At 43.3% G+C, this 72,089-nt stretch overlaps 1 protein-coding gene across 1 annotated transcript; it reads right to left on the bottom strand.

The window, feature by feature from the left end:
- Positions 1 to 15,606: 15,606 nt before the first annotated feature.
- LOC126457969 (uncharacterized) lies at positions 15,607 to 71,001 on the bottom strand. Its single transcript, XM_050094733.1, has 4 exons — positions 69,759 to 71,001; positions 50,755 to 50,931; positions 27,093 to 27,191; positions 15,607 to 17,487 (listed from the first exon to the last, which is right to left on the bottom strand). Exons 1-4 carry the CDS (start codon positions 69,864 to 69,866, stop codon positions 17,434 to 17,436), a joined length of 438 nt encoding a protein of 145 aa, XP_049950690.1. The 5' UTR covers positions 69,867 to 71,001; the 3' UTR covers positions 15,607 to 17,433.
- Between the last annotated feature and the right edge of the window lie 1,088 nt (positions 71,002 to 72,089).

The following is a 72,089-nucleotide window of genomic DNA, read 5'->3' as shown; positions in this document are numbered from 1 at the left end:
TTAGGGTTTTGTACATTTGTTAAGACTGCATTCTACCAGAGCATTTTTTAAAATGATTTGTCACATAGCACACCAGCTACTGTATTTGATAATTCTCAATCAACCATTATCCTCCCTCGCCCATCACCCAGTGGATATATCACAGAATCTATAACATGACATCTACACAGAATGTGTTTCAACCGTTGTAGAAATACCTAGCTGCAGCATGATGGAGTTGCAGCTAGCGGCATCGTACCATGTTCCTTATCCCTATCACTTTCTAAACTATGTGGTTTTATTGCGCGCTAACACCCCCGCCGATGTGCATCCCACGCTTTCAGTCTGTCAACATACACACAAGCGACCACCATCTATACTCAATGTCATAGTATATGTGTGGAATACCATTTCATTCATAAGTAATACCATACCTTTATTTATAAAGCTTCTATAGCATTTAACATGGATACCATTAGCGATACTTGTGCGCGCCGGTAAGACCAAGACCACTTGAGACAGTAACATAGCCATTCCAATCTTGTTTTCTTAATAGCTAGTCCTTCTAAAACGATAACGCACCTGTTCCTAAGGCACACTGGCACCACTCGCAAGAAAAACGTATGAGGCCTATCCTTCCATCTCAAATTTTCGCTCGATGTTATTTAGTATCACAAGCCCTCAGTTATTGCAAAAATATTTTACTTAGTAGGAGATAGGGACACATTTGTCGTGATCAGCAGGCTTATAAAGTATGTGTACTGTGGTCAGTGTTCCGACATGTCCAAAAAGAAATGGCTGTGTCCTGCAATAAGGAAGGTGTGGAATTGATGTGGAAAATTGCGACAGTCATAAAGGAGATAAAAGATTTTTTACATGGAAAATTATATCCAGTCACAAGAAGGATATAGATATTTATACTTCCTGAGCCACAGTCGTCAGGAGGGGATATTTCCCCTTCTTTGCTCATTGTCGATTGTCATCAGATTGAGGCTGCAATCATAATATGTAATTATTAGTACAGTGATAAAACATATGTGGCTGGTTTTCTAGGACGACTCTGGAGTGTGGTAGCGCATGTGGCAGCGGTAGAATCTGCCTGGAATGATAGACATTTCTGTCTTATGGTAGTAGCCGTTCGAACTGGATGGCCTGGAGTTCAAGAATGGAGCTAACCTGTCGCCCTCTTGGAGGGTAATAGCGAGCTAATACTCAGTATGTGTTGGGTAGCCTTCATAATCGCGTATGCTTTCCATGGAATTTTGAGAAGATACAATGTGGCTGTGTGTTTGTACTGAACAATATTCCCTCCCATATAAATAGTCTTTTTGACTGCTCCTACACATTTCCCACCTTTATTTGGTTAAGGTAACATCGATTTTGGAGTCTGTCTTGTGTATGTAGATAGAGAAAGAGAGATGGAAAAGATGTTTGCAGGTTCTCTAGACATGAGATGCACCATAGTTGACACTGTAAAAGTGGAAGGATGATCTGGAATCTGTTACCTCATTGACATCGGTATTCTTTAAGAAAACACGAGTCGAGCTATCAGATTACTCTATTTTAACGAGTTTTCGCATAAAGATCAACACAGACGTGATAAGTTTCTAGTGACTCAGTGGTTTGCGGCATGGTGCACCTTGCTGCACTTCGCTAAAGCTTCGGATTTCTAGAGAAATAATTTCCACTCTTTATCTTCGGAATTATTCTATGCAAGTGATCGGTAGCATACTGCTATGGGCTTGATATCAAGACTATGGCGGAAATTGTACGATGTTCTGGCAAACCTTGTGCAAATATATGTTTTCTTCTAATCCCAGGATACGGAGATGGGCGTAGAAAGTATGGCAGCAAGGAAGCAAACAAGCAGGTCGGGGCCAGAAACAGTACAGTCTTTGTGTCCTGGGGGGGAGGGGGGAGAGGGACCAGACCAGCATTTGTACGACAGTTCAGAGAGTGACCGCTGTACATAGAGGCGCTCTTTGTACGCTTCAGGCCAGGATGTGTCTGAGGGCAGTTGACTCGTGACCGTTGGCCACGGTGCATGACTGACCACACTTGTAGGTAATATCTAGTAATGTGGCTATATATATTGTGCCTGTGCTTACGTTTATCTTTTCTTTTTGGAATCTGTCTGTCTTCACAGTATATGTTCGAGATACTGGCGGTCGATAGCTATATGCAGTATGCAGAAGTGATAGCTTGGGTTGTTTGGGGAAGAAGACCAAACAGTGAGGTCATCAGTCTTAACAGATTAGGGAAAGACGGGGAAGAAAGTCGGGCATGCCCTTTCAAAGGAACCATCCTGGCATTTACCTGGAGCGATTTAGGGAAATCGTGGTAAACCAAAATCAGGATGATCAGATGTGAGGTTGAACTGCCTTCTTCCCAAATGCGAGTCCAGTGTGCTAACCTCTCCGCCAACTCACTCGGTGCAGAAGTGAAGATTTTTTATGATGCATAATACGAATTTTGTTTACTACATGGATATATTATGTGGTTATACGTCCTGGTTGAGGATCGCTTACACGCAGAAAAATTCAAGCTATCATCGGCAATAGCAGAGCAGTTTAATTAAGGAAGTGTCTGGGACGATAGTTTCTGTATTTCGTGATCTGTAGGCCACTTTTGCAGGGTTTAACTGTCAGTGCAGTATGACTGTTGTAGGTTTTTTTCGATCTTTACGTAACAGTTTTTCCGCTGAAAGTCTCGTAATTTGTCTGTCTGCAGAAAATGGTGGACAGTGTAGCAGCAATTTGGCATGTAAACTCAGTGAGCCAATCAGAATGCTCCATTCACAAGACATCCTTTGTGCGGGGCATAGGAGCCTCTATAGACTGGTTCGAACGAGATGGGGAAAGGTATAGACGGAAAGTGCTGTGACGTCTGAGAGTAATGTGACGTATTCTATGTTCGAATGTGCAAAGATACGTCCAATCAGACTATCCATCCCTGGTGGATGCTGTCCCTCATCCACCAATGTGGCTTTAGAACATCTCCAGACCAGCAGCTGTAGGACACCGATAACTCCTGCCATTTTTCTTGTCTGTAGGACACTGCTTCGAAATCTGTTTGGGTAATTGTTCTGACATTCCTATCTGTGCTTAGACACTAGTGTGTGTTTCGAAAAGTGAGGGAAATAACGTCCCTGCCTCCAGCAGCAGCAAATATGAAACTATGTGCACTCACCATTTCAAAAGATTGATGATCACCACAGCAGCTGTAGGATCTCTCTGTGTCTCTGCCAGTGTCTTCAAACAAGCAGCTATAACTTGAATGGTGGTGAGCGTCCTGTTTAGAGTTATGGGAGATATTTATTTCGACTTCCAAAAATCGTCTTTTTGTCCTGTAAAATCACAAATTGCAGCTGATTCTGTTTCCGGATCTGTTTCCCAGAAAAGCATGTGAAGTGTCTCAGTCAGGTTCCAAAAGCGTGCAGCGATCTTTCGAGAGTCCATGTTCGAGTGTGATGGTATACATCGCAAAATTGACGCAAACTATTGTGCAGTGATTTTTTTTGAAGGTTTATTTAGAGACATATTGAGTTGGATTTAGTAACTCCTGAAGCAACCCGTGCTCGAGATAGAAATATCTCTCACAAAAACGCGATGTGTCACTGGGATGGTTTCAAAAGTGTGCCGCAATCTTTTTAGAGTCCATTTTCAAGTGTGGCGGCGGAGATATGCCTCAGAATAAGATGCATAATTCTCTAAATACTCTCACATCTTACACAAAGCTGCCTCTCTCCCTCTCTCTGTGAAGCGGTACATTTAGTTCCTGTGACATCTTCAAGTTATGTATGTGACAACAGGCCACAACACCAGATGTAATAACTCCTGCAGCAGTTCATGTTCAAGGACAAAGTATATCCGTGCGCCGGGAATGGGAACGAGGAACGTCGCAGGTGTTTCGAACGCAACTGGAAGTATGTAGCTGCTACTGCAGGTAGCACGTCCACATGCCATAAGCCAGCACATTGCCTCTGAGGGCAGGTAGTGCACACGCTGGTGTGAATGTCTTGCCTCTTGCGCTTTGGAACACTGACTGGACTTTTATCGAATGATCTACTGTTAGAGCGCACACATTTTTCAGTATGAGTTGCGAAGTGTAACTTAACCCTATCCTGCTGCATCTTCATTACTTCACGAAGTGTATTCATTTTCACCAGATATCATTGCTACCGGCACAGTCCTCAGATGCGCGGTTGCATCTAATATACCTGTTAACCTCCTCCTTCTCCCACACAGACATCTCATCCATTGAACCCAGTAAACAATTGTGTCCAGCCTCTTGGAAGCTCAGCACAGACTTGGTCCTTTTCCTGCCTTTCTTTCCCCAGAGCGCCATCTTGAAATACATCATGGGAGGGAGTGGGGGAGAACCAACTTCACCCTCTGGTGGTGGTGCTGTCAGTTGGTCTCCAGACCTCATGGTCAGCTCACCAGTTGGAGATACTGTCTATAACAACTCAAGTTGTTTAAATAAACAATGCATACTGATGTCCATCCTATCCAGCAGCCCAGCACAGACCATGTCCTTTTCCCTCCAATTTCCAGATTTGTGGGTGGACAGGTGCGGAGGGGGAGGGGAGGGGAGATCGGAGGGGTTTGGGTTAGTGGAAGCAGTCCCATTGACCTTTTTGTCTGCCGGAATTTGAGCTTCTCACCATAACGTCACTACGATGTTGCCATATATATGGCTCCTGTCTTGGATCCTCCATCGTGAGTAAATTTGGCAACAGAGATGGCACCAGATTTGTCCAACTACTCACGTTACCTGCGACTAATTGCTGTACCTTTTATTACTTGGAATAAATGCACTCGCTGGGTCCAACTGTTACTCAATAGAATCAAATGTCATCATTCACTGAAGTCTTCTGCAGTTATTATTATAACTACCGTAGTTGATCTGCAGCTGTGGTGAATGGTGGAGTAGATAATCGTCCTCAGGATGTCGGAGCACCACCAACCAAGGAGTCGGTTGCAGAGGAGTCGTGAGTGTGTGCCTGTTAGGCACCCAGGGAGACATCAGAGAAACAGCATTCGAAAACCAGTTATTTATTGGTCTAAGTACATTTGCCATGTCTTTGTTCCAGGATGCCAACGTCTACAGGACATAAAAAGCGCGATCAACAAGGAAGGTAACGCAGTCAGCAGGCTGTGGCGAGAAGGAAGTAACAGCACTACGAGGCCGATGACCCAGCAGAACAAGAACTTTGTGTCAACCGCTTCGGTTAGAGGCTGTTAGCAGCGCCGGGCGAGGATAACCAAACAGGACGGAAATGGCAGCTCCCAACAGCAGCGCCTGTCAGGAGCAGACGAGGCAGCTGTAAGTTTGCCCGCATAGGCGATCGCAGAGGAGCGACTATACGACACTGGACGGAAACGAGAGACCTCCAGGATGGACGGCGGATGTAACTGAAATGGACCCTGCAGGCGGCCCGCCAGTTGGAGACTGATAAGGCCACAGCGTCAGACTCGGCCCCAGCAGCAGTACCACAGATAGCAGCATCAGAGCCCGAAGAGGGTGACTATTTGAGAGATACACACTCGTAATTCTGACTGGTAGACTTGTCAACTCGTTGAAAGTCGTAGGTCCCTCCTCGAGACTGATGTGCGGGAGACTTCATATCTAGACTAAAAAGAACGATTATTTATACTAGTACGGGGCGTGCACCCGTGGTCTAGGGGAGCCGGCGCGGTAGCTCAGTGTGTTCGGTCAGAGGGTTAGCTGCCCTCTGTAATAAAAAAACTGAGTTAATCGATCAACAACGAACTTAAATGGATGTCTTACGACGTCCGCCCCGTGCAGATGCAACGAACGAAACCGAACAAAATGAGATTAAAGAAAAAAAAAGGGGGTAGCGTCTTTGATTCATAATCAAAAAGTCTTCGGTCCCGGGTTCGATTCCCGCCACTGCCTAAATTTTGATAAATAATCAGCATTGGCGACCGAAGATTTCCGGCATAATAAGTCAGCCTCATTCTGCCAACGGCCTTGTCAAAGAGGGTGTAGGAGCGGATAGAGGTTCAGGGCACTCTCTTGTCCTAGGGGTGGGAAATTACTCCTGATGGCCGAAGAATCAGCAATGATCAACGACATGAGGATGCAGAAGGCAATGGAAACCACTGCATTAAAGACACGTAACGTGTATCCACAGGACATGTGGCCTGTAACTGAACAAGTGTCATGATGATCTCTCCATTGCCAAAAGATTCCGGAATAGTCCCCCATTAGGATCTCCGGGAGGGGACTGCCAAGGGGGAGGTTACCATGAGAAAAAGATTGAATAATCATCGAAAGGATAACGTTCTACGAGTCGGGCCGTGGAATGTCAGAAGCTTGAACGTGGTAGGGAAACTAGAAAATCTGAAAAGGGAAATGCAAAGGCTCAATCTAGATATAGTAGGGGTCAGTGAAGTGAAGTGGAAGGAAGACAAGGATTTCTGGTCAGATGAGTATCGGCTAATATCAACAACAGCAGAAAATGGTATAACAGGTGTAGGATTCGTTATGAATAGGAAGGTAGGGCAGAGGGTGTGTTACTGTGAACAGTTCAGTGACCGGGTTGTTCTAATCAGAATCGACAGCAGACCAACACCGACAACGATAGTTCAGTTATATATGCCGACGTCGCAAGCTGAAGATGAACAGATAGAGAAAGTGTATGAGGATATTGAAAGGGTAATGCAGTATGTAAAGGGGGACGAAAATCTAATAGTCATGGGCGACTGGAATGCAGTTGTAGGGGAAGGAGTAGAAGAAAAGGTTACTGGAGAATATGGGCTTGGGACAAGGAATGAAAGAGGAGAAAGACTAATTGAGTTCTGTAACAAGTTTCAGCTAGTAATAGCGAATACCTTGTTCAAGAATCACAAGAGGAGGAGGTATACTTGGAAAAGGCCGGGAGATACGGGAAGATTTCAATTAGATTACATCATGATCAGACAGCGATTCCGAAATCAGATACTGGATTGTAAGGCGTACCCAAGAGCAGATATAGACTCAGATCACAATATAGTAGTGATGAAGAGTAGGCTGAACTTCAAGACATTAGTCAGGAAGAATCAACACGCAAAGAAGTGGGATACGGAAGTACTAAGGAATGACGAGATACGTTTGAAGTTCTCTAACGCTATAGATACAGCAATAAGGAATAGCGCAGTAGGCAGTACAGTCAAAGAGGAATGGACATCTCTAAAAAGGGCCATCACAGAAGTTGGGAAGGAAAATTTAGGTACAAAGAAGGTAGCTGCGAAGAAACCATGGGTAACAGAAGAAATACTTCAGTTGACTGACGAAAGGAGGAAGTACAAACATGTTCCGGGAAAATCAGGAATACAGAAATGCAAGCCGATGAGGAATGAAATAAGTAGGAAGTGCAGGGAAGCTAAGACGAAATGGCTGCAGGAAAAATGTGAAGACATCGAAAAAGATATGATTGTCGGAAGGACAGACTCAGCATACAGGAATGTCAAAACAACCTTTGGTGACATTAAAAGCAACGGTGGTAACATTAACAGTGCAACGGGAATTCCACTGTTAAATGCAGAGGAGAGAGCAGATAGGTGGAAAGAATACATTGAAAGCCTCTATGAGGGTGAAGATTTGGCGGATGTGATAGAAGAAGAAACAGGGGTCGATTTAGAAGAGATAGGGTATCCAGTATAAGAATCGTAATTTAAAAGAGCTTTGGAGGACTTACGGTCAAATAATGCAGAAGGGATAGATAACATTCCATCAGAATTTCTAAAATCATTGGGGGAAGTGGCAACAAAACGACTATTCACGTTTGTGTGTAGAACATATGAGTCTGGCGACATACCATCTGACTTTCGGAAAAGCATCATCCACACATTTCCGAAGACGGCAAGGGTTGACAAGTGCGAGAATTATCGCACAATCAGTTTAGCAGCTCATGCATCGAAGCTGCTTACAAGAATAATATACAGTAGAATGGAAAAGAAAATTGAGAATGCGCTAGGTGACGATCAGTTTGGCTTTAGGAAAAGTAAAGGGACGAGAGAGGCAATTCTGACATTACGGCTAATAATGGAAGCAAGGCTAAAGTAAAATCAAGACACTTTCATAGGATTTGTCGACCTGGAAAAAGTGTTCGCCAGTATAAAATGGTGTAAGCTGTTCGAGATTCTGAAAAAAGTAGGGGTAAGTTATAGGGAGAGACGGGTCATATACAATATGTACAACAATCAAGAGAGGATAATAAGAGTGGATGATCAAGAACGAAGTGCTCGTATGAAGAAGGGTGTAAGACAAGGATGTAGCCTCTTGCCCCTACTCTTCAATCTGTACATCGAGGAAGCAATGATGGAAATAAAAGAAAGGTCAGGAGTGGAATTAAAATACAAGGTGAAAGGATATCAATGATACGATTCGCTGATGACATTGCTATCTGAGTGAAAGTGAAGAAGAATTAAATGATCTGCTGAACGGAATGAACAGTCTTATGAGTACACAGTATGGTTTGAGAGTAAACCGGAGAAAGACGAGGGTAATGAGAAGTAGTAGAAATGAGAACAGCGAGAAACTTAACATCAGGATTGATGGTCACGAAGTCAATGAAGTCAAGGAATGCTGCTACCTAGGCAGTAAAATAACCAATGACGGACGGAGCAAGGACGACATCAAAAGCAGACTCGCTATGGCAAAAAAGGCATTTCTGGCCAAGAGAAGTCTACTAATACTAAATACCGGCCTTAATTTGAGGAAGAAATTTCTGAGGATGTACGTCTGGAGTACAGCATGGACTGTGGGAAAAGCGGAACAGAAGAGAATCGAAGCATTTGAGATATGGTGCTATAGACGAATGTTGAAAATTAGGTGGACTGATAAGGTAAGGAATGAGGAGTTTCTACGCAGAATCGGAGAGGAAAGGAATATGGTGAAAACACTGATAAGGAGAAGGGACAGGATGATAGGACATCTGCTAAGACATGAGGGAATGACTTCCATGGTACTAGAGGGAGCTGTAGAGGGCAAAAACTGTAGAGGAAGACAGAATTGGAATACGTCAAGCAAATAATTGAGGACGTAGGTTGCAAGTGCTAATCTGAGATGAAGAGGTTAGCACAGGACATGACAAAAAAAAAAAAAAAAAAAAAAAAAAAAAAAAAAAAAAAAAAAAAGGGGGCGTAGTGGAGAGCTGCTTATATTTTAGCGGCCTCTATTTTTGCCACTGCTATAAAATTCTTAATTCTTGTACTAACTATCATTTACTAAGGTCAGCGTCAACCAATTGCTTCCTGAAGGTACTTTGTCAGCTACGAGCTCTTTTGTGATGAGAAACATCTTCTGAAGACAAGGTTGATATTGTTGCAGTTCTGATTTAAATTTTCGCGAACGTTACGAAGAGAATTACTGTTAAAATGTAAGTAGCAACATGTGGTTTTTTTTATGGATGAATATGCGAGTGGGTGCTAAAAAGTAATGTCTGCGAATTTCTTACGAACTGTCATAGATTTTTAAATAAAACAAGCGTTATTAACGTTCTATATCTTTATTATCCATGTCTACATATTTGCAGCCCTTTGCCGCTAGAGGGCTTCGAATTGGTAGTGTGTAACGTGGCCGTGTGTAACCTAATTATGTATGTGCGTGAGAAATAGCGTGCTATAATAGAATTTCGAATTTAAGAGTTCGCCCACCCATGAAACATCGTCTCCAGCATGACAATGCCAGGCCAAACAGTAGCGCAGTGACATCTGTAACAATCAGACTTCTTGCACTCATTGTCATCGATCATTCTCCATACAGTGCTCCATCCGATTTTCATCTGTTTCCTAACCTTAAAGAATACCTTCGATGACCACTTCTACAGTACAGAAATAGCACAAGCACATGTGAAGTTGTAGTTCCGTCAACAAAGTGTACATTCAAATGTGACATTATCAACAAACTTTGAGAATGTGTTCATGACGAAAGTGGAAAACATATATATATATATATATATATATATATATATATATATATATATATATATATATATATATATATGCGCAATAAGGATGTAGAACGTCAGTAACGTTTGCTTTGTTTAGAAAGTCTTAAGAGTTTCCTAGTAAAAAATTCGGAGGAATCACTTTTCAGCACGGCCTGATACATGAAATAATCTTAGTTTTCTGACAATCGTGGGTCTGTGTTCGTTGTGGTTCGTTTTCACGAAATCGTCAAACAGAAAATGATGACGGTGACGCTAAAATTTCGTATATTGTTCCGGTAGAATTGGAGAAACTTGTTCGTATGAAATTTAAATAAATGTGTTTACCATTATAAATCCAGCGTGGTATTTAGAGAGGATGTGCAAATTTTCTAATGTGTTCTCTATCGTAAGGTATTAATGAAGTAGTTATTTTGTATTACAGTATCGAAACAGTAAGACGTTACGGAGAGTGGAGCATTTAGCTACAATATTGCGTCTAAATGTGGGCTGTGGATCAAGTGAATGGGCTCGCCCGCATACAACATGTGCCTAAGCCAGCAACTAAGAGGTACGAAGGAAATAAAAACGAAAATGTCCAGTGAGGTATAAAATGTTTTAGCCGCAGTAACCTGTTTATCCCAAGAATTGGAAGGGCATACGTTATATTTGAAGAGATGGCGTTCGGTTTAAGCATGCCGAACGTAAGGAAAATTGCGATCGAAATTGCAGAAGGTAACGAATTGACACTTAATTTCAATGAAGAAGAAGTCATGGCAGCCAGATAGTGGGCCGACGGTGGCCGTCAAAGAAATATCTCCGAATGCGGGAAAAACAAAACTTCCAAAGCATACCCAAGGAGCTTGTGAGCTTAGGTATAGTACATGATAAAAAAAGGCAAATGAAATGAAATGTAGAACTACAGCTCCAACTGTCAAAAGGGAGTGTTTTGGAGACTACGGGGAAAGCCACCACAGAAACTGAGATCTATGGTGCGGCGAGTTTTGCGAGGAAGAACTGATCAACTCCATGAAATACAGAATGTGGGTTCATGAAAGGTGTGCAGTGGTGAGAAAACGACGAGGAAGGTATCATAATTTTTTCCCAGCCATGCCAAGTACATCATTTTTGCAGCGCAGCGCTACGTCCCGACGCATCTCATCCATCCATCTTTTGCTCTTCAACAGCTCCATGACAATGAGTTGAGAATCGGTTAAAGTTCTCCGAAAATTGCAAGTGATGCCTATGTAGTAGCGTCAGAGTTGTGAATACGAAAATAACGCATGATGGTCGACTCGGGATGCCACGAAGGATGTAAGCTGCGTGCCGTTTCTCCGTGCTTGTGAAATAAAAAATGCTGCACTATTAATTACAGTCTTTATTCATTGATTGTCGTAAAATGACTGACGGTGGTGAAGGCATGTGTTGAACCCCCGGCAACGGTAACTGACTTAGCAAAGTACGAGTCAACGTACTCGACTTGCGGGAGGACAGGGTGCCAAGGTGGCAGTGTGCTGTTTTAGTGAAAGACAGCGGCAAGAAGCTTTGCTGACACAAGAGGGACGTCAGGCGCTTGGCAAGTCACAGTAGGAGATCGGAGTCAAATAGTATGAGATCGGAGAGGGATAAACCCCTGTGAGACAATTTTACGAACTAGCTGTCATTTTATCAGCTGTCATCAGATTGAACTGGCAATTTTCAAATCAAAAGTGCATGATGTTTGTAATCATATGAAGACTTCAGGAGAAAAACAATGGTTCCTTTCGTTTGAGCACAGCGCTATTAATTCTTGGGTTATGACTGATGTCGCTTCCTTAAACGTGTCATGAAACATGAGGGCGTTAGCACAAGCCGAACGTGTTAAGATCGTCCTGATACTAGGAGGGGCGATCACGCTCCTTATTGCGGAGGGTTTCAGCGGACACCGCTTGGGCAGATAACCCATTAATCACATTTCATCGATAAAACTTCTCGCGAAATTCCATGGAACTGACTCTGTCGTAGCAAACCGAAGGTGTGACGACAGAAAAATGCTACGGAGAAAGCAACGACCACGGCTCCATTTACGTGCTGCCAAAGTTCTCGTTATTGGTTTACGGCCTGCCCTCCTTTTCATCTACATCTACATGGATACTCTGCAAATCACATTTAAGTGCCTGGGAGAGGTTTCATCGAACCACTTTCACAATTCTCTATTATTCCAATCTCGTATAGTGCGGGGAAAGAATCTGATTTCGCTTATTTTATCTTGGTGATCGTTCCTCCCTATGTAAGTAGGTGTCAACAAAATATTTTCGCATTCGGAGGAGAAAGTTGGTGATTGGAATTTCGTGAGAAGATTCCGTCGCAACGAAAAACGCCTTTCTTTTAATAATGTCCATCTCAAATCCTGTATCATTTCTGTGACACTCTCTCCCATATTTCGCGATAATACAAAACGTGCTGCCTTTCTCTGAACTTTTTCGATGTATTCCGTCAGTCCTGTATGGTAAGGATCTGACAGCGCGCAGCAGTATTCTAAAAGAGGACGGACAAGCTTAGTGCATGCAGTCTTCTTAGTAAGTCTGTTACATTTTATACGTGTCCTGCCAATAAAACACAGTCTTTGGTTAGCCTTCCCCACAACATTTCCCATTTGTTCCTTCCAATTTTAGTTGTTCATAATCGTAATACCTAGGTATTGAATTTACGGGTTTTAGATTAGACTGATTTATCGTGTAACCGAAGTTTAACGAGTTCCTTTAAGCACTCGTGTGGATGACCTCACACTTTTCGTAATTTAGGGTCAACTGCCACTTTTTGCACCATTCAGATATTTTTTCAAAATTGTTTTGCAGTTTGTTTTGATGTTCTGATGACTTTATTAGTCGATAAACGACAGCGTCATCTGCAAACAACTGAAGACGGCTGCTCAGATTGTCTCCCAAATCGTTTATATAGATAAGGAACAGCAAAGGACCTAACATTACCTTGGGGAACGCCAGAAGTTACTTCCATTTTACTCGATGACTTTCCGTCAGTTACTACGAACTGTGACCTCTCTGGCATGAAATTAGAGATCCAGTCACATAACTGAGACGATACAAGCGGATAAGCACGGAATTTCACTACAAGCCGCTTGTGTGGTATAGTGTCAAAAGCTTTCCGGAAATCCAGAAGTACGGAATCGATCTGAAATCCCTTGTCAAAGCACTCTGCACTTCATGTGAACAAAGAGCTAGTTGTGTTTCACAAGAACGATGTTTTCTAAATCCATGTTCACTGTGTGTCAATAGACCGTTTTCTTCGAGGTAATTCATTATGCACGAACACAATATATGTTCTAAAATCCTGCTGCAAATCGACGTGAACGGTAATTTAGTGGATTACTCATACTACCTTTCTTGAATATTGGTGTGACCTGTGCAACATTCCAGTCTTTCGGTACGGATCTTTCTGCAAGATGGTACGACTACTGCGCTGTAGGAGGCAACGGAGCAGTACTCGCACCATCTTGCAGAAAAGGAGGGGCAGCTGTAAATCAATAACGAGAATTTAGGCCGCACGTAAATGGAGCCCTTACAAAATGTGATTGTCGCATCTCATCGATGACGATACAGATCATCATATTCAGTTTGCAGAATGGGTAACACGCTATCTGGACGTATTGCTTGCAGATAAAGGTAAATTCTAAGTAAAAGAAGAGGTAAATACACTCCTGGAAATGGAAAAAAGAACACATTGACACCGGTGTGTCAGACCCACCATACTTGCTCCGGACACTGCGAGAGGGCTGTACAAGCAATGATCACACGCACGGCACAGTGGACACACCAGGAACCGCGGTGTTGGCCGTCGAATGGCGCTAGCTGCGCAGCATTTGTGTACCGCCGCCGTCAGTGTCAGCCAGTTTGCCGTGGCATACGGAGCTCCATCGCAGTCTTTAACACTGGTAGCATGCCGCGACAGCGTGGACGTGATCCGTATGTGCAGTTGACGGACTTTGAGCGAGGGCGTATAGTGGGCATGCGGGAGGCCGGGTGGACGTACCGCCGAATTGCTCAACACGTGGGGCGTGAGGTCTCCACAGTACATCGATGTTGTCGCCAGTGGTCGGCGGAAGGTGCACGTGCCCGTCGACCTGGGACCGGACCGCAGCGACGCACGGATGCACACCAAGACCGTAGGATCCTACGCAGTGCCGTAGGGGACCGCACCGCCACTTCCCAGCAAATTAGGGACACTGTTGCTCCTGGGGTATCGGCGAGGACCATTCGCAACCGTCTCCATGAAGCTGGGCTACGGTCCCGCACACCGTTAGGCCGTCTTCCGCTCACGCCCCAACATCGTGCAGCCCGCCTCCAGTGGTGTCGCGACAGGCGTGAATGGAGGGACGAATGGAGACGTGTCGTCTTCAGCGACGAGAGTCGCTTCTGCCTTGGTGCCATTGATGGTCGTATGCGTGTTTGGCGCCGTGCAGGTGAGCGCCACAATCAGGACTGCATACGACCGAGGCACACAGGGCCAACACCCGGCATCATGGTGTGGGGAGCGATCTCCTACACTGGCCGTACACCACTGGTGATCGTCGAGGGGACACTGAATAGTGCACGGTACATCCAAACCGTCATCGAACCCATCGTTCTACCATTCCTAGACCGGCAAGGGAACTTGCTGTTCCAACAGGACAATGCACGTCCGCATGTATCCCGTGCCACCCAACGTGCTCTAGAAGGGGTAAGTCAACTACCCTGGCCAGCAAGATCTCCGGATCTGTCCCCCATTGAGCATGTTTGGGACTGGATGAAGCGTCGTCTCACGCGGTCTGCACGTCCAGCACGAACGCTGGTCCAACTGAGGCGCCAGGTGGAAATGGCATGGCAAGCCGTTCCACAGGACTACATCCAGCATCTCTACGATCGTCTCCGTGGGAGAATAGCAGCCTGCATTGCTGCGAAAGGTGGATATACACCGTACTAGTGCCGACATTGTGCATGCTCTGTTGCCTGTATCTATGTGCCTGTGGTTCTGTCAGTGTGATCATGTGATGTATCTGACCCCAGGAATGTGTCAATAAAGTTTCCCCTTCCTGGGACAATGAATTCACGGTGTTCTTATTTCAATTTCCAGGAGTGTACAATTACAGGTACTGGTCATATCTCAGTCTTCGCTATGAGCTTATCCAGTATACTACGAAAAATCATACGGTTACGGTTCTTCCCAACGATATTATTGAACCTGGCCCGCTATCGGAAACAGCGGTGTCGGTACAGTAAACAGGTACAGTGGACCAAAGAAAACGTACTGCACCGTCAATGCCTTCAGATCAGTTGTACGTATGTACGCCTTGTTTAGAACAAATATGTTCGATTCAGTCCCTCCCGTGTGTCGACTAAGACAGTGCTCAAAACAAATCTGTGTGGTACTGCCGCTTTTTGTTGTCTCTTTGCCGCAGGTCTTTGGAGCAGTAAAATTGAAAGAGCAGTGAGTCTACCTCCTATCCCACTTTTGCGCTTGGCGTAAGACTAAGTTCCAGAAGAGACGTCTGGTATTCTGTGTGATAAGGAAAAGCGGAAGATAGGAATGACTAAATAGAAATCACGTGCCCGAAGCAGTTGAGGTTTCATTACTATATTTATTATATTTAAATCAGTAATTTATGCAAAAATATTCCAATATGTGTAAAATGTACTAATTACATTCTTGTCGTCTTTAAACTTTTCAGGATACGTACCAGTCATTAGATTTCTCACAAAATCCACCATGTCAACTAATATATGTAATATTATGCATGTTCATCACAAAATTCAAAGTATTCACGGTTGAGGTGATTCATGTATTTGCTGTAACAGATTTTGCGACAAAACATTTATTATGAACTGAAAATGGGTAGTACATCAACTCAGAGCCAATATACTGGGACAATCAGTTTCATGAACACCTTCGTGGCCAGGAGGCTAGCGCTTCTAGCTGTTGACTTAAAGCTCCCTTGTAAGCTCCGTTGATATTTATGTACTATAAAAGGAAAGCGTGCATTCGTCTCCTGAAGCCAAATGTGAAGTCGTTGCAGTAAATAAGCGGCGACATTCGGATACGTACCGCTGAGGTGTTGTCAAACCAAAATGTTTAAGTCAGGCAGTGTGCCACGTGTTCTTTTAAATTATTTAATTTCTTTCGTTCACTACCGGTGTAGCCTAGTATTCGAGTCTTAGGAGCGTCTTATACACATTGTATCTGTGTCTAAAAGGCCAGTTAGAAAATATTGTCTTCTTTCAGATATCACGTTGAACTTATATCTCCTGTAGTGGATGTCCACTGTTCAAACCACACCTGCTCGTAGGTAGGTCAATATTTTTCTCATTTGAATTTGTTTTGGCAACAGTTAAGAATGAATTCAATGTAATCGGCTGGAAATTGCAGAAAATATGTGAATTCTACACAAGTGTCACCTAATGAATTACAGACCTGACAATATCTTACAGATTTCCGTATTAAAGACTGAATTTTTTGTATAACTATTCATAAAATGAGTTATGTTTTCTGTTGCGTACTGGTATGAGATGTGATTACGTAAAAGTGTTACATGTTAAACAAAATTTTGAAGAAACGGACACTGTTTTCGGACAAGATTAATTCTGAACGTGATAACTTTCAACACTGAATAAATTGCTTTGGAAGCTTTTTGTTACAGTACCTGTATGATGTTATCTGAAAACTTGCTCTCTGGAGTGGACGAATTTAACCATGCTTTAGGACAGAAATGAGAATTTTGTAGTATTGTCCATAACCTAAAAATATCTTTTGATGTATAAAAAAAATTTCCCTATACTTATAGATAAGTATTCTGTTGTTAGATTAAAATTCTAATTTCAGTACTATAACTAATTCTTTCTTTAGAAATGACCATCATGACGCAGTTGCCTTTTGTCGCCATACTACAGCTAGCACCATTTACCTTCCTCAATGGGTGTGTTAAAAACAACATTTGGGAAGAATAAGACCAAATGTAGCTCATCTCGATTCTTCAGGATCCACTCCAGAGACATGCGTGAACCATTTCTTCGAAAGCAAGTGAAATGGCAGACCCAATAGGAGAAGTATTCCCTAATAATGCTGACTGCTAAAAAAACATCTAGATACTCCTACTGTGCCTAGATCCAGACAGCAATGTTTTGACGTCTATTGCAACAAACTGAAAATAAGAGAACGTCGAATGGCATATTTGAACAGTCTCTACAAACGAGCTGATAACAAGAGTATTAAGCTCAAATTGGGTAAAAGGTTTTTCCCAAAACCAGACTTTCAACGTGATACGATTGTCTATTGTCGTGTAGATGATGAGAAATGGCATTTTTTAAAATCAACAACAGTTTGATCATATGTTTTGATGCTGGAACGTAAACCAAACAGGACTTCCCGCTGGCAGAACCAGCACTTCTTCTTGGGAAGTTCGTTGGAATCCAGCAGTAGTTGTCGTTTTGAGCCACGGAACATGGCAGCACGACGAGGGCGTGGCACCACACAGCTACACGGCTGCGTCATGCGATCCGAATATTTGCTGATGCATTATTCAGTTCCGTGGCGGTGATGTCCTGCAACAGTATCAAAAAATTTTATGTAATACTTCGCTAAATGATAAACAGTGTTTTTGGTGAAAACCTGCTGATTAAATGTACTGGGTGAGCATGAAGTCTTGCCCTGATTATAACAATTTATTACAGAATAACCGTTTGACATAATAATTTACATTTGATGCCGTTACGTAAGGTAGTGTTACTAGTTTTTTTAAGACCACTTACGTTAGTAAACCTCAACGTGTGCTCCCTTGGTAGCTCGGAGAATGTCGAGGCGGTATTCCAGTTCCCACCAGATGTTCCGTAACATGTGCTCTGACACAGTACCCACAGCAGCTTGTATCATAGCCTTCAGTTCGTCGACGTCAGCAACAGGTGTGACGAAGACTCAGTCCTTGATATAGCCCCAGAAAAAAAAGTCAAGGGGCGTAATGTCTGGAGAGAGGAGTAATGTCCGGATCGGTGGATTGGAAGGAACGGTCTAATACCCTGGCCACCAAGCTCTCCAGACATTACGCCCTAGTAACACTAGCCTATGTAACGACATCAAATGTAACTTATTATGTCAAATGGTTGTACTGTTATCAATTTTTGTAATCAGGGCAAGACTTTTACCCTGTATAATTTGGTAACGTCGGAACCTTTACGATGACTTTAGAGCCCTTAGCATCTGTTCACTACGTCATGTAATATTACATTTACGCATCAGGCTGGATAATACGTGCATAAGTAAGGTAATTTCGGAGAGATAAACGGATAATCATATGGAAAAAAGGTTACAAGGTGCTTTTAAAAATTTTGACGCTATGCCATGAATAGAAATTATAGAAGTGGCCATCCTCATAACTGGTTCCTTCCGTCCGTAGCCTAGCTGCAGTAAGTCCGTTGTTCCGATAGGTATAGAAATCGTCGTTAGGCCGAGCGCTATCCGAAACACTTGACACGTTATCTCTGTGATCAATAGAACCCGAGATACGACCTCCTAAAATACTCATTTTATGACGTGGCTTTTTGGCACATATTGATACTGTTCACGGACGATACAAGCAAAAATAAAACGCTCCAGCTCTGACACGTATATTATTGATTGCCAGGGAGCAGAGGTGAAGCTGGCGTAACAGGGGAGGGTGGGGGGGGGGGGGGACATATTCTCTTGATCCATTTCGTACATTTGTCGCCTTACTGGAAAATGAAAATAATCGAAATTGTACTTCAATAGCCATATTACAATCACATTCATCTCTAGTAACTTCGACGGATCCCGTACAAATTTCATTTATTTGATACTTGACAAAAGTCCGGAACAGAATGCCACGATATTAGTAAGCAAATGTGAGCATGTTGTGAGAGTTTCCGCCTTAAGAAAGGAAATACCCATTCATAGAAATAGTTCATAAGCTGTTTCCTAAAGTTCCCGAAGTACCCAGTGGCAGCCGCTGCTCGTCTGTTTTGTACCTATTATGGCATAAGTCACTTTCGAAGTTGCATTTTCAAATTTTACAACAGTTTTCTTTTCTTTAAGGCACGATTTGGTCTTTGCAAACTTTTGCACTACTGGCACCGGTATGCAGATGCACACTCAGGGGGGTGGCTGAGGCACTGCAGGGTAGCCTGCCTACATTTGACGACTTCCACCCGCTTTCAGCCCGTAGGAGAACTGGTAGTTTTGGGCCATTCTTTCGGCTAAGTGAAAAACACTTTTGTTCCAGGATGTCGAGCGGTGAATTGTGGCAGTTCAGAGACGGCGGCAGCAATTCGGATTTGGTGAGATCGTTTATTTGGAGCGACTGCTATACGTAAGTTCTGAATCACTTCATTCATGTGATTTTCGTATCGCACGGTTTATTCTCCATTAGCTTCGCGTGCAAAACGTGTGAAGAATTACAAAGGCAACTGAAATTTATGCGGTAGGTTGAGTGTCATTGTACTATTCACAATTCAAAAGCTGCTTACTGAATCGTGTTTCAGTCATTCAGTCCGCCTTATTATGTACTCGGTTTCGTCATTCTCTCCTGCACATTAGACGGCTCTATGCTTTGGTGGAACTCGCGTATGCGGAACTTGAACGTTTGTCATTGCTCAAATTGTTTAACATGTATTGTCAATTTAACGTGGCTTCAGTCCAAATGCCGGCCGGTGTGGCCGTGCGGTTCTAGGCGCTTCAGTCTGGAACTGCGTGACCACTACGGTCGCAGGTTCGAATCCTGGCTCGGGCATGGATGTGTGTGATGTCCTTAGGTTAATTAGGTTTAAGTAGTTCTAAGTTCTAGGGGACTGATGACCACAGATGTTAAGTCCCATAGTGCTCAGAGCCATTTGAACCATTTTTTTTTTCAGTCCAATGTTGCTTGATTTGAAGTCAATATAGATATTTCATATGACTTTGCTGTTACACGTTTCAGCTTATCTACACAAGCTACTGCTCATTTATATCTATTTATGGTGCATTCCTTGTTTGATATGCATTCCTTGTCTGATACCGTCTTGTGCACTCCTGTCGTTTGTTCAGTGGTTACAAACAGCGCAGACAATTAAAACCTGCTCCGATAATTGTTCTGATCTCTTCAGCATTTCATAATTGTTTATACAAATTCAGTTTTACGAGTGGCATCATCATTCGAATAATCTGAACAAGTCACTTTTGCATTAAAGAACTGTGATCACAATTAAGGGCGACGATGATATTGCACTGCATTCAGCTACAGAGTTTTGGGAAATTACTCTTAGAGACATCTAGGCTTATAGAGGGGAGTGAGTACATAATATTTCGAACAGAACGTATCGTTTCCGTTCTACGAAGGTTTCAATTCAGATGTTTAGCTCATCCACGTCTGCTTGAGGAAGTGAATTGGGCGTGACTTAGTACAGTTAGTAGGTAACAGTTCGAAACGAAACATCATGAAACACCCCTTTATCACTTACGCACGTTTGTTTTAACTGACAGTTAAATATTCCGTGTTACATTATTCCAAAACCAAAAAGAATCCAGCATAAATTACATAAAGAACAGTACTACGCCATCACAAAAGCGGCTCGATGTGGCGAACACAGCCGTTGTTTCGTTATGTTTCCTATCGAATTGTTGCCTAATAATGAGTCAAACGTCTCAATTGAAACCGTCGTAGAACGGAAACGGTACGTTTCCGGACATGGCTTCCTATCCAAAATTTTATGTACTCGCTCGCCTCTATAAGCCTAGAAGTCTGTAACATGAATTTACAAACACCGTGTTTAAGCAGATAGTTTGTACACCGTAAAATTTTGATCGTAGTGTACGAATGACTGTCAGAATATTTCATGGTCAATTACAGAAGCCAAAGCTGCAAATTACTAGTTGTACAATTTATTGTGTGCGCCATTGTGATAGATTCGTTTTCTGCTCCTGAAACCAGACTGCATTACAAAATTGATTATTGTGCCATGAATTTATTGATTACAAGATACAGTTTCTCTAAATCAGGATCTGACGAAGTACTTGCTCTATTAGTCCAGTTTTTAAAACAGTAGCCTCCTTGCAACTACTTTAACATATAGTCGCCCCTCACCACTCATTACCCGTAGTTAGTACGAGGGATGGTCTTCAAGTTTCAGTCACCCCGAAAAAATAAGTTACATAATTAATGTTCATGTTTCTTTACAGTTCCATGTCTGCAGATGTCGTACACACTAAAAGCCTATCGCCGTCGTACCGTGCGGTAGTTTGTTTCCTAGTACTAAGTGTACGTGTTTAATGCACTATCATATTACGCTATGGGTTCGTGGTTCAGACTGTCCTTTTGTTATCAGTCAAGGTCGAATGACGAAGAATGAAGTGGCAGACCATCTCTCAGCGAAGAACCGACATTGTGAAGTGGAGCTGTGCTGCTCTAACACGGACATATGTAGATGGAGACGATTGTTTAATAAAGTAAACGTCATGGGTTTTAAGCACCTTGTCCTGTGTTCCAGGACTGCTCAAACCCATTTAAAAATCCATTAGAACTGAGGCAACAGTGGAAACATGGCAGAAATGTCAGGCCATTACACATAACCTGTTTAGCACCTACTTAGTATGGACCTGTGCTGGGTGTACCACTATAATCCTTGAGATTAATGAGGAATGAAATCACCAGAGACATGTAAATTTCCATCCGCCAAAAAAAAGCGAAGATCCAACCAAACACGGAGAATGCGTTGCTGCTTACGGACAGCCATGGTGTAGTTTTACCAGAATATATTCGTAAGGGGCAAACCATCACAGGAGCGCAGTACCAGTATCTCCTGTCAAGGTGACTTCGCGGCAAGCTGTGCAGTGGGGTGTTTTCACTTCACGAAAGGGCAGGGCACTGTCCCACACGATGCTTCTTTGGGAAATCGAATTTTTTCTCATTCCCCCACATTCTCGTAACGTGGCAGTCTTTCTTTAGATGAAGAAACTTTTGGATGACACAGCAATTTGCTGAAGGGCAAAGAAATGGTTTTTGAGATGGAACCTTTCTTGGCCAGCCAGAATGCTGACATATACAACCAAGGTCTCCACCAAGTTATCTATCTGTGGAAAAAATGTATTGCAATTATTGGTGAATACACTGAGGACTTACAGCACCCCATAGTTCTATAGTCGGAGATTGAATTCTTCGATGTAATGATGCGACGTAGCTTTCATCCTGTGCTTGTTATCGAACTTCTTGCAAGTCAGTAGGTTTTGACCCGTGTCCATGACTCCTGTTGCATTACCCAATAAAATGTTCTGTTAATTCCTTAGTAATTAATACTCACAGTTGCGTTTGTGGTCAGTGGTGAACATTAATAATTTTCGATAAAGCAGCTTATTTACGTTTAGACGTAATAAAATGGTACTGAGTCTTCGAGTTTCAGAAGTAACACAAAGACAGACAGTCTCTTGCAGTGCCAAGTACAGCACACCACCTTACTGTTTAATACCGAAGTCAGTGTGGCTGACTGTCGAAAAAAATCTACAGGTCTAGCACTTCTGGTAAATGTCAATTTTCTCCAGATAAAAGGAAATAAAACATCATAAGTCCGACGCTTTTTCTAAAAAGTTAGTCCAGGAACTAACTGATGAAAATTAAGGTAATAGGACTTCTGCTCGAAATTTCAGAATTCCATGAAACTGTTGGCCGACAAATTTCTTTCTCACAAGCGCTGCACGAAGTTTTTGCAAGTTCAAGAAACTGTCCTCTGAAAAATTTCAATCACCAACACATCACTCATGGGATCACACATTATCAGATGAAAAGAATTCTGACACTTATTAGTGGATATTAGTATGGAGAGTGTCCATCCTTCTCCTTCAGTTCTGCTGGGACACTGTCAGTGAGGTATCTGAACGTCTGTGGAGAAATGATACCCATTGTTCCTCAGTACCCGAAACAAGAGATGTTCGACACAGCGGTGTGGGGCATAGTCGACGTTCAGCCTCATCTAGTAGGTATTCCATTGGATTTAGGTTGGGACACCGTCTGGGCATTTCAGGAATGTTGTTGTCTACAAACATTGCCTCAGAAATGCTGTTTTATGACAGGATGAATTGTCATACTGATACGAAGATTCATCGTCCCCGAAATGTTTGTCTACTGTATGCGACGAACTGTAAAATTTGTTAATATTCCGCTTCTAGCGGTTTCCTAGGCGCAGTGAGGGCCTAGACTCTACCCACGAGAAATATCCGCAGATCATAACACTACATTCTTCGTGAGGCCCTTTGGACACGCCAGTCTTCCACTTTATTTATGTAGTCAAGCGGACACAAATGAAAAATTTTCATTATGTTAGGAGGGCTCTGTGATCGATGTTGCAGTGTTGCAATAGCATATGATCGCGGATGACGTTCTCTAGGTATTAGCCAAAGCCATACCCCTCCGTCGGACTGACGCAGTGCATAGCGTGATTCGTAGAATCAGTTGTTTCCAGTCATCTATTGTCCAGTGGCGCCGCTTTTTACACCAACTAAAGCGTCGGTCAGCATTGACCTACGGAAATATGTGGCTTACGACGAGTCGCTCGGCCATTATATCGCATTCTCTTTAACTCTCAAGACAAAGTTACTATGCTGGCTGTACTACTGGCAGAACTTTGGAAATCTAGAGTCATTGATTCCTTCCATAAATTCTCCCGACTTCTTACATCAACCCAGCGGAATGCACGACGGTTCTCCTCCGTCAGTACGTGAGGTCCGCCAAGCAGTTGATTTAGCTGTAGTTTTTCCTTTGCGTTTCCACTTCTCAGTCACATCATCAACAGTTGACGACCACATCCTTGAAGGGTTGGAATATCCCTGGTGGATTTGTTTCTCTGGTGACATCCAATGATTAGTCCCCGTTTAAAGTCAGTGAGCTCTCATGCCGACCCATTTTGCTGTTATTGCTGCTCTACGACAACACAATACTCCCCGCTCATTGTTAACCACTGGATCCGCTTCTCATGATATCTAGTGGTCATTTCCGCGTTACGTGGGGGTGTCGGGATACTTCTGATCTAATCTCCTACTCAAAGTCGATCGTCCAGTCGCAAGGTGGCGGCTGCCCTAAATGACCTCGATCTGTTGTACTGAAATTCTGAAATACACTTTAAACTTATAGCCACCATACATCTTACGTATTAATATGGACCACAATTTGACCAACTTTCCCGTTATGCTGCTGTGCTGTTTTGGCTGTTTGCATTCTAATCAGTTGGGTAGTTCATTTATCCGAATTCACTATTAAGTTTTACCAAGCGTAGTGAGATTTGATGATGTAACTAGCTACTGTATCCTACTTTCTCATACCTTCGCTACTCTTACCGATTTATAAGTTATTTTCCGTTGAAACAAATTTTTCATTTTCCAAATGAACATTGCAGCTTACAATTAAAAAGTATTACGATGTTAAAAATTCTGGAAATGCACTTCGGTAGAAATGCTCAAGCGCGATCTTCTGTTACCTGGGTCTTAGAAACAACATAAACTTATTTGCAGCAGTCGCGTGGATCACGTACATGTAATACAGTTAGGAAAATTGAAAAAAAGTGTGAAATTCGGGTACGGACTATGATTCGAGTCTCTATGAATTTTAGGATGGACTATTGGAAGATCCTCTGAGCTTGTGCGATGGCCAGTCGCTTGTGGTTGTCTCGCGAAGGAGTCTCGCGAAGTCAGCGATCTATCACTGTAATCGGCACGACCTGTTACATAAGTGCTTTTGAAACACAGCTCTTTTTTGTAGTTGTTTTCCCCGCTATGTTCGTTGTAATACGTTTATCATATTGACAAACTATTGTTTTAGATTGCATATCCATTCCAACAATCGTGCAGAATCGTCGATCGGAGACTAGAAGCTCGAATACTATCGTGGCTAGAGGAGACTGGGAACAAGGAAGATATTATTAAGTTCTATAGATGAGGACTATATTCTGCAAGAGCGTCCTGGCATTCTTCTTATGGAAAGACGGGCGTCAACCTCGGGAGTGACACAGAGGAGATTCTGGGTCGCTGCTATCGCTGAGGAAGTATACGAAATAGAAGTACTCGAAAATTGTGTAATGCGTGTAATAAATTCATTTACCTCAATAATATCGAGACTGTCTGTATGTCTGGTTCAGAAAGTTACAATTAGATTGTGATTTATCATTATATGTATTTTTTTTAAATCTCAGCCAAACTGAATTACATCATTTTAGTTAAAACTGTGTATTATTGTTGAAACTTTGTTCTTCCTTCAAATATGACGAAATACGTTAAACTTTGTTGAATGTTTTTAATAAATATTACTATGGGCAACACACAAAAAATAAAGTTTTGTTAAAAAATCACATGCTTCTTTCTTAGTTGAGAAAATGGCAGGCACTTGTAGTCCATGCGACTACTTGCGTTCTATTTTAGACTGCTACTACTGCAGGTTATGTCGTTTTACACGTTATTAACTTCCTGTAATCGTGGGTATCTACAAAACTTGCATCTTGAACAGCTTAAGTCCTATTTGATGTATCAGGAGGTCGTCCTAACTGTGATATTTAATGGTTTGGTTCGTATGTATTTTGCGGCTATGAAATGAATTTTCAGCCGCTGAGCTCCCACCTGGTTGGGGTTTCATATTATCAGGGCCCTCCAACGCCAATGCTGTTGGGTTTTCCCAGCGGCAGTAATCCAGGCGATAACGAACTCTTCCCGTTACCTGCCGTTCTGCAAACCACGTTACTGCGTGGCCTCTCGTTTCTACCAAATGCAGAGTGTGAAAGTGTCGCCTGCTTGATAAGGCAGCCTGCTCCCAGACGCTCATACCTCCTAGAGAACGGCGTTCGCGTGTCCAGCCTCGCGCATGTCGTGCCCTCTCATCTGTCAAAACTAGAGTTGCACTCTACCAAAACAACATAAATGACGTAGTAAATGGTAGGATTGACGGCAGAATTGGTAGAATTGATAGGGAAAGAAACATAAATGAATGTGTAAGAGAGAAAATGAGAGCCGACTATTTCCCTGTGTTTTTTGGTTGCTTTTTTGCATGTAATTAGAACCGAACATCATTCAGTGTTAGTCCATTGTGTATTTTATATTCTTACAGAATATAAACTGCATATTACAAGCCACAAAAATTAGTTGAGCGCATAAAATTTGCGCTTTTATCCAACCAAAGTAAATACTTTTGATGTAAACACAAATAGTGAAGAATATGTATAATTATCGTTGTCATTTTGTACTCAAGGTAATGTTCTTCATCATGATCAAAGGCGAGAGTTTCGTGTTATAAATGCGACAGCTGTTTGAAACATGTTTTAAGTAAGTTCGACGAATATTGAAGCCATCTTCTCTATTTTGCCTTTTTGTCGAGTAAATTGCGTTTTCTAGCACTATATGATAAATCTGCGTTGTTTTCTTGATTTTTACTACTACATCCGTCTATTTCACACTACAAATCAGCAATGTTTGAATGAAACATGAATTAAACATTTACAATCCCTTTTTTGCTACAAGTATTACTTATTCTTAAGTAACAGGCAAGGGGGATAACATCGAAGAATAAAAATGTTCTGCAGGCTACTCGGCCGTTTATATGTCCTTACTCAGTATCTAGATGGTTCACCGCTTCCGGGTTCAGGCAAACCCACGAAGACTCTAATCGCATATGTAAAGACGTGATCGTTGTGAAATAACCCCCAGAAGGTATGCAACACACCCAATGTACAGGTAATGCATGTACGACCTTAACGGACCAAAGCTACTAGGAAAACGTCTGTGGTCTACATTTACTTATGGTGGTGTACAGAAGCCTACAGAAGTTTTGAAACTGTAGCCAAACCAGGCCCTGTTCTCATCCACGCCTGTGTGTCACAGGTCAATGATTAAAACTTTAAGAGGCTATTTTTTCTATAGCCTTCATATGCGTTAGGAACTGCATCATAGCAGTATTATTACCTGTTTAGACTATCGACTTCGGTCAGATTCAGATATCTTCGGACAATAAAACATATTCGGCCGTGTATTCCACAACTGCAATCACACAGTCTAAATAAAATCGTAAGCGCACCTTTTTCTTATAGTGCGCAGTTGCTGACATTTATGGCGATAAATCTTGTGTGGTGACGTTATGAGACGCTGGCGACAGCCGGCCGGTTAACGCTGCTGCTGCTGCAAGCCGCTGACTCACCTGCTGCGGGTTGCTGTAGCAGTGCTCGGCTAGCCGCCGCGCCGCCCGTGGCGTCAGTCCGCCGCTCTCCAGCGCTGAGCTGCGACGCCTCTCCCCGTACTGCAACGGCACGTTCACACAACACGTAGTCACAATACATTTCATGGAAGTGCTGGAACTACACGTACACACAACTATTCTATTCTATCGCTTGAGCCTTGTCCCACAGTTACGCAGGGTCAGCCATCGTTAATGAGAGTTGGCATGTTAATGTTGAAAGGGTGGCCGGATGCCCTTCCTGCCTCCACCCCGTACCCCCCGGGACGGAATTAGTGTACTCCAACTGTCTGCGTCTAGTGTAATCCATGGAATAGTGCGAATGTGTTCAGATGTCTGCGAGTCGTGTAACTGAGGCGGAACATGGGGACCAGCCCGACATTCATCTAGCGGGATGTGGAAAACCGCCTAAAAACCACATCCTGGCTGGCCGACACATCGGTCCACGTCGTTAATCCGCCGGGCGGATTCTATCCGGGGCCGGCGCGCCTACCCGAGTCCAGGAAGCAGCGCGTTAGCGTTTTCGGCTACCCTGGCGGGTTACACGTACACACAACACGTAACCACAATACATTTCTTGGAAGAAACACTCCGTCACGAATAAGGAGCAGCATTACTGGAACAGTTTCCTACATCACAACCACTCCGTGAAGCAAACTTACAATAAATCGGCAACTTACATAGAGAGGGGCTGAGCACAATGCGATTTTTGTTGATGTCTTCTTCTTATTAGACGATATTGTGGAGAAATGACGTCTGTAGAATATCTAGTTTGTACGCAACTTGATAGTAGTAGTTTTCTATGTACTTTCTTCATATACAGGGTGTCCCAGCTATCTTGTCCACCCAAAATATCTCTGGAACAATAACAGCTATTGGAAAACGACTTTCACCGGTATCAATGTAGGGCTGGGGCCCATGAATGTACATATTTGGTAACATTCTAAAACGAAAGCATATGTGTTTTTTAACACAAACTTATGTTTTTTTTAAATGGACCTCCTATATTTTTTCTTCAGCAATCCATAGCATGACAAAGCGCATACACAATAGCGTTGACTGCATCGCAATATTCCCATTACATCCCGAGATATTGAGACACGAAGTTGACGCTTGAAACACCCGACATGCGCTGCTAGCGCACGTCCTGAGGCTCAGGCGTGAACCCCATGCTGCCCGTAATCGCGATGTGATTGACATGTGTAATCACACCTCCATACTTATCAAGAGGTCTGAAACGAATAATACGGTCTGCTGCCATCAACTCTCATAACCACATAATGGTTTCCCTCTTGCACGTTTTACGTATCTACGTACACAATATGAACCAGTACCGATCGGTGTACACCTATCAGGTTGTCTTATTTATCCTGCACACCCAAAATAAGGTTTATCTAATGCGTTATATGACCCATTGTGCCTGTCGCGCATGGCCTGGCTCTACCTAGTCAAGTGTCCAACGTAGTTCCCACTACTGCCTCAGTTACCACTTCGCCTTGTTTATGATTTGCCACCCTTGCAATCTCCTGTACTCCACCACCCTCCGAGCATCCCATTTGTTGTTGCTTTGGCGTGCAGTACACCGCTTGCCAGTGTAGTCGTGCATCAGAGTAATCTAGTGACGGCACGGAGGTAGTACACATTGTGAATAAACGTTGTGTTGTGGAACTTATACTGTACAGTATAATGTATACATATGAAGATATGGTAGCAATGCTGCTGATCTATGGAGAATGTACGATGACGGGAAATACGTTATGAGATTGCTTGTTTGTTGATAGTACTGTTTGCGAACATTATGATTATTAAGTTAATATGTCTGTTTTCTACCCTACTCTACATACCTGTACTGTACCTTGTTGTAGGTGGACGAAATGCTGTTCAGACAGAACGACTGTACAGAAGACGATTCCCTGACAAGCCATAGCCTTCGCACCGGATGTTTGCTCGTCTCACATCTCGTCTACGTGAAACGGGAAGCTTAAATCCAAGACCTCGACATCGTCCTATAACACGCACAGATGAACGTGCTGAAGTTGCTGTGCTCGCTACCACAGCTGTGAATCCTCAAATCAACACACGTCAAATTGAACGTGAAGTTGGTGTGTCGAAATCAAGTGCACAGAGTATTCTTAAACGTCATAAATTTCATCCTTACCATGTGCATTTGCACCAGGATCTTCATGGAAATGACTTCCGCAATAGGGTAACATTTTGTCGGTGGGCTCAGCAAAAACTTCTGACTAATCCAAATTTTTTTGCAGATGTTCTATTTACCGACGAGGCATCATTCTCCAACAAAGGAATTGTCAATATGAGGAATATGCATTATTAGTCCGCAGACAATCCAAAATGGCTCCGTCAGGTAGAGCATCAACGTCCGTGGAAAGTTAATGGTTGGTGTGGGATTATTGGAGATACCATTATCGGACCTTTCTTTATAAATGGCATCCAAAATGGCAGACGATACTCCAGATTCATACGACACAATCTTCCTGTTCTCTTGGACACCGTACCTCTGAACCGGAGAATGGTCATGTAGTATCAGCATGACGGATGCCCTGTACATAACGCCTTACGAGCACGACGACTTCTGGACCGTAAGTTCCCTGGTAGGTGGATTGGACGAGGTGGCCCAGTTAGGTGGCCTGCCCGATCTCTGGACCTTACACCGCTGGATTATTTTCTTTGGGGAGCAGTGAAGGATGCTGTTTACCAACGTGAACCAACAACACCAGAGGACATGAAGCAACGCATTATTGATGCTTGTACAGCCATCAAAGAGGAAACAGTAGCACGAAGTAGGGCATCCTTCATCCGCAGAGTGACCCTATGTATGCAAGCTAATGGGCATCACTTTGAGCATGAGATGTGAACGCTATGTTTAGTATGTAGTGCTGGTATCACAGTGGAAGTTTCTACAAATGGCCATTTTACCCAGTGATGTTAAGAAACATTTGTTTGCAACAATTTGTCATTTAACGCACTAGATGAACATAACATTGACAATTATGTGATAATAAAACTAATTGGTCAAACATGCTTACATTCATCTTCTGTGCCCTAACTGAACATGTTTACCTAAACAACGGTAAAACTTTCAGTCCATTTGCTCGTTTCACTAAAACCACCAACATGAATTTTACTATTACGAGTGAATGATTAACGGTCACTTGCGCTAGATCTACAGTAAAGTAAAGTTTTAACGTTGAACGGCATTACCTTTTTAGTAACGGATTAACGATAAGCGAAGTTAACTTTGTGACTAACGTTGCGGTACACAGATATGTTACAGAACCGCATCACCACTAGCCTATGGGATAAATACCTGCTGGAATGTACGACGTTAATGCAGGATGGCAGCAGACCGTATTATTCGTTTCGGACCTCTTGATAAGTATGGAAGTGTGATTACGCATGTCAATCACATCGCGATTACGGGCAGCATGGGGTTCACGCCTGAGCCTCAGGACGTGCGCTAGCAGCGCATGTCGGGTGTTTCAAGCGTCAACTTTGCGTCTTAATATCTCGGGATGTAATGGGAATATTGCAATGCAATCAACGCCATTGTGTATGTGCTTTGTCATGCTATGGATTGCTGAAGAAAAAATATAGGAGGTCCATTTAAAAAAACATAAGTTTGTGTTAAAAACACATATGCTTTCGTTTTAGAATGTTTCCAAATATGTACATTCATGGGCCCCAGCCCTACATTGATACCGGTGAAAGTCGTTTTACAATAGCTGTTATTGTTCCAGAGATATTTTGGGTGGACAAGGTAGCTGGGACACCCTGTATATAACTTAGGATGTAATTCAGACCCATTTAAGTTTATTTTACTTCACTTTATTTTCTGTTTAGAAATGTTTATCACTAATTAAAATTCGTTCACAGTAGGTAAAATATCACACTAAGATTCCCTCATTACTTTCATCAGATGAAAAATGGTTGGCTTAAATCAAAGTTGCTGAACTTCACTTTTAGGTGGTCCTAGTAAAGAACACAAAGAAATCCGGAAAATGGGTAATGTGGGACTGGTCGAAAGACAGTCTGAGGGGTAAGAAACAACAGGAGCCGAAACCCTGAGGAAGAAATAATTTGTTGTATGACCATTTTTTCGTAAACTGTCCCGTAACTGATGGAAAAACTAAAATAAAAAATAAAAAAAGAATAATCAGAATAAGTTAACGTCCACCGATAAATGAATTATGAGTTAGTGCCACCCATTGCCATTGTTTAACTGTGTAGAATTTGCTATACTGAATTGGCTGCACTTGAATGTAGATGACGGGACGTGCCAAGACTCATATCCTGTCAGAGGAAACAACACCAGCAGAATTCGCAGAAGGCCTGCTGGGGCACTCCCATGGATGCCAGGGAGTTACTCCGTCAGTCAGAATAGACTGAGCTTCGAGAAAAGCTGACTTTGTGTCGGACACACTAATAGTAGCAACGCACATTATATCTCTAGGCTGTACTGCGGCAAGGAAGACAGTTTTTAAAGAGGTATGTTTGGTCTGTGGATGGGTACTCTTTTGGCAGAGTGCTGTAAGAGCTCCTTATGTGTATTCTATGGCAGGCTGTCAGAAATCTCCCAAGTACATACGCCTTTAAGACAACATGTGAGAGAGAATACAAACGGCTTTAAGATAGCATGTGAGAGAATGGAATGGGAACAGCGAAGTTTAGGGCACTTTTGAAGATTGTGAGACACCGCCACCATTTTCAGATCCTGCAAGGAAAAATGCTTAAGGAACTGTAGAAACAGCTACCATCGGTGAATGTAAATAATTTAGAAGTGGTAGTAAGAAATACCGCTGCGCTTATACAGGTCCATCCTTTCTTCGCCAGCACACACACATGGACAGAGAGACGGAGAAAGTAGAAGTTTAGCTGCCTCAAGTACAATGAATTTTGTAACTGATTAACCATCAGAAATGAGAGTGAAGGAGAGAGAGACCAGCGTTTTTTAAGACATCTTATTGGTCACACTCGTACCATTTATTAATCAGACAACCAAAATTATTTGACCCTGAAAAACACAGAGAAGTCTACTGTTAGAAACCTACTGTCGAAAGTTACTTCACTGAAACGCACATTCCAATGCAGTCTCGTGGTCGTCATACTCACACTTTACTTCAGAAACGAGAGGTTATGATCAGACTGAACTGAACTCATACACAGATGGAGCGCAAGGTGTTGATACAGAGCCCATGGTTGATTTTGCAACCACTTCTACAGCCATATGTATATGAAGAGTATGACAAACTGCCTATTGGCTTCTGTCTTGGGTTCTTCGGTCGACGTTCGTCAAATGATTTTACTGACGTTTCGCCACACGAGTGGCTGGCATTGTGGAAGCTTCACCCTCCATTGCCGGTGGTGAACTGGAGCCGAGCTCGCGACCGCAGACAATATGTACCTGGCGCGCCAACGTCTGAGGCCTTCTCTGCGGTCATTTCCGGTGCGGTTCTCCTCTTGCTACCTACGACGATCGTTCGCTGCAGCACAGGAAGCCAGAATCCGTTTATCTTAAGGCTTTCTTCTTTTTTGCTGAAGCTATTCCCGTGTTTTTGTATTTGTACAGCTTCTCTGAACAAGCGGGTGTGATAGTGCTTTTCTACAGCCAGAACTTCCCTGTCGGCGAATTTTATTACGTGGTCGGTCTCAATCAGCACGTGCTCTGCCACGGCCAATTTCTCCACCACGTCCAATCTGCAATGTCGCTGTGTTCTTTGATCCTGCTGTAGATTGATCGTCCAGGCATTCTGACATAAACTTTACCGCATGTGCATGATATGTTGTATATTCCCGACATTGCAAGTGGGTCCGTTTCCTCCATTGCCGATCTACGACAATCTTTGATCTTCCTTGTCGGTTTGAAAATCGTCTTTGCGCCGTGTTTGCCCAATATACGGTCAATTCTGTCCGTCACTCTGGGAATATATAGCAGGAACACCATACCCGACATTTCTTTTCCTGATTTCTTACTTCGCCGAATGTTTGGCTCTGTAACACTTCTAATATAATTTGTGGTGTACCCATTGCTCCTCACCACACCTAAGGACACCACACAACACACAATCATCACGAGGCAGAGAAAATCCCTGACGCCGCCGGGAATCGAACCCGGGAACCCGGGCATGGGAAGCGAGAACGCTAACGCACTGAGTGTTTTCTTCCAATCGCGCCTGAGGTGCTGCGGCTAACAGATTCGTCCTGCTCGCGTTACGAGGGTATTAATCATGCCACTCGAGCCAGACAAGAGGCAAGAGGAGAACCGTACCAGAAATGACTTCGAAGAAGTCATCAGACGTTGGCGCGCCAGGTACATATAGTCAGCGGCCGCGAGCTCGGCTCCAGTTCATCACCCGCAATGGAGGGTGAAGCTTTGACAATCCCAGCCACTCTTGCTGGCGAAACGTCAATAAAATCACGAGACGAACGTCGGCCGAAGAACCCGAGACAGAAGCCAATAGGCAGTTTGTCAACAGTTTTGTATAATGAGTATCGTTAGATCCAGTCGCATCAGTGAGGTGAACTGTAAAGCAAGTCGCGTCATTTTTAACGGTATTCAGTAGCTGCTGTTCTGACTCTGAAAATTGTCTGCAACTAGAGGTTCAGCATGTGGTCAACCTTGGTGACAGATGAAAATCGATACCTCCTATAGTGTTTCCTGTCTGTGGCAATAGCCTTTGGCAATCACGGTAAGACTGACGTAAATGTAAATCTTTTATCCGGACACAAGTTTGTTTAAATCGTATTCCAAACCTCTTGACCAGGTTTGTCAGGGCTCTGGCTCTTATTATGAATTATTCTTCAACCATTTCTCTTCCATTTTCATAGAATAAAATGAATGTTTTCAATGGCTCTGAGCACTATGGGACTTAACATCTATGGTCATCAGTCCCCTAGAACTTAGAACTAGTTAAACCTAACTAACCTAAGGACACCACACAACACCCAGTCATCACGAGGCAGAGAAAATCCCTGACCCCGCCGGGAATCGAACCCGGGAACCCGGGCATGGGAAGCGAGAACGCTACCGCACTGAGTGTTTTCTTCCAATCGGTTACTACCATGAGTAATGAGCTGGACTACAACTTCAGCCAACAAGGGAACACACGCTTACATCTCTTTGATCTGTACCATTAACATTGGCTAGTGTCTTTGAGCAGCCGGCCGAAGAGGCCGCGTGGTTCTAGGCGCTGCAGTCTGGAACCGCGAGACCGCTACGGTCGCAGGTTCGAATCCTGCCTCGGGCATGGATGTGTGTGATGTCCTTAGGTTAGTTAGGTATAACTAGTTCTAAGTTCTAGGGGACTAATGACCTCAGAAGTTGAGTCCCATAGTGCTCAGAGCCATTTGAACCATTTTTTTGTCTTTGAGCAAGCAAAATACTTTCTCCTCTTTGCCTGCTTTCCAAATGATAACACAATTATTGGCGTACAGCACATAGTAAATGAGGACTCCAGTACGAAAAAAAAAATACATGTCAGAGAATCCTTCACTAGAAAACAAAATTTCCTGTTAATTAGAACAACGTTCCTGAATGCAAATGTGCTTTGGTACTAGGGAACATAAGGAAAATATAATATTTCCTTGAAAATCGTCCTGTTTACGAGACAGATAATTCCTGAATTGTTCTTGTTTCTGAAGGAAGTCACCAAGAAGAAAGTCACTTATTAAAGAATCTTTAATTTATCCCTGGGGTAAAAATAGACGTAAGTGTAGCGTGGTGCACATATCATCTCTTTCTCTTTACGATGGCTGGTTGTATGGCTAACCTTATCGTATTCGGAGACCGACTGCACACATATATAATTCCATTGCCACCTGAATAAGTGAATGCCAATGTACTACTAATAGATTAAAACATAATCCTCTAGAACATATTAATTAATTAGAAATACCCTTCAGTAATAACATTAGTGGACATTTTCAGTGCACACACCAATTACTTGACCTATAAGAAAAGAATACTTCAATAGAAAACAGAAAGAATACAAAAACTCCGCAATACATGTTGCTTGGAACTGCATGGAAGTAAGGAAACATCTGCAGGACTCATATGAAGATTCAGCATTCAAAAAAGGTTAAAATACCTCTCGGTGATATTAAGAGTGAGGTCGTTGACATGAAGGATACATTGGCGATTCCATTATTTAACGCAGAGGAGAGAGCGGATAGGTAGAAACAGAACACTGTTTGGATCGTTGAGGGTGATGAACTTCATGCTCAAGTATTAGAAGAAGAAAGGGAAGCTGTTGGGGAAGTACGTCAGAGTTTTGGGAGACATATCAAACAGGGCAGTGGGCACAGATAATATGCCTTCGGAATTTGTAAAATCGTTGAGGAGCATAGCAAACCAAACTATGACACGAACTCGTATGTACACTCTTGGAAATGGAAAAAAGAACACATTGACACCGGTGTGTCAGACCCACCATACTTGCTCCGGACACTGCGAGAGGGCCGTACAAGCAATGATCACACGCACGGCACAGCGGACACACAAGGAGCCGCGGTGTTGGCCGTCGAATGGCGCTAGCTGCGCAGCATTTGTGCACCGCCGCCGTCAGTGTCAGCCAGTTTGCCGTGGCATACGGAGCTCCATCGCAGTCTTTAACACTGGTAGCATGACGCGACAGCGTGGACGTGAACCGTATGTGCAGTTGACGGACTCTGAGCGAGGGCGTATAGTGGGCATGCGGGAGGCCGGGTGGACGTACCGCCGAATTGCTCAACACGTGGGGCGTGAGGTCTCCACAGTACATCGATGTTGTCGCCAGTGGTCGGCGGAAGGTGCACGTGCCCGTCGACCTGGGACCGGACCGCAGCGACGCACGGATGCACGCCAAGACCGTAGGATCCTACGCAGTGCCGTAGGGGACCGCACCGCCACTTCCCAGCAAATTAGGGACACTGTTGCTCCTGGGGTATCGGCGAGGACCATTCGCAACCGTCTCCATGAAGCTGGGCTACGGTCCCGCACACCGTTAGGCCGTCTTCCGCTCACGCCCCAACATCGTGCAGCCCGCCTCCAGTGGTGTCGCGACAGGCGTGAATGGAGGGACGAATGGAGACGTGTCGTCTTCAGCGATGAGAGTCGCTTCTGCCTTGGTGCCAATGATGGTCGTATGCGTGTTTGGCGCCGTGCAGGTGAGCGCCACAATCAGGACTGCATACGACCGAGGCACACAGGGCCAACACCCGGCATCATGGTGTGGGGAGCGATCTCCTACACTGGCCGTACACCACTGGTGATCGTCGAAGAGACACTGAATAGTGCACGGTACATCCAAACCGTCATCGAACCCATCGTTCTACCATTCCTAGACCGGCAAGGGAACTTGCTGTTCCAACAGGACAATGAACGTCCGCATGTATCCCGTGCCACCCAACGTGCTCTAGAAGGTGTAAGTCAACTACCCTGGCCAGCAAGATCTCCGGATCTGTCCCCCATTGAGCATGTTTGGGACTGGATGAAGCGTCGTCTCACGCGGTCTGCACGTCCAGCACGCTGGTCCAACTGAGGCGCCAGGTGGAAATGGCATGGCAAGCCGTTCCACAGGACTACATCCAGCATCTCTACGATCGTCTCCATGGAAGAATAGCAGCCTGCATTGCTGCGAAAGGTGGATATACACTGTACTAGTGCCGACATTGTGCATGCTCTGTTGCCTGTGTCTATGTGCCTGTGGTTCTGTCAGTGTGATCATGTGATGTATCTGACCCCAGGAATGTGTCAATAAAGTTTCCCCTTCCTGGGACAATGAATTCACGGTGTTCTTATTTCAATTTCCAGGAGTGTAGAATCTGTGAAGGCGTACCACCAAACTTACGGAAGAATATCTTCCCCACAATCCCAAGTTAGCAAGTGGCTGAAAATTAACTGCTAGTACACCCCCCACCCCCCAAAAGAACAGAACTCGTTGGCTCTATCCCTCTCTCTCTCTCTCTCTCTCTCTTTCTATCTCTCTCTCTCTCTCTCTCTCTCTCTCTCTCTCTCTCTCATACACACACATGGTATAAACACCATAAATAGAAGTTAGTCTCAAAAATATACTTCGTTAGGTTTTCAATAAATAGATAAATATACCAAAGAAGATGAAACACGTAATGGTGTCGCAATATTTACGCTGTGAAAAACAGTGCACGACGAAATAGTTGTATCGAGTAAGAAAAGAACAATAGCCTACCACAAAAAAGAGTGAGAAACATGGCAGTGTGTGGAATGCGAGAACACAAAGATGTGATAATATGGCAGTGATAAAAGTGGTAGTGTGACCTCCAGACCAAATGTGAGGAAACGCAGATCATCAAAACGTAAGTAATCACTTTTTTTTTACAAAAAATCGCGAAGTGAACTGTTTAATAATCTAAAACTAACAAAACTGTATCGTTATAGATCCCACTGATGATGCCTTAGAACAGGAGAAGGCGAAACGTGTATGGGATAAATAAAGTAACTTACAGCAGGAAAAGGCAGTTTTATTTACAGAACAAGTATTTATATGCTTGCTTTGGAGGATGGCCACACAAACAAACTTGTCAAGTTAGTTTAAGTTAGAATAAGCAATGTGTAAGCCTAGTTACCGCTGACCTCAGCAGTTTGGTTCCAAAGGACCCTACCAGCATAAAATCACGTCTTTTCCTAATCCTGGAGAGATCTACACGTTTACAGTCTCTTACTTCTTTTCGCCGGTACTGATCACTTGGTACACACAATTTATTCACTGTACTCGCGAAGTCAAAGTGACCGTCATAATAGTGTGATTAGACACTCTCACTTCTTGTGAACACTCCTGAAACACTTCCTCTGCGAGATAATGAAGCCCGCGCGGATGATAGAGGAGGTGCAGAGTGGCAGGAGAAGACTTACTGCAAGGTTTGGTAAGCCGCGCCCACTCAGATGGGGCGGTTCGGGCGCAGTGTTGGTCACTGCCCAGCGGCGCTGCGCGCTTCCCGTCTCGCAACGGCCGGCGAGGAAGCCACGTAAACACGCGCCCAGTCATGACATGGGTAAAAATACCAGCGCCCGACCACGCCGCGCCGCCGAAGCGAGTAGAGCAGGGCGGAGAACCGGCTGGCGAGGCAGTTTCCAAGTCGCAGCTCGCCGTCTGCGTTGAGAGGTGGCACTCTGCGCTTCACACGCACAGCTGTTCCCAGCCTACTCCTGCCTAGACCTTGCACTTGAGGCAACAATATTTTTCGGATCTCCAACACTACGTCGGTAACTTTTCAGAACTGTTAACTGACACCCTCTATTTCTTCCCATTTTGTATTATCTCTTCACATCATCCACATTGTCATCTGAATATGTATTTCTCATGCTCTTCAAAATTGTCTACTGCTACATTTTAATTCCTTCTCCTCCGACTTCCTCTGCTAAACTAACTAACCACTGTAAAAATTCCTCATCGCCGTTTACCCTCGCACATTATCTGCCTACTTATTTATGATCCGTTTGGTAGAGCGCATTTGAAATGCTTGCATTTGCTTCTTCACCTATCCACATACCGTACTCCAGTTGCACACAGTGCCGTGCTACAGAGGTACACATCCTTTCTGATGTGCGTATCGAATTTTTGGTACCGTTAGGGGCCTTTTATTGAAGAAACTTCATACGACTTTTGAACTTCTTCTGAACTGTTACATTAGTCGACCACCTCGATCACATCGCTTCCGAGTCAACTGAAATCTTGCATTTGTTTTGCAGTATGCTGCCCATAGTTGACGTTTTGCAAGAAAAGTGAGATTTCTTTTCCCTGCTTCATGGACATGAATTTTATTGGTAATAAGTTACAACCGAATCTGATAACCTTCGTGCAACAAGAATATCTATCTTGATTTTTCGCCTTCATTGCAACTTATCTTTCGCTAACTTCGTATTCATATTTTTTTTATTATTTTAAGGATTTTGAACATTTTAGTACAACTTACAATATAGAAATATTGCACAAACCTATTACTTTATCCTGATTATACTTTCACCTCCAACACATAACGGTATATTACAGTTTTTTATCCGTTATATTGCCCTTTTTTTGAAGCCAACTCGTTCTTCAGATGAGTTATCTAAGAAATTTTATTCAATAGATTATCATATGAAGGTTTTCTTGATGAAGACCTCTTCCTGACTCCTGTAGCAGCGTCCACTTAACTCTCAAGACATTTTCAGTATCGCTCTTTACCACCGAGCTGTTTGTCGAAAGACTTTATGTATGTCTACCTGAAAATTAAGCCTTACCCGCCAGATATAGCTAGTCTCAATGACTCAATATCTTGCTTATAAAAGGGGAATTAGACATTTCTCTCGCAATGCTTGTCAATCTACAAATAATAAGGCTACACCTCTGGATTTTCACCACGAAAGAGGAATGTATGCAGCAAAGAAAGTACGCAAAAAGGAATGCAGAAACCTGAAAGTGGGATGGGCAGGAAGAGCAAACTGACTAAACAAAAATAGCTAGATGAGAAAAACAAGGCTTCAGCTGCATACATGACTATAAGAAAGATAGTTGCCAACTTCAGGAAAGTTAAAGAGACCTTTGCAGAAAAGAAAAGCACGCGGTATTAAGAGCTCAAATTGCAAGAATTTACTACACAAAGAAGAGCAGGGTAAAAGGTTGCAGGAATACGTAGAGCACCTATATAACGGAAACAAACAAGATATCATAGAAAGACAAGAGGAATCATATGAATTTTTAAGAGAAATGATACTGGGAGAAGAATTTGCTGGACGTATTCCAGTCCCTGTCTTCCTCTACAGTTTACCCTCTACAGCTCCTACTAGTTCCCTATAAGTTATTTCCTGATGACCTACCATCCTGTTCCTTCTTGCTGGCAGTGTTTGCCATACTTTCCTTCCTTCTCTGATTCAGCGCAGGACCTCCTCATTTCTTACCTTATCCCAGTCCACCTAATTTTCAACATTCGTCTATAGCACAACATCTCAAATACTTCGATTCTCTTCTGTCCCGGTTTTCCACAAACCATGTTTCACTACCATACAATGCTGTGCTCCAGACTTACATTCCCACAAATTTATTCCTCAGATTAAGGCCTACGGTTGAAACTAATGGACTTCTCTTGGCCAGGAACGCCCTCTCCGCCAGTGCTAGTCTGCGTTTGATATCCTCCTAGCTCTGTCCGTCATGAGTTACTTTGCTATCTAGGTAGCAGAGTTCCTTATCTTCGTTTATTTAGTGATTAGCAATATTGATGTTTCCTCTCTGTTCTCATTTCTGTTACTTCTCATTGCCTTCGATTTACTCTCAAACCATATTCTGTACTCATTAGAATTATTCCATTCAGTAACTCCTCTAATCCTTCTTAATTTTCACTGAGGATAGCAAAGTTACCAGCGTATCTTATCACTGATATTTTTTCACCCTAAATTTTATTTCCGTCAATGCTTCTTCGATGTATACAGGATGTTTCCGTAAGAGCATACGAAAATTTAACAGGACATAGATGCTGCTCCACTGAGCCATCTGAGGTAGGGAACCTGGCGTCCGAGGAGACAATAGGAATAAAAACACATTACTGTGTAGTTTTTTATCTACATTAACTGCAAATATCATCGTTCGCACAATGCACGTTCCGTTTGTACTCTGTCTTAAAAAACGTTCTGAAACTGGCGGTCATTAACCTCAATGCAAGCATGACATCGGTGAACAAGATTCTGACTTACCCTGACAAATATCCCTGGTGTGTTTCGAATCACATTACACGCAACCACAATTCTGTGCAACTAATTCCAGCTCCAGATCCACTTGGGATTCAGGTCATTTGACATAGCAGGCCATGGGATAGGACCATGAAACACAGCACTGAGATTGTTGCGGACATCCACACCGAAGTGAGGCGGTGCACCGCCATGCTATATCTACATGCTCTCAGGAACAGCCAAGGCTACGTTCTCCAACAACTCAGGTAGAACTCTTTGCACAAACCTCTACTAAAAGTGGCCATTCAGATAGCCACGTGAAAGATATGACTCGTTCTCCTGGTTCCCTTGTAGGAAATAAAGAATATACATGCAAATAAACGGCACTGTGCGTGTAAACTTGTACGCATGTTAGTTGTAAAAAAGCTGGAAAACAGTAATTTTAGACAAAGCGGTAGAAAAGTTCACTTCTCTGACCCCAGGTTGATCAGCGGAGCATCCTCTATGTCCTGTTAAAATTTTGCACTCTCTTACGGAAACACCTTGTAGACAGTAGGGCGACAAACTACACCCCTGTCTTATACCCTTTTTTAATCCTAGCACTTCGTTGTCGATCCTCCACTCTTATTATTCCCTATTGTCTCTTGTACGTGCTGTATATTACGTGACTCTCCCTATAGCTTAGCCCTATGTTCCTCAGAATTTCGAACACCTTGTACCATTAGACATAGTGGCTCTCTTTTACCCAGCCACCAAATCCTACGAACATGTCTTGATTTTTCTGTGATCTTACTTCCATCATGAACAACAACGTCATTACTGTCTCTCTGGTTCCTTTACCGTTCCTAAAGCCAAAGTGATCGTCATCTGACACATCGTCAACTTGTTTCCCATTCATCTGTATATTATTATTGTCAGTCACTTGGACGCATGAGCTGTTAAGCTAATTGTGCGATAATTCTCGATCTTTTCAGCTCTTTCAGTCTTCGAAATTATGTACATGTTTCTCCGAAAGTCAGATTGTGTATCGCCAGATTCATACATTCTCCATACCAACGTGAACAGTCGATGTGTTGCCACTTCCATCAGTGATTTTAGACTTTCTGATGTAATATTATCAATCCCTTCTGCCTTATTTGATCCTAAGTCTTCCAAAGCTCTTTTAAATTCAGATGATAATACTGGATTCCCTATCACTTCTACATCGAGCTCTGTTTCGTATTTCAAGGGACACTTCCTACAAACGAACACAAACTCCGTGAAGTGGATTTGTGGACACCCAGTTCACTACTTGCTTGCTTACGACGAAAAACTGTCCTTGATTTTGACACTTCCTCAGCCAACGACATTGTGCAGTTGTCCGCAGTCCCAAACACAAATGATTTTTCTCTAATTTTCTTTGCTGTGTCTTTTTTCACCCATCGCTGAGTTGGGGTGTTACAACAATGAGAAGTTGGTCCACGCGTTTTCCACTCTTAGTACTGATTGAATATCATCTGGTCATAGGAATATTCTTGTCCAAAAAGCTTTGCGCCGATAGTCCCACTGCCTATGACGGATTACCATTCCATTCTCTTTGCATGTCGGTTTCCTGCTGTGCTCGGTAGTGTCAAGAAAAAATGGTAGGGATTCCGATAACGGGAAATTCGTGTTCGAGTGCCTGTTTGGCACAAGTCTCCATTGTGGCCATACCATTACGCAGCAACTGGTTGTCCATATTCACTACTGAGGAAACATTTCATGTACGTATTTATGGAAAATGTAACATACAATTTGTTTTGTTTTTATATGTTTTGGTGTACTTTGTTTTCGAGGGGATAATTTTATCCGATTTTCTGTCTTCTTGTGTAATTTCGAAGGACCTGATTGTAGATATCTTACTTAAAATTAATTTTTATGTTCACTCGCAATGTTATTACGTCATAAATACTTATATGCGGAGCCCTATGAAGTGTTGGGCTGAGAGCTTCATTAGATTCTCTGCAGGAAACGGCAAATTTTACAACTGAAAGCTAAAAACTACGATACTTCGATAATGCTGGGAGACCTAGAGCGCGTAATCATGACCTCGAGAGAAAGGCTTGTCTGCATTATGTCCTGTACAAAACATTTGTAATTTACTTTAACTAATAAAAATTCCTGATAGGGACTCTAACTCAGGACCTTTGCCTTTCGCGAGTAAGTGCTCTACAGACTACCCAAGTGTGACTCACGACCCGTCCTCTCAGTTTTACTTCCAGCGGTATCTCATCCCCTACATCATGGAAGTTGATCCCAGGTGACTCCCGCGAGGGTACATGCGTAATCCTACTGGCGCCAATTGTGCGCTCGATGCGTTGTCTCTGGCCCCCGTAGTATCATCTGTGTTGGGTTATGTGTTTCCTCTGAGGCTGTGCGCTGGCGAGTGGTGTCGGACACGGAGCTTGACGGATGTGCCTCAGTACTCGGCGTCCTGACGATTGCAGCGAATTAACACCGTTGGCCGTTAGCCTGTTGGGGGCCCGCTTTTCCCGCAGCTTTGACCGTTGCTGTCGGCGAGTTTAGTGGGAAAGGAGCGGCTCTCATCGCGTGCAACCTGGTTACGACGTGCATCACTCAGTCGTGGCGTGCTAAACACGCCGAGATGTCCTGAGCAACTTGTTAACAGCCACGCGCAGCACAGCAGTACTGTCGATTGCCTACCTGGAGTCCGGAAGCTATTGGCCTCCTTGGCATTTGTATTGAAATTATCTATGAAGACTGTTTAGCAAACACTATACTTAAAGATTGTTAATCCTGCCCGATGTTTGCTGGCCAAGAATCCAATTTCTTTATGCCCTTCGGTGACCTCTTTAGGGGTGTGTGTCTCAATTTGGAGGTGTTTGGATGCACCAAACTAGTACTTTGATATGTTAATCTTGCAGTTGATATCATTGTCTGTTATTATTCAGTGTTTGATACTACTGATTGTAGTCTCTCTTTGATGTAGACCTCATGGTCCTTCCTGTGTTGTTGAACTCATGGCCTGTAACTAAAGTTGTGTGCGCTCGGCGTAAAGGTACGCATTAGTTGGTCATCTGTGTGTGCGTGCTTGTATTCACACACTTTCTTACTCCGTGTTGTGGAGGCCTTCGGGTTGCAGGATGAAAGGAGTCTATTGTGGCACATTAAGATGTGGCACCGGAGTATGATTTTATAAACGATGTATGTCTTTGATAGGCTTTATATTGCTGACTGTGCAAGACAGCAGACTGGTCACTACCATTCTTAAGCAGCATTGTGAAAAATCGGGAAATTGTCCATTTCGGTGTCTTTAATTGTAATGCTACGCGCCGGAACCTTAACACTTTTGCGCTGCGTCGTTAATCACACACAGGTTGCAAATCCAAAGACAAAATATTGAACAATCAGATCAATGGAAAAAAAAACAAGGCGGAACATAAGAATTCCGATGAACTGCGGAAAAATGTTGTACAAATTAGTAAACTGAGTTGCGGAAAAAAATAAAAATAAAAAATATCAAAATAAACAAATATTATGGCTACAGAGTGTTTGAGAGAACTATTTTAATATCAAAGATTTCACAAAGCAAATGACTGGCAGCTGGCAGAGCTGTCGCCAAGTGTAACGTTCTTTAAATAACAGAAGCTTTAAGATTACGTTGAATGAATGTCCCAACTATGGAATGGATACAAAACGCAAATTACCGTGTACCATGTTGTAGCTGCAAGTGTTGTATTTATTCTGTGTTATTGTTGGCAAAACTTTATACGAATTGATTGGACAAAGCAACTCCCAATACTCGTAAAGAAATACAGTCACTGCAAATTACATTGAGCCCCTTAGGTACTGAATCCTCTCGCCCTCTTCAAAACTGATAACTCTGATCTCTGTACGCATAAGAAACAAATTAAATTGTCTTATCTATAAAGCAGCAACGATCAAACGCGATATATTCTGAACTCTGATGAAAAACATAAATATGCTACCTGCAGGCTCAGCAGTGTGCAATGCTGGCCATAATACTTGAAATGCACATGAAATTCTTTTGGCTGGTAAACGAAAACTTTCAAGAAAAATCAACTTCTTTAAAAAAAATATATGACCTAAATAGGGAGGCGGTACTGATTATGTTGAATTACTAACACTGAGTATTTTTAGCAAAATTATACTGCAATTTAAGTTTTGCTTTGCAAAAAAACATGTGACAATTGAAGTTACATTACCCACAATTGATTCCCAAAGAAATGAGACTTAAACAGCAAGTATTATCTAACATCACTAATCCAACATAAATGCAACTCATCAGATTACATATAGCTCTGTTAACAAATCTTAAAAGCATTACAAAAGTGAAACATCTAACTAGCCTTTTTATCAAAACGGTTTACGTACATTCTGTAGTTACTCAACAATTACAAATTATCAGCCAATTCATCTATACTAACGCGCTTGCATGAAGACGTCTGCGTACATGTTCTCGTGATACCTACATTAATCTAACAATTGGTGGCCTCACACAGCACACCACAAAAACTGCCAACTCAATCGTCTTTCGCTCAGAGACAGCTACCTATAACTAAGCGTCCAGCGCTCTTTTAGTCCAACACTATAATTATGTCAGACCAGAAGCAGTATCTCTGAGTCTGCGGTCTTACAAAGTCAGCGATACAAAGCCTGTCAAATACATACATCGTTTATAAAATCATATTCGGGTGCCACATACAAATGTGCCCCAGTAGACTCCTTTCGAGGAGCGTATCCCAATTACAGTGCCTATTAGCCCCAAAGAGGCCCCACATACGTTGATTTTTTAAACTCTTGTTTGAATTATTATGTAATTATTCTTTTTATCGTCTTGTTATTGCTGGGAAGCCACTCCCTTACGGAAGCTATAATAGCTGAATTTTTAATTTCCCATTTAAGTATTACTGTGTACGTTAATTTTGGTCAAACTTGTTTAGCTGTTTGTTGTTTGCTGTATGTTGACAACCTTGTATGGCAGTAGTGGTTGACGCTTTTCTGTTCTGCTGGTCCGGGGCAGGGGCGCATTTGCCTTCTGCATTAATGGCTTTTCCGCCATCGCACGATGCCTAAATCTTGGCAGGTCACATGTGATTCTGCAGATCTCCCGTTTCAGCCTCAGGTTGAGTAGTTTGTCGTTATTCTTTTAGAATCATGCCACGGCTGGGGTGTCGCCGGATTAGGACTCTTTGCGTTATTGTAAGGACCTTGTGAGCGTGTGGTTAAGGTATTTGGGCAAATAAAATTAAGGGTTTAATTCTCATGATGATTGTAATTGTTTTTTAGGGGCACGGCAGTTTATTTAACTAGTTAGTGTGATTTATGTGGAAGAGGCTTGTGGCCAATCAGTGAAGTACTATTGTTGCTTCGATTTTACATGTGGTTAGCCTTTGGGCAGCTTGGCCGTATCTTGTCTGTATGAGAGCAGAATAACCAGTGGAGATATACGCATTTTAACGTCTTTTATTTAATGTTTGTTGAAATTATATTCAAGTCCCGTTGTGGGATTATCCCATACTTGTGATATAGTTGTGGGGATAGAGTGCCGTCGCGAGTTTATTTCATTAATTGTTTGTAGTCGGGACAGCATTGTGTTGCACAGTTGAGACTTTTTTATACTATTAGTAATTTTACATATAATGCAAATGTCCTTATGCATTGTGAATTTAATTTAAAAATCTTAACTATTTGTATGTACTAGAGCATACGCGGATGGCATTGTGTTCGTCGCCCGGAATGAGACGAGACTCGCTCAGTCCTGGTTTGGCTACACACGAATGGGATGGCGGCTAGCAGCGAGGTCAGCTTCCGAAAATCACATTTCATTGATATGGGGCGTGGATTAGAACCAGGAACGAAAGGACCCTTAGCTTTGGTTCAAAGCCTCTGAAATTTGGATCTCATGTTCCATAAGGAGACTCAAAGAACGGCTGCGGACAACTAACGACTGTTGCTGCTGAGAGTTCCCACATCAGAACGACTGAACGCCCTACGGTTCTTGGATATGCTGCAACTCGTGTTCACCCATCAATCCTTATCTTGCTCCCATGATGTGCCACCTCACGATGGCTATGAGGATTCAGGCGGCTTTTGAATATTATGTAAGCTAGGGACAGCTGTTTAAGGTGCAGTAGGAGACACTTACCCTCACAGCACGAGAAGGGAGCGTTGGTTTAGTCAACGTACTCGAGAAGACGCATGTCATGTGTACTAATACTATGTAGAAACGGTGGCGAAATAGGAATCATTCCCTTACGGGGACGATCATCGAAGAACTAGTACCAACATAGCATCTTCTCCCGGTCAGTGTCGGACATACACTCCTGGAAATGGAAAAAAGAACACATTGACACCGGTGTGTCAGACCCACCATACTTGCTCCGGACACTGCGAGAGGGCTGTACAAGCAATGATCACACGCACGGCACAGCGGACACACCAGGAACCGCGGTGTTCGCCGTCGAATGGCGCTAGCTGCGCAGCATTTGTGCACCGCCGCCGTCAGTGTCAGCCAGTTTGCCGTGGCATACGGAGCTCCATCGCAGTCTTTAACACTGGTAGCATGCCGCGACAGTGTGGACGTGAACCGTATGTGCAGTTGACGGACTTTGAGCGAGGGCGTATAGTGGGCATGCGGGAGGCCGGGTGGACGTACCGCCGAATTGCTCAACACGTGGGGCGTGAGGTCTCCACAGTACATCGATGTTGTCGCCAGTGGTCGGCGGAAGGTGCACGTGCCCGTCGACCTGGGACCGGACCGCAGCGACGCACGGATGCACGCCAAGACCGTAGGATCCTACGCAGTGCCGTAGGGGACCGCACCGCCACTTCCCAGCAAATTAGGGACACTGTTGCTCCTGGGGTATCTGCGAGGACCATTCGCAACCGTCTCCATGAAGCTGGGCTACGGTCCCGCACACCGTTAGGCCGTCTTCCGCTCACGCCCCAGCATCGTGCAGCCCGCCTCCAGTGGTGTCGCGACAGGCGTGAATGGAGGGACGAATGGAGACGTGTCGTCTTCAGCGATGAGAGTCGCTTCTGCCTTGGTGCCAATGATGGTCGTATGCGTGTTTGGCGCCGTGCAGGTGAGCGCCACAATCAGGACTGCGTACGACCGAGGCACACAGGGCCAACACCCGGCATCATGGTGTGGGGAGCGATCTCCTACACTGGCCGTACACCACTGGTGATCGTCGAGGGGACACTGAATAGTGCACGGTACATCCAAACCCTCATCGAACCCATCGTTCTACCATTCCTAGACCGGCAAGGGAACTTGCAGTTCCAACAGGACAATGCACGTCCGCATGTATCCCGTACCACCCAACGTGCTCCAGAAGGTGTAAGTCAACTACCCTGGCCAGCAAGATCTCCGGATCTGTCCCCCATTGAGCATGTTTGGGACTGGATGAAGCGTCGTCTCACGCGGTCTGCACGTCCAGCACGAACGCTGGTCCAACTGAGGCGCCAGGTGGAAATGGCATGGCAAGCCGTTCCACAGGACTACATCCAGCATCTCTACGATCGTCTCCATGGGAGAATAGCAGCCTGCATTGCTGCGAAAGGTGGATATACACTGTACTAGTGCCGACATTGTGCATGCTCTGTTGCCTGTGTCTATGTGCCTGTGGTTCTGTCAGTGTGATCATGTGATGTATCTGACCCCAGGAATGTGTCAATAAAGTTTCCCCTTCCTGGGACAATGAATTCACGGTGTTCTTATTTCAATTTCCAGGAGTGTATATCGCCCCCGTAAAGTACGTGCGCACGTTCACCGTTGAACACAGTGACGTTCTGGCGCATTTACTGACGCCCCGACGGCCGCCATCGAAGAACGTGTACTATCTGCTTCTTCGACACATCGCCCGAAACAAGATGGAAAGGAAACATCCTGACGTTAATTGGCAAGTGGCGCACGGAACACCACCCCATAATACTTACAACAGTCAGGTCAACATGGTACTTCGTCTTGAATCGGGAACAACCAACGAATGGCAAAAAGTACGCAATACATTTGGTGAATTCGCCGATATGTCAACACCGTGCAGTGATGGATACGGGTGACCACCGACTGGTCTACGGCGTGTCGTTGTCTCTCTGGACTCTGCCAAGAAAGAAAAGAGGAGCACAGCGTTCATGCGGCGCACTATACGTCCAGCAGTCTCTTCCGACTTTCTGTTTTTTCCAGAGGGAATGTATTTTCCGTATCATAAGACGAAGATTATAGGACTGACAGCGCATTACCTACATCGAGATGCAGATATGAAATTACTGAATTACTGACAATACTTGCAAGATGGGCATACAAAACTGTTACGGCTATGAAAGTACAAGGACTGGTATGCAAATTTCCTAGGAATGGTTTTTGCGGACCCTCCGAATAGTTGGGGTATGCCGGGTGCGCGAACATGAGCGGCGGTGCTGTCGTTTGTGGAACCGACCACGCGAAGTGATAAGTTGTAAGCAGGCTGTTTAGGTTTTTATGTTGGTAACACCAACAGCGCGTAGCGTTGCGCAGTTAGAGGTGAGCCGCCAGCAGTGGTGGATGTGGGGAGAGAGACGGCAGAATTTTGAGAGCGGGCGATCTGGAAGTGTGTCCATCAGAAAGAGTAAATTTGTAATACTGTATATCATGAACTGATGTGTGTATATATATATATATATATATATGATGACTTTTGAACACTATTAAGGTAAATAAATTGTTTGTTCTCTATCAAAATCTTTCATTTACTGACTATGCATATCAGTAGTTAGTGCCTTCAGTAATTAGAATCTTTTATTTAACTGGCAGTAGTGGCGCTCGCTGTATTGCAGTAGTTCGAGTGACGAAGATTTTTGTGAGGTAAGTGATTCTTGAAAGATATAGGTTATTGTTAGTTAGGGCCATTCTTTTGTAGGGATTTTTGAAAGTCAGATTGCGTTGCGCTAAAAATATTGTGTGTCAGTTTAGTGTTGATCAGGATAAGTAAAGAGAGAAATGTCTGAGTACGTTCAGTTCTCATCAGTTGTTTGAAAATCAAATAACGTAAGATGTTTACCAGCACAGTAATTCATAAATTTGTCTAAGGGGACGTTTCAAAGTGATCATCTCTGGAAAACCAGGCGAGTATGCCACCCAAAAAGAACTAAAAGTTTCACAGCTAGCAACGGAATGTTTCTTTTTAAATGTTGAAGGTTATTGGGGTGGCTTCACTTTGACTTTCTTGTTATTTCTTGGTGCTTGTTAGGGTGGCAGCGAGATTCCTTCCAGGACAGTTATGACGTTATAATTACATACTCTGGTTTTCTGAACAGTAACGGTTTCCGTTTCTCCTACCTTCCTATACCCATTGGACTCGATGGTAGTTCCTACATCGTGCTTTGGAGCGGTCGTTACAGATTTTCTTGACAAAAAAGTGGTCGGAGCCTCTCCAAAAAAACAACTAAATACAAGAAAAAAGGTCGGGAGAGCAAAAGGCAAAGGTCCCGAGTTCGAGTCTCGATCCAGAACACTAATTTACTCTTAGTATGAAGGCTTTCACGACCGGATAACATATCTTCTGGTAAACCTTCCGGGATGTAAGGTCGTGGTCCATGAAACTCTTCAGCTCCTAACGTTTCGTCCAGAGCTGCGCTGGACATCTTCAGAGGGGTGTTTCTCCTCCGGTGAGTCTTGCCGACTCGGCAAGACTCACCGGAGGAGAAACACCCCTCTGAAGATGTCCAGCGCAGCTCTCGGCAAGACTCACCGGAGGAGAAACACCCCTCTGAAGATGTCCAGCGCAGCTCTGGACGAAACGTTAGGAGCTGAAGAGTTTCATGGACCACGACCTTACATCCCGGAAGGTTTACCAGAAGATATACTAATTTACTCTGCCTGAAGTTTCTAATCAGCCCAAGATCCGCGGCAGAGTGATAATTTCATTGTAGTTTAACTAAAAGTGAGTGTGCGTATAGAAGGCGTACCTTCTTCTTCCTGGCGGAGTAGAGCACCCAGGCGAGGTAGACGATCATGATGAGCGAGGGTACGAGCAGGCCGGCCAGCGCGGCGTTCTTCTGCAGGCAGGCGTGGTAGAGGCCCACCAGGAAGGTCGCCGCCACGACGCCCAGCGCCATGTACTGGCCCGTGCGGCGCCGCTCCTCCTGCACACGCGGCACGCACAGTTAACCAACAGGGACACGCTGCCGCAGGCAATTAACGCACACACGTGTAATCGTCATTAAATTATAATATTTTCTGGCTGAAAGCAATTTCATATTGTATCTGTTTAGAACTTTTACAATTTTTTTTTAATATATCTACTCTCATTGTGGATAATTACATGATTTTGCTATTCTATCATTAGTTACAGACAGGATTCAGCGAAGGTGGCAGGTCATTGTGAAGAGACATAATGACCGAATGTGTACTCCGTTCAGTTATTGTCTTTGCTCATAGCAGTCAGTGGTGCTGACATTAAAGGTCAATCAGTTTAAAATCTTGGGCTCATTTCAACCAAGAGCTGTAAGGTTGATTCGGACATTCGTCTCCGAATAGTGTCTTTGTCCATCTTCGTCCATGTCAGATGATGTGATGACCCTCTTTATAACTACAAGGTCAGAGCAAAAGTGAAGTAAAAAGAGAGGAGCAAAGCGTCATTCTAACACCCTGTGTGGGGTACGCCAAAAGAATAGTTGTGTGTGTATTATATGAGTATCCTTTCCTTTTTCATCTATTTTATCCGAACACCAATCGGGAGTACCGATTTTCCAAACCAAAGGAGAAGATCAACCAGTGTATAAACCTATAAAAGCTGGAACTATACTTTCGAACAAGAAAAAATTTATACGATGCTGTACAACATGGTAACGGAAAAGGTAAAGGACATCAGCCTAGCTAGCACACCTTCACATATTCGACAACTTTTCTGAATCTTTCTTAAATAGCTCATGGCTCATTTTGCACTTTGAGTGAAGCATTTAACTATCTGAAATTTGAGCACATTTTTGTACAGAAGTTGTCCATCATAGCCACTATTGCGCCGCACGTTGGCGATATGGAGTACTAGCCCATCATCTGTTACTTACATGAGCATCGATCTTGTCTATCTGTGATAGTCAATAATTGTTGCAGCTTATAGTTATTGACGTATGAACTCAGACTTTGTAACTAATTCTGTTTATAAATTTACGATAGTCAGTGAATAATCAAAATTGTGAAAAAATCCGGAAAAGCAGGAAAGATAGAAGTGGAACCCGATGCAGGAAGACAAGTCTATGACGAAGGGCATAATACTCTCCATCCGTCTATGGAAGAATCAGATTTTCATTTCGGTATTTCAGAACCTACAGTTGCTACAGTAAGTGATTTGCTCGTGACGTACAACCGACAATTAGTGCATAAGTTACGCCGATCGAGCAACCTCTGCCACCTTTCGATGGTTTATGTGAAAAATTAACTGAACTAAAAGCTCATCGGATTGATGAACTAAAGAGTGAATTAGTTCCTCTTCCATTCCTTTCTCCCAGTCCATATTCACCTACTACTATTACGCTTCACTACTTTTCTTCTTTCCATACTGTCGACTTTCAGTCCCCCATCAGTATTAAATTTTCATCTCCCTTACGTATCTGAATAATTTATTTTATCTCATCATACATTTATTCAATCTCTTCATCAGATACGGAGGTACATGGCATAAAACTTGACTACTGTGGTAGGTGTTGGCTCCGTGTTTATCTTGGCTACAATAATATGTTCACTATGCAGTTCATAGTAGCTTAACAGCATTTCTCTTTTCTTATTCATTATTAAACCTACTCCTGCATTACCCCTATTTTATTTTGTATTTATAACCCAATATTCACGAGGTCGGATGTCCTGCACTCCTGCCACTGAACTTCAAATTCCCGCCATACTTAATTCCAATCTATCCACTTCCCTTTTTAAATTTTCTAACCTTCCAGATTGATTAAGGGATCTAAAATTAAACGCCATGATCCACAGAATGACACTGTAGAGACGGATCCCCCCCCCCCCCACCCCTTCAGGAACGGCAAGTTTGCCTCCCCATCAACGGCAAGGTCTGTGGTTGTGGTTCATGGTTCATAGGCCACATTGTATCTCCCACCGGAAGTGTTCCTGAGCAGGATAAAATAAAATCGATAGAGAAGTTCCCTCCTCCTGCACAGTAAAGCAGTAGAGGGCATTTTATGATTCGGCATCACTCATTCGAAAAATTTGTTACCAGTCAGCTCATCAACAGTCAAGAACTGTTAGATGTATTAAAGAAGACGGCGCCCTGGATATGAACACCACAATGGCCACAAGTATTTAACAAAATTAAACGAGCTTTGATGTACAAATATACACCACCATCTAGATGGGTAAGGATGCTGTAGTGTCGCTTCAGACGTGTCCTGTTCTGGTCATGGTGCATGACTGTTTTTCATAATACAAAAAGACGATAAAAGCGAGATTAGCATTATCAGCCTTTCCAGTGTTATCTGAATGCAAAAGGACAGACTCGTCAACAGAACTCGAGGTCCTGGATATCTTTACGTTTTTTCGAAAATTTAGTTATTACGTTTACGGTAGTCATATTAAAATTTATTGTGAACACGAAAAAATAAACGTTTTGCCATTTGCAATCTAACTCATTAACGACCACCTAGGTGGTGTCTTTTCTGGCAACCTGTTTATATCTGTGTAACTGTCTCTTGAATCACCACATGAGCATGCCCGTCTGCCTTCAGACATGGCTTTAATATTTTAAGAAAAATGTCGATGATCATGTATCTGAATGACTGTGTTCCGGCATGATTGTTGTCTTCAATGTGTTATAGCCTAAATTGTCTGTTTAGTATGGATACAAGTCTCTCACCTGAAGCGTCAGAGTAATGTGTACACAGCTGACGAGTGAGACGTGGGCGCGAAGTGGAAGCCTACTCATACAATTTTTCATACTTCTTCCATATGGATATGGAGAAGAATGGTTCGCCTAATAGATCCTTAATGTGAGTTTTTTTTTGGTGTGTGTCGGTCTGCGTCTGCGATGGTGCGGAGGGTTTTATTTTGCAAAGACTGTAGCTTATTCATATGTGTATTTGCTCCTAGTGACCATAGTTCTGATCCGTACAGCATCGTTGGCAGGATAACATTAATGTACAAACTAAGCTGCGTATCTACCAATAACCGTCCCTTCCCAACCAGTAGTAGTGGGTACAATTGATAATAAGCAGTGCCGCCCTCCCTTCTTGCTCTATTTATTTGTTGCACGAATGATAGGCCCCAGTCGTGCTTTAGGCCCAGGTATTTTGCGGAGCCACTCAACTCTAACACTTTGCTAGTCACAGAGATTTGCTGGTCTGGAGGACTCAATTGCTTGTGAACATACAGCAACAATTTTTCTGGATTCATTTGAATTTGCCAGGTGTTGCACAATTGCGTGATGGTACCTACGTGTTGTCGCAGTTTTCGTGCAATGAAGTTTATGTTACTGCTGCTTTCATATACCGCCGTATCGTATAGAGGGCAATTTCATTACCTGTCAATTCTGGCACGTCATTGGTGCAGAGTGTGTAAAGGATGGGGCCTAGAACCGACCCCATCAGGACCCTGCTCACTGCATTCCTGATCGTGCTAAAACGTTTGCCTTACTTAACAGAATACTGCCCCCCCCCCCCCCCCCCCCCCCACGCCAGGAACGAGTCTGTCATGCTGACCATGTGTCCTGGAATGCGCAACTGGGATGACTTGTATATTAAGCTATCATTCCAGACCTTACGGAACGCTTTCTCGATGTTGAGAAAGACCGCTTCTGTACTATGTTTCTCGCCTCTAGCTCTATGTATGTATTCCACTAGACGCTGGGATTGGTGGCTGGTGCTGTGCTCAGATCGGTAGCCAAATTACTCAGGGGTAGTTATGTTGTTGTTGTCTTTGAGGAATCTTGCAAGAATACGTTCTCAAATGGTATACATTAACTGTAGTGAGAACGCAATGGCGGATGCACTTTCCAGCTTACCAGATGTTGCCAAAATTCAGTGAATTTGTAGAGCAGGTGACAATTACAAGATTTATGTGATGAAAGATACGGCACATCATCGCTATTATCGTGAGATGTTTAAGAACATGACTGCACTGCAAAATGCAGATTCCAGTTGGTAGAGAGTAAAACAAATTGTACAGCAACAATCTTCTCATAAATTAACAAAACTGTACAAATTGTATAATTATGTGGTGTTTCACCGCAAGACACCCTCATGTTTATCACGGCGTGGATGCACACCTTATGCCCGTCAGGATCACATGATTTGTTAGACGTATATGGTGTTAGGGCATACGGGGGGAAAAGCGTAAGTGAAAAATTGCATCCTGTTGTTACCTGCGGGATCTACACTGGCGGGTGCACAGTTTGCGATGAAGCTGCTCGGTCTGTCAGAGGACGAAATCGATAAACTTATCTATAAACATACCGATGTACCCGATACTAACGTCAAAACAAGGTGACGCCGCAGCCCCATACCCGCAGGCGAGGGAAAACATTAAATACCTTATGGCCGTACATCACTTATTCACCAAACATATACGATTGTATGCTACCAAGTCCATCGAAGCAGGGCCCATTGCCAAAAGTTTCAAGAAAGACCACATCCTTCGATTTGGGACACCAAAAGCAACTTTGGTACGAAAATCTGACGGTATTTTCTAATGGAACACAAAATAAAGCAAGTTTTTATTTGCAAATTCACTCAGAAGCAAACCCAACTGGGATTATTGTTGTGTCGGTATCTGGGCCGACACCGTGAAGTTGAGATGGCTGAAAAGGCAAGCTAGACTAACGCAGACGGGCGTGAAGTACTGGAACAGGATACGTAATTAATGTTAGGAAGAAAAGTACGGAGCAGGTTTAATACTTAACTTTACTCAATCATGGTGGTACATCGATCTTGACGATACACAGAAGACTTTAAGTACAATCACTGTATGGCTAATGGCGCCTTGCTAGTTCGTAGCCATTAACTTAGCTGATGGCTATTCTGTCTCTCGGCTAATGAGAGAGAAAGGCTTCGTACATCTGGTCGGTAGCTAGGTTCTCGTACAACTGGGGCGAGTGCTCTCTCGTATCACGAGACCTGCCTTGGTGGTGGCGCTAGGTCTGCGATTACACAGTGGCGACACGCGGGTCCGACATGTACTAAATGGACCGCGGCCGATTTAAGCTACCACCTAGCAAGTGTGGTGTCTGGCGGTGACACCACAGTTATATTCCCGAAATTTAACTGATTTATCCGAACGCATGCACCGAACCAACAAACCCGGAGGGTAGATTTTCAAAATGGTTCAAATGACTCTGAGCACTATGGGACTTAACTTCTGAGGTCATCAGTCCCCTAGAACTTAGAACTACTTAAACCTAACTAACCTAAGGACATCACACACATCTATGCCCGAGGCAGGATTCGAGCCTGCGACCGTAATGGTCGCGCAGTTCAAGACTGAAGCGCCTAGAACCGCTCTGCCACACCGGTCGGCAAGGGTAGATTTTGTTTCGCTCTTTGAGCAGGTGATGAACAGATTACCACGCCTTTTCACGGAATGTTCTCCTGTAGAAATCGCACTAGGAAAGGAAGAGAAAAAGGAATGGGTGAGCACACTTCATTAAACATGTCACCGTTCAAAAAATAAAACATTATGAAAATTACGTAAGTTACATTCGCTAATATGGTGGCTTTGAACTGAAATTTACATATTACCTCGTGTTCTCTAACTAAAGCAATTACACTTAGTAGCAGGTAGATGCGCTGCCTAATGGTGTATTTATTACGAAGTAGTAACTTCACGTGGTCAGATGCATGACATGAACATTTGATTCTCAGGATCAGTAGCATAGTGAGCCGATAAAGGTCTTCAGCTGTTAAGAGGTGTTATGAAATTGTATTATTTCGACACTTCTCATAGCGCTTTCATGATAGCTATATAGAAAAAAATTCAAATTTGGAAAAACATTGTGTTGGACTACATGAGATACCAAATTCATTGCCAGACTGAAGGGCCGCTCGGTTCCAGACTGAGCCACCTAGAACCGCTCAGCCACAACGGCCGGCCCACTCTAGTACAACGAAAGACTAGCCAAGGTTACAATTTTCACTGATTTTGGTTACTTGATGACTAGTTTCAAGCCAGGGCACATTTTCAAATTACCGTAACATGGCCAAAACTGGAATTTTCTAAAATGCAGAAAGCATGTCAAAAATGTGCAAAGGAACACTTACAGCCAGCCTTGTAGGTAGGGAAACCACAGCTATGGGTAGTTATCTTTGGTAGTAATAATCGCTTCAGCTGTATTTAATCCTTTATTAGTGGATCACTACCGGCACTAAAAGCCACATCTTCAGATGAACATATGACTAAAACATTAGAGCAGAAACGCTCGGAACCTCTTTACCCAACATTTTTTGTCCGTAAGAACAAAACACCGCTAAAAGGCGGCATGTCATAGAATAAAACAGCTGCTTTCCGATATAATGAAAGGGTCCGCTTTCCGATCTACAGGCAATAGCAACCAGGGGACGCGGCCTCGTTCCCTGTGATGCTCCGTTATAGCATGCTGGAAGTACACAAACACTCTCCGCAGAAAAAAAAAACAATGAACAACCGCAGAAATGAGATGTACATAAATCTTTGGTAGAGGTGAGCAAAATTTCTCTTTCCGCACTACAAATGACGTTGGGGATATGTGGAACTGTGGAACATCTTTTACGTAACTGGCTTGTCATCCACTCTCTTACGTCACAAGTATCACTGAATTTAACATGTCGCAATTATATTTGGATTCAGTGAATAATTACTAGTTCTTTGGAAATATTTATCAGATGCGTCGGCAGAACAATAATAGTCTCCAAAACCTACCGGTAATAAGAATTCGCAGAAATGCAACTGTGCTGTTTGAAACTTATAAATTGGATGATATGTTTACGTTGTGGATACATTTCATTCTTTCCTTTACAATCTTCACATTTAGCGCTGAGCGCGATGAAGTGAATGTGTGCTGATAATGTTCGAGCTACGTGGAAGAGGTGTTTCTGACAGCGAATATTAGGCTGTCAGTATTTCCCATATCCGCCTTGGAGAAAAATGGCTCTGAGCACTATGGGACTTAACATCTGAGGTCATCAGTCCCCGAGAACTTAGAACTACTAAAACCTAACTAACCTTCCAGACTGAAGCGCCGAGAACCGCTCGGCCACTCCGGCCGGCCGCCTTGGAGAATACAGACTTTTACCCATGTCGCGCATCAGTTACAGAGTTCAGAAACGTTTTTAAGTCGCTGTCAAGCTTCCACCTGTGATATCAATAGACTAAGGACCCATGGGGTACACAAATTTAGATCCCGCAGAGATAAGGGATAAGACCGTGAGATGAAGAAGACGATGTGACTGCCAACAAAAGAGATCTACAGAGGATAAGAAATCTCCAGTTTTTTTAAATGAATATTGGCAAAGTTTATACATAATCTATCGGTAAATGTCGTACAGAAAAGTTTGTAGCACACATCAGCTAATAAGAAGATTGTACAAATATAATGGAAGTTCGATCTATACGTCACGCAAGAGCCCAGTTACTTACGTATAAATAAATTTTACCGAAATTTAAGCCCATGTAACCTCTCTGACGGTGTACGACTTAATCTTAAGGGTCTTAGCTGTAAAAGAATAAAAACTGATTTTTCGATTATACAGGGTGTCCCAGGAGGGACATGACAGGAATGATCACTCGAAGCAAAAATTTCAAGTAAACATGGGCACTAAAGTACGTATCTTGAGAGCTATGAGCACTTCTTCATCTTAGCCACTGTGAAACAAATCTATTCTACTGCGAGCTCCTTGCTTTCGATATTTTGGAATGAGATAGCACGGATGAGAACAAGAAAACAATGTGCAGTAAGCAAGGGCTCTAAATTACACACGTTGAAAGCTACGAGCACTTCTTTAAGTAGAAGAGAAATGTTGTACTGTACCGAAAATGCTCTATATGGCATAGGCGATGGCATATTCATAACAGAAGAGTATCTAGTAAGTTCCTGCCTGTGACTAATAGGCTGCAATGTTATTGAGTGACAGTAGCGGTTATGGACACCAGTGTCATATGACTTACCTATGACCGACTCTAGCTCTCTATAGCGCATACAAATGTTACGGTCAGTAGAAGGATTTGAAACAGTGTATAAAGAATCTCTGTAATATTTACCAGAAACTGGCATACATTTATTATGGTTTCCAGTTTATAATTAATAGGTTTGTGTCAAGATCCTTTAAATGCGAAACAATACGAAACTAAAACCGTAGTTACAGTTACGATAGTGCTAAATCGAGAAGCTTTTGACGGAACCAGTAAAGTAAGAATTAAACCCATATCAGAGCAATAGACGGGGATTGGACTATGGAAAGGAAGCTGACGCACAAGATAAAACAGTAGGAGTCAACAAATATTTCAACTAGTGTACTTTGTAGGAAAACTCAAATCTGTGCAATAGGAAATGACCTATAATTACATCAACTGAACTGAAGTCATGGAAACAATGAAATGCAATGCCATGGAATGATGTTACAGAAAACCAGAAACGTTGATCTTCAAATGTGATGAATATGTCATTTGAAAAACCCTGTCTGTGATATTCGATAGTCGTAAAAGAGGAAGGAAGATTAGGATTGACAGTAGTGAGAGCGAACATGTCATGCACGGAGGCCAGTTTAGTTCACTCTGGGTAACCATGCGGAGATGGCCGCTCCTCCTTCTATAACGTGCCAATTACGCTTATCCAGTGCCTGAGTGTGACCGTGTGAACGAACTGCGTGCTGTGTGTGGTATCGATATTAGTAGCCAGTAAGGACGTGGTGAGAAGGCCGCACCGCATAAGTGATACAAGTTCAGATTACAAGGTATATTGGCGAGACAAGGAGATGAGATTACTGCAGCAATAGCTTCCGATGAGTGCGTGTACTGCAAATTCTGTGATGTTATGAATCGAACTGGCGAACCCGTAAACGCCTTTTATGTCAACGAAGAAGTGAGACATGTAGTAGCACATGTGCCTTTAGGCCATAGCGGAGTAAGGATGTTTAATAAATTTCAGGACATGGAGACCGAAAGCATCTATACCAACCTCAGATATTTCGAAATCGTTTTTTGCTAGTTTCAGTGATATATGGTCAGGGAGCAGTGTAAGGAGTGTTCGGATTACATACTGAAGACGGTGGAAAAGGATGAAATGGGAAAGAAAAAGCAAGAGAGCGGAATACTTGAACCAATATGGCAAACTGCAAAAAGAGATGCGGTGCAGAATAACGACCTATGGAGAGAACAGTGGCTGAGTACTACCGCGTTAAAGTCCCTACAACCGCTGGGAGACATGAATAATTGAATCACTAAGCCAAATGAACATATAAGACTAAAACCTTAAACGTTAGGAAACTACTCTCACGAATCAAAGTGCGAAGTTTGAAACAATATCTACATGTCGAGAAGATCGAAATCGCGAAGTTTATGGTTAACGGATCCAAATACAATGTGATTATCAATGAAGGAAATGAATCAATAAAAGCTTTCATGATCAGTAAGGTGTTTCCAGTGAGAAAATAATTTTAATGCAATCATGAAAGGCATTGCAGCCCAGATACAAAATTGGAAATTGGAAATATGGAGTAAGTTCTATGGGACCAAACTGCTGAGGTCATCGGTCTCTGGGCTTACACACTACTTAATCTAACTTAAACTAACTTACGCTGAGGACAACACACACACTCATGCCCGAGGAAGGACTCGAAACTCCGACGAGGGAAGCCGCGCACACCATGGTAAAGCGCCCTAGACCGCACGGCTACCACGCGTGGCCAGATACAAAATAGTTCCTGATACGTACATCCCAATAGGACATTTGCTTAAAACAGAGAGTTGTGAATTTATGAAAACGACAAATAACGCAAGTATTTGGTATTCTATTTACTAAGGCGTTTTGGCTTTCGGACTACTTTGTATATTCTTGATATTCTCCACGAGTTTGCAGCCGAATCCCAAAATTTGCTGGACCCTACAATATGTCGGATTTCCATCTCCCCGCCATCTTTATGGAACACTGTTACTGCTGGTTCCAGCTGAAAACTGATGTCAAGGTTGATAATCTTGGAAGGGGGGGGGGGGGGGGGGACAGCTATGGTGGGCGGGCGCACATGAACGGGCCGTGTGCTGCCGAATCCAAAAACTTGCTGGATCCTAAAATATGTCGGATTTCCATCTCCCCGCCATCTTTAGCGGGGACACTGCTACTGTTGATTCCCGCTGAAAACTGATGTCAAGGTTGCAAATCTTGGAAAGGGGGGGGGGGGGCAGCTGGGTGGGGGGGTGGAGGGGGGACGGCGCAAGTGAACGCGCCGTGTGCGGTACGGGGGCATGTAGGACAACAATTTGCAGCCTTGGCATCAGTTTTCAGTGGAATTCTGAAGATGGCGGACAGACGGATCGCCGAAATATCCAGTTACAGGATCCGGCAGCCAACACGAGAATACTACCAACAATAATTGCTGTGGTAAAGCCTACGACGTCTCATTTTGTATATTTTACAACATAATATAATGTATTTTAAACCAATGGAAATTATTTCAGATTTATGACAGTTCGATCACCTTCAGAGATGATCACTGATTTGTTACTGCCCTAACGGAATGTGGTCTTATCACTCAAGGACCAAATTTACTCACTGTGTACAGCAAATTAGAAAAATTCTTTCTTTTATAAACTGCTCGAGGCATAGTCGATCTTGGGAAATAAGATAGTGAAAATATGATAATTGAGAGCGTCGACGAGATAGCGATAATGACTACTGAGTTGGACGACGGAGGGGAAGACAAACACTAGAAAGAAACGATGTTCGTATTAGTTCTGAATGCATTTCACAGATAAAATTTGTTATTGTATTTCATTGAATTCATCCCCAATGATTACGCTTACTTCAATGCATGAGCCACAATATTACAGCGAATCTTCCTTCAGTGGAACTACTGTGATGTACCTTATAGAAGAAACTCAGATTGTAGTACAATGAAAACTATCGGTCGGGAATAAAAGATATGACTGCTCATGATATCAGATCCAGATCTGTTCGGAACAATTTTCATGACATAGTCATCAATGTAAACTTTTTACACTGCCTCTGGGAAAATGGACCCGTCAACTTTCGGATGTTAATGTATTTTTTTTTTTTTTAGTGAACCCTTATCTAATGTAAGTAACAATAAAGGCTGTACCTATCTGGAATTGGGAGTTAAATCTGCAGGCGTAAGTGAATGAAAACTGCAGTCTTTTTCTCGGCAGAATGCACATCTAGAAAGAGAGAATTTTCTTCCCCACAAACTGGTGTCACGGGATGACAGTTTGTTCACTCTCTTGTAAATGCGCCCCACCTCTACGCCTTCTAACGTCTTTGATCTGAAAATTTGCAGGGAGGATAACTGGGACTACTTGAAGGCTTTTGCGAAAGTCGAGGATAAAGAGCTGTTCTGTCCGCGTATCTGCGTGACAGGTACGGCTTGTGTACGCAATAGCCGGGGGACAGAAATAGTAAAGGAAGGCGCGGCGGCCCGCCGCTCTGACACGGTTAGCACAGGCCGCGCGCCGCCGCCGCCTCCGCCGCTGCCAGGACCAAACAAACCTCTGCCACTCTGACTCCGCGATTGACAACACTAGTCAACCGACAGACCGCCGTGTTTGCAGAGAACAGCAATGGTCCACATGTTGGCAATCACAATTTTTACAGTGATTAGCTGTGAAAGTAATTGCTGAATCTCCTTACACTTTCAAAGATCAAATATCTTGTGAGTTTAGAGAGTGCTGCAAATACTACTTACATATAGTAACACCAAAATCGAGGCTAGGTTCTTTAAATTTAGTCATCAAACATTGATTTTAAAATTAATAGACTAAGATCAGCAGGTCACAATGTTTAGTCACAAGTCAACATCGACACTGAATCTTCGGAACGCGTAGAAATCAACAATGTATCTGAATTTTGCTGTAAATGCTGTTCGTTGGGACACTGTATAACTTTCTGGTAGCAGGTTGTCGTCATAATGGAGACAAGCTGTTAACGAGTGGCTGCCAATGACTTCGTACCTAAACACCAGATATCTGAGTTCCCTGAATTAAATTCAGCTATTTCACGTACAACAGAACTGTAGAGATGAAACTGATGCAAGAACTCAGAAATCACCTAAATACTCGGAATCACCGCGAGAGTTCAGCGCTAGCGCAACGGGTTGTGCAAGTGATATTCATTGGACTGTTGCCTGTAAACACGTGCCACGTCAGTGCTCTTGGAAGGGAGCTGTGGCGGTGACGTGGCTCTTTTGTTGTTCCCGCTTAGTGATTTGCGAAGTTGGAAAAAATCGAGATTCGAGCAGTGATTAAGTACTCCGTAAAGAAAGGTATGAAAGCAAAGGACATTCATGCCGATTTCCAGAATACAATGGGGAACTCTGCTTCTTCATATTCAACTGTTTCCAAGTGGAAAAATGAATTAAAATTTGGTCGGAAGAACTCACATGATGATCCGATCAGTGGTCGGCCAAGATGTGTCACGACTCCAGAAATCATTGAATGGAGGATCAGCGATTGAAAGTGCGTGAAATTGCTCAGGCTTGCCAGATGTCATCTGAAACGATATATCACTTTTTAACAGAAGAATTAGAAATTAAAAAAATTATCTGCCAGATGGGTGCCGCGACTCTTGACTATGGATGAAAAACGCATGAGAATGGACATGTCGGAACGATGTTTGGCCCGTTTTACGAGAAACGAACAAGATTTTTTGTGCCAGTTTGTGACTACAGTTGAAGCTTCGGTGCACTACTACACCCCAGAGACAAGACAACAGTCAAAGCAGTGGAAACATGCTGAATTTCCGCCACCAAAGAAAGCAAAGAAAATTCCTTTGGCGGGAAAGGTCATGGGATCAGTGTTCTGGGATGCGAATGGTATTCTGTCTGTAGATTATCTCCCCACTGGGCAAACAATTACTGGAGAATAATGTGCTAACGTTCTGGACCAATTGCAACAAAAGATACGCGAAAAAAGGCCAGGTTTAGCAAGTAAGAAAGTCATCTTCCATCAAGACAATGCTCGCCCGCACACACGTGCTATTGCCATGGTAAATTACACGAACTAAGGTATGAATTGTTGCCACACTCGCCTTATTCACCTGTTATGGCTCCGTCAGACTTCATCTCTTCCCAAAGCTGAAAATTTTTCTTGGTGGACGAAGATTCACTTCAAAAGAAGAATTGATAGCCATAGTTGACAACTATTTTGCAGGCCTGGAGGGAACATTTTGGAGATGGCATTAAGGCACTGGAACATCGTTGGGCCAAGTGCATTAATCTACAGGGAGACTATACCGATAAATAGAAGTTTCAGTGATGTAAGTACTTTTTTCTACCCCGTTCCGATAACTTTTCAAACCATTCTCGTATGTGAAGCTGTGTGCTAGTCCGAAGGACAATGTTCCTTAAAATGTTGTGTGTCACGCCCCATTCCACAGGAGCATTTGATATCAGTAGAGGCCCCTAATTGGAGAAACTACGGTTTGTCAGTGTCAGTTTCTGATATCTACGTTGCTTAGGAAATCTTGTGTAAACTTTCTTCTTATACAGTAAAACTTTTTACACTTCTAGTAGTGCGTCTACCCCAATTTGGCATTAAACAAGAAACTACTTTGTGTTTTAACCCACACGTGCGACCCTAGTCGTTTGTAGCTATTATTTCAGAGCTTTCGTTCCTCTTCTACAGTTTTCTAACCCTTATACTTGCAGCTCTCGTGTTCGTCTTCTTACGAATGAGCTGAACTTCCCACGTAGATAAAATGAGGTTTGTTAGGTTATGGGCATGTCTCCCCTGGCAGTGCTCGGCATACATGACATTGATTCAAACTACAGGATGTTCCTGAATAATCTTTACAATTGCGATCACGTATGTTTCAGAAATGAGGGTTGGTAGAAAGGTAAGGTTGGCGCCATAATCTTCACACATAGCTGAAGCTTTAGTAACCGTTTAACAGAGTTCACTGTGTGCATCTAAGCGATATTCCAAATCCTCCCGTATCAGGCCTTGACATGTGCTCATTAACATGTGCATTTGCTGCACTGATTCAAGCTCGCGGTCCCTGCAGTTCGCGCACCGCGTTCTGGTACACAGCATACTTCATAAATCCCCAAGGAAAAAAATCTAGCAGGATTATGTGCGGTGACCTCGGGAGCGAAGAAATGGTTCCTCCTCCGCCAATCCAGCGCCTTTGAACTTGTAGCCCTGAGCCACCTGAACGATCGATGCAAAGTGAGGAGTGGTACCACCCTGCTGCAGCACGATGTAAGGTTGCAGTTCTTCGACCTGTGTAAATGCAAACGGTTACAACACGTCCAGATAAACACAGTAGGAGCTATGGACGCCTCTACAAAGAGAAACGCTCCAACCGTACTCAAATGGTTCAAATGGCTCTGAGCACTATGGGACTTAACATCTGTGGTCATCAGTCCCCTAGAACTTAGAACTACTTAAACCTAACCAACCTAAGGACATCACACACATGCATGCCCGAGGCAGGATTCGAACCTGCGACCATAGCAGTCGCGCGGTTCCGGACTCCGCGCCTAGAACCGCTAGACAACCGTGGCCGATTCAACCATACTCTAATTAAACATACAGAATCACAGGTTCACCTTTGGACTGTTGCACAAATTCATGTTCTGACTATGGTTCGTTTTATGTTCCCGGACGTATGGAAGAAAGCTTCATTCGCAAACTTAACCTTTTCGGATAGTCTGGGTGATCGTCGATGCAATTTGCAAATGCATTCTGTTTTGGCCTCTCACGTTGAGTCGCATGCAGTAGCTAAATTCTGTAGACATGGAGCTTCAGTCTCTTGTGTAACTCCATGCACATCATCCCTTTGGCAATCGCAGTTGTCGAGACGCTTGACGGATTAGTTTGATAGGGCTCCGGATAAACGCATGTTGCATCCGGTCTACATATGCATCACTCTTTATAATAGTTCCGGATTCCATGAATTTTGTGTAACACTGTCTGATGGTCGGATGTGATGGTAGTGTGCTTCTGTAGCATGTCCAAAATTCTGCTGGATCTGGGCGTCATATTTGGTCGCAATCAACTATTTTCCACACATTGTGTCATCTACCGTGATGAAGGTGACCATTGTCTATAATAACTCACTTTTTTTAAAGAGAAAAAAGATATAAGTGTTGTAAATATTATGCCGTAAACCGCACATGCTCCATTTCTGAAATGTATGTGATCAAATTTACAATCATTGTGGACTTCAACAAAATAGAAAGAAATTCATAAGCAAAACATATTTCAGGCAAGGAATTTCCTTATCGCCTAAACTGAAAAACTGAAGGAGTAGTGTAATGTTAACATGCTCGAGCCACCTTTGTTTTGGTACTTACATTGTAGTGGTTGTCTGTAGTGTAGGTAAGTGCCAATATCGAATGATGGACCTTAATAGAGCAAGATTCATTCAGTATAGGAGTAAGTTGACCATAGAAGGGATATAGGAAGGGATGTACCATATGGACCATTTTAAGCGATAAGTATGAGTTAGCACTCTGCCTTGGGTCCACAGATGGCGAGAAAACTTACAACTGGCTTTTAGTCCAGTCTGTACTAACGGCATTTGAGAAATAATACATCAGTCCAAACTATGTTAGCATACTGCCATTTTATGAATCTACTTATTACAGTTTGCATTAGACTCTTATCAACATATTGAGAAATTCAGAACTGAAAGACAGCCAGGCGAGTTGGCATAGTACCAAAACTAATCTCAGCCGTAGAGGGGAAAATACCAAAACCATTCTCAGCAGCAGAGTGGAAAATCAATGACGGACGTATTGTGAACCGACAAATCAAAACATAAACACTCTAAAGTGGATGTGATTTTGAAATTACAAAAAATGAAAATAAAGAATGCATATCTTTTTGCAATCAATACGGATTAAACCAAACTAGAAGTATGTTCTACGTTTGTTGAAGTAGTTTACTCAATTCCTCATGTGACTTACGATACACTAGACATATAGTAGTGGTCTTAAGGTAGACAGAGTGCAGTTGGGTGAATATTTTTGTTTCGAGTCACAAATCAATCACTCATCACAAATAGCTGATCACGAGCGTATTTAAAAACGAAAGCTGTAGGTTTCTTGTCTTGAATATATTGTGAAGCTGTTTCAATAATAGTATAATATCTCAGTTTCTGCAACAATCTTTGGTAGTTTCGGTGATTAATAACATTAATTATTTTGCACTGTAATTCTTGCAATATCTGGTGAACTAAAGCCTTAATGGTATGCATAATGGGCAACTTTTCTGAATAACAAGGAACATTTGATCTAATTTTAACGTGGTGTTGAGAAAGTCAGCTTCCGTAAACTAAAGAAAATATTCTTTTACTTTTTAACGCTTCTATGAAACAGCATTGGACAATGCGCAACTGGTTCGACCAACTAATGGCCATCATTAGACTAAAAGCACGTGCTGCAAGTAGCTACTCTAGATAAAAGAACTGCAACGTCACAATACGGTTTCTGCGCCTACTTCTACACACTTACGCAGTACCTTTCAATTAGTCATTCCCTTTACTCGCGAATAAAAGGAGAGGGAAACGACGATCTACGAGGCCTGTTCAGAAAGTAAGCTCCGATTGATTGCCAAATTGAAACCACAGTGAACATCAGAAATGTTTTACTTCTAACAATTAGCTACACCTTTCAGCTACTTCTCTACGTAGTCGCCGTTCTGACTTAGACTTTTGTCATAGCGTTGTACCAACTTTTCAATAGCCTCATCATAGAAGGCAGCCGCCAGTGCTTTCCGCCAATTCTCCACGCTGGCCTACACCTCGTTGTCTGTGTCAAAATGTTGTCTTCAAAGACAGCGGTTCATGTGACCAGAGATGAACTCAGGGGGAGACAATTGCGGACTGTATTGTGGATAATCTAACATTTCCATTTGAAAACGATGCAGGAGCATCTTCATTGCCCCTGCAGAATGCGGCTGAGAATTGTCGTGAAGACGAAACAGCACGACAGTTATGTAATGTTAGCTGCATAGCTTCAGGCGAAATTTCTCACCAGGCCCTCGTACTTAGCGGCAGACACTATTTTCTAGACATCTTTACGCACTCACTGCGAGCTCAGAAATGAGAAGAGCGACGTGATGCTAACTGGGGTTATACTAGAGACACTACCCAACACATCTGTGCAAAGCTTTATCGGATTTTCATAGTCGTTTCCATTTCGCGACCGATCGGAGCTTACTTTCTGAACGCCCCTCGTATATTTCTCCGTACGATCCCTAATTTCTCTTATCTTGTCTTTGAAGTCCTTCCGCGAATTGGCGGCAGTAGCATCGGTTTGCAATCAGTTTCTAATGCCAGTTCCCTAAATTTTCTCGACAGTGTTTCGCAGAAACAACATCGCCTACCGTCCAGAGATCGTCATTAAATATCACGAAACTTCTACGCGACACTCGCATGCTGATCGATACTACGGGTAAAAAAATCTAGCTGTAGCCCTCTGAATTACTTCTATCTCTTCCTTTAATCTGACCTGGTGGGAGACCGGAACCACGCGGCTGCCACGGTCGCAGGTTCGAATCCTGCCTCGGGCATGGATGTGTGTGATATCCTTAGGTTAGTTAGGTTTAAATAGTTCTAAGTCTAGGGGACTGATGACGTAGGATGTTAAGTCCCATAGTGCTTAGAGCCGTATTTTTGACCTGGTGGGGTCTCAAACAATCGAGGAATATGCTAAACTAGGTCGTACCAGTGACGTAAATGTGCTCTCCTGTACAGATCAACTAGACTTTTACAGCAAAGGACTAGGAAGAGCAGTTGAACGGAATGGATAGTGTCTTGAAAGGAGGGTATAAGATGAACATCAACAAAAGCAAAACGAGGATAATGGAATGTTGTCGAATTAAGTCGGGTGATGCTGAGGGAATTAGATTAGGAAATGAGACACTTAAAGTAGTGAAGGAGTTTTGCTATTTGGGGAGCAAAATATGGCAAGGAAAGCGTTTCTGAAGAAGAAAAATTTGTTAACATCGAGTGTAGATTTAAATGTCAGGAAGTCGTTTCTGAAAGTATTTGTATGGACTGTAGCCATGTATGGAAGTGAAACGAGGACGATAAGTGGTCTGGACAAGAAGAGAATAGAAGCTTTCGAAATGTGGTGCTACAGAAGAATGCTGAAGATTAGATGGGTAGATCACATAATTAATGAGGAGGTATTGAATAGAATTGGGGTGAAGAGGAGCTTGTGGCACAACTTGACTAGAAGAAGGGATCGGTTGGTAGGACATGTTATGAGACATCGAGGGGTCACCAATTTAGTATTGGAGGGCAGCGTGGAGGGTAAAAATCGTAGAGGGAGACCAAGAGATGAATGCACTAAGCAGATTCAGATGGATGTAGGCTGCAGTAGGTACTGGGAGATGAAGAAGCTTGCACAGGATAGAGTAGCATGGAGAGCTGCATCAAACCAGTCTCAGGACTGAAGAACACAACAACTTTTCTAAATTTACCCAAAAGAACGAAAGCTGGTGACAACCATTGGCTTGTCGAAATCGGTTATGCATTGTGAAATGCATATCAAATTGTGCTGTACGGAAATAGAACATAATCAATCAAGCACATACAAGTATGTCCATTGAAAATATATTTCTTCTAATGTGGAAAATATTGCAGTAAGATATGGCGGCAATTATTAACATCTGTGCTGTGTGTGGTTAAACTGAGAACGATCAAGTCTCTCTGAATGTAAGGAATCTGCCAGTTGTTAGGGTCGGGCAACTGAAGTAACATTTCTTGTTCGAAGCACTGCGGCCTACATAAGAGAGTTAAGGTATGTGCGGTGGCACTCACTGACTCCGGTGACCGGGTGGTGGGCGCGCTGGGGACCGCCTCATCGCGGCCGCCGTTCGCAGACTGGCCTCCAGGGGCGGCGCCCGCGCTCTGCGTCGATTCCACCATCACTGGGCAGCCACGACTCTCCAGCGGGTACTCACACTCCAGACTGCACGCCGGTGTTGCTACTCACAACAGTGACCTCTCGATGGCGAATGGAAGTTCGTCTATAAAAACCGTTTTCAGAATTCCGCCAGTGGACGGTGGAACGACCAGCACCCTCGCATCATCCTTCACTTTCGATGAACAGTCTACCTTATTCGTCCTCAATTTCGGTGCAGGTATTTACAAGTACCAAATATTTTACTAAATTCACATCTGTCGCACATTGCACCATTTCAGGCACGCGATTTCTTTAATCAGCTACGAAAACAATAATTACAGCAACGACGAATGTTATAGTAAACACTTTCACTCTTGTCGTAAAATAGTGATACGCGGAGAAATGAGAGGAGCATCCGTCACAGTACGTTGTCTCCGATGAAGATGGTGATTACAGCTCATTCGAAGACAGCTGAGCCGGCAAGATGAAGAGGAGTGTCGACAACTCCTTCGTCAGGCTACATGTTGACTTATTCTGATTATACGGTACATCTCCTAAATACCAACTGATCACTCAAGGGAAAATTCCAGTCTGTACATATGATGTTTATGAGAAGCACAAAATGAACGATTGTAAGGCAATTCGAGCGAGAGTAATACACGCACATTAGTGTGGAAAATTCTTCGCATACTCTAATTGCAGCTCAACGATCTTTCGCCGAAATCACTAAACATGTATTCTTAAGTTCATGAACACAGCCTATTTACTGGAATGCTTCACTTACACGATCAGGCTATATTACCTAGAGGTCTCCAGTCTTCTTTACATTATGCACACGAAAAGAAACTGTCCGCAACAAACACATGTGGTTTTTGTATTTACTGCCATCTACTCAGTGGCAAATTGTTTATCGATGCGGTATTGTACTTGCTCCAAACTTTCGAACATAACGTAGAAATTAAAAGCTGACACTGCATTCACAAGATCCGAGTTACACAATCGGTCAAAGACCGAACCGTTTTACACCGTGACTTATTCCGAAGATGTGGTCGGATCTTGGAGCTAAGGCTGTCACGTGCAGGTTCGCTACACAGTTTGTGTCCTCGCTGCTGGAGGGGGCCCACGACAGCCGTGTGCAGACACCTGGCGGTCCCTGCGTCGACTCTGGCACTGGCGGCTCGCCGCGCTGGCCACGTCTGCCGCCGCCTCCGCCTCCTCCGCCTCCGCCTCCCGGCAGCGGCAGCAGGCCACGCATCCCCTCCCGCCGCCCACGCGGTCTACAGAAGCGCGTAAGCTGACGCCTTCCTCGTAGGCTAGGCTTGCGACGTTCACGCTAGCTGCGACGGCCTGTGTGGTAGTGCCTACGCCCACACGCTTATGGATGGATGGATGTTGTTGTCTGGAGTTATTTCCGCTGAGCAGTTAACCATCGATTCAGCGATCTGTTCCTAGAGTGTTGCAAACAAGCCAGCGCGTTGAACTAGAACTAGACCAAATGTGTTCGCTGGATTAAAATTGCTCTACATCTACTGGGTGTCCTATGTGACCTGGAGATGTGGACTATTCAAGCCACTACTTGAGAAGAACATCAACACACCAGCCACTATTATATTCTAACGTCGATCAGTTGTACAATTTTGGATCACGTATTATGTTTGAGTATAATGACTTTTCTGGAGACTAGAAATCTACTCTGTAGGAATCAGCATGGGTTTATAAAAAGACGATCGTGTAAAACCCAGCTTGCGCTATTCGTCCACGAGACTCAGAGGAGCATAGACACGGGTTCCCAGGTAGATGCTGTGTTTCTTGACTTCCTCAAGGCGTTCGATACAGTTCCCCACCGTCGTTTAATGAACAAAGTAAGAGCATATGGACTATCAGACCAATTGTGTGATTGGACTGAAGAGTTTCTAGATATCAGAACGCAGCATGTCATTCTCGATGGAGAAAAGTCTTCCGAAGTAAGAGTGATTTCAGGTGTGCCGCAGGGGAGTGTCGTAGTACCGTTGCTATTCACAATATACATAAATGACCTTGTGGATAGCATCGGAAGCTCACTGAGGCTTTTTGCGGATCATGCTGTGGTATATCGAGAGGTTGTAACAATGGAAAATTTTACTGAAATGCAGGAGGATCTGCAGCGAATTGACGCATGGTGCAACAATGGCAATTGAATCTCAATGTGGACAAGTGTAATGTGCTGCGAATACATAGAAAGAAAGATCCTTTATCATTTAGCTACA

This window comes from Schistocerca serialis, chromosome 1 (assembly GCF_023864345.2).
Source record: "Schistocerca serialis cubense isolate TAMUIC-IGC-003099 chromosome 1, iqSchSeri2.2, whole genome shotgun sequence".
Classification (NCBI taxonomy): Eukaryota; Metazoa; Arthropoda; class Insecta; order Orthoptera; family Acrididae; genus Schistocerca; species Schistocerca serialis.
Note: the sequence above shows the minus strand (reverse complement) of the source record. Positions and strands in the feature narration are given on the sequence as shown.

Coding starts and splice junctions, on each gene's coding strand:
- LOC126457969 (XM_050094733.1), bottom strand. CDS start 69,866: ATGGTGGAATCGACGCAGAGCGCGGGCGCCGCCCCTGGAGGCCAGTCT. Junction 50,932..69,758: donor CCACCCGGTCACCGGAGTCA/GTGAGTGCCACC, acceptor CCGCGTGTGCAG/GAGGAGCGGCGCCGCACGGG. Junction 27,192..50,754: donor ACTCCGCCAGGAAGAAGAAG/GTACGCCTTCTA, acceptor GTGCCGTTGCAG/TACGGGGAGAGGCGTCGCAG.